This window comes from Periophthalmus magnuspinnatus, chromosome 13 (genome assembly GCF_009829125.3).
Source record: "Periophthalmus magnuspinnatus isolate fPerMag1 chromosome 13, fPerMag1.2.pri, whole genome shotgun sequence".
Lineage (NCBI taxonomy): Eukaryota > Metazoa > Chordata > Actinopteri > Gobiiformes > Gobiidae > Periophthalmus > Periophthalmus magnuspinnatus.
Window position 1 is genome coordinate 10,047,246 of NC_047138.1, and position 70,280 is coordinate 10,117,525.

General features: G+C 40.2%; 7 protein-coding genes across 12 annotated transcripts in view; 5 read left to right on the forward strand and 2 right to left on the reverse strand.

Moving 5' to 3' along the window:
- Window positions 1–8,322: 8,322 nt before the first annotated feature.
- On the reverse strand, window positions 8,323–16,241 carry scn3b (sodium channel, voltage-gated, type III, beta). Of its 3 annotated transcripts, XM_033976415.2 has the most exons (6): window positions 15,522–16,241; window positions 14,774–14,940; window positions 14,469–14,697; window positions 11,881–12,019; window positions 9,812–9,880; window positions 8,323–9,095 (listed from the first exon to the last, which is right to left on the reverse strand). In XM_033976415.2, exons 1-5 carry the CDS (start codon window positions 15,562–15,564, stop codon window positions 9,817–9,819), a joined length of 642 nt encoding a protein of 213 aa, XP_033832306.1. In that variant the 5' UTR covers window positions 15,565–16,241; the 3' UTR covers window positions 8,323–9,095; window positions 9,812–9,816. The 3 variants fall into 3 exon arrangements, with proteins under 3 accessions (XP_033832306.1, XP_033832307.1, XP_055082120.1); XM_033976416.2 differs by lacking the exon at window positions 9,812–9,880; XM_055226145.1 differs by having other exon boundaries at window positions 8,323–9,880.
- Window positions 16,242–18,086: 1,845 nt separating this feature from the next.
- Window positions 18,087–27,873, reverse strand: LOC117380784 (uncharacterized). The gene is made up of 31 exons (XM_055226191.1): window positions 27,862–27,873; window positions 27,385–27,553; window positions 27,174–27,282; window positions 26,669–26,799; window positions 26,442–26,567; window positions 26,139–26,318; window positions 25,776–26,000; window positions 25,556–25,682; window positions 25,232–25,431; window positions 24,934–25,146; window positions 24,711–24,856; window positions 24,233–24,360; window positions 23,950–24,094; window positions 23,578–23,710; window positions 23,360–23,515; window positions 23,159–23,285; window positions 22,880–23,091; window positions 22,648–22,810; window positions 22,483–22,568; window positions 21,876–22,036; window positions 21,679–21,793; window positions 21,446–21,606; window positions 21,328–21,373; window positions 21,121–21,264; window positions 20,734–21,054; window positions 20,514–20,608; window positions 20,323–20,429; window positions 20,154–20,233; window positions 19,881–19,915; window positions 19,294–19,419; window positions 18,087–18,590 (listed from the first exon to the last, which is right to left on the reverse strand). Exons 1-31 carry the CDS (start codon window positions 27,871–27,873, stop codon window positions 18,153–18,155), a joined length of 4,617 nt encoding a protein of 1,538 aa, XP_055082166.1. The 3' UTR covers window positions 18,087–18,152.
- A 22,825-nt stretch (window positions 27,874–50,698) lies between these two features.
- On the forward strand, window positions 50,699–52,863 carry LOC117380447 (uncharacterized). Of its 2 annotated transcripts, none has more exons than XM_055225984.1 (10): window positions 50,699–50,766; window positions 50,869–51,168; window positions 51,248–51,292; window positions 51,364–51,402; window positions 51,495–51,620; window positions 51,709–51,742; window positions 52,259–52,299; window positions 52,383–52,433; window positions 52,513–52,625; window positions 52,695–52,863. In XM_055225984.1, exons 1-10 carry the CDS (start codon window positions 50,718–50,720, stop codon window positions 52,824–52,826), a joined length of 930 nt encoding a protein of 309 aa, XP_055081959.1. In that variant the 5' UTR covers window positions 50,699–50,717; the 3' UTR covers window positions 52,827–52,863. The 2 variants fall into 2 exon arrangements, with proteins under 2 accessions (XP_055081959.1, XP_055081960.1); XM_055225985.1 differs by having other exon boundaries at window positions 51,495–51,614.
- A 374-nt stretch (window positions 52,864–53,237) lies between these two features.
- On the forward strand, window positions 53,238–55,437 carry spa17 (sperm autoantigenic protein 17). The gene is made up of 5 exons (XM_055226192.1): window positions 53,238–53,391; window positions 53,479–53,549; window positions 53,617–53,651; window positions 53,874–55,113; window positions 55,429–55,437. The coding sequence occupies exons 1-5, from the start codon at window positions 53,238–53,240 to the stop codon at window positions 55,435–55,437; spliced, it is 1,509 nt and encodes a 502-aa protein (XP_055082167.1).
- A 924-nt stretch (window positions 55,438–56,361) lies between these two features.
- nrgna (neurogranin (protein kinase C substrate, RC3) a) lies at window positions 56,362–60,307 on the forward strand. 2 transcript variants are annotated; one of them, XM_055225928.1, is made up of 3 exons: window positions 56,362–57,158; window positions 57,950–58,153; window positions 59,267–60,307. In XM_055225928.1, the coding sequence occupies exons 1-3, from the start codon at window positions 57,144–57,146 to the stop codon at window positions 59,288–59,290; spliced, it is 243 nt and encodes an 80-aa protein (XP_055081903.1). In that variant the 5' UTR covers window positions 56,362–57,143; the 3' UTR covers window positions 59,291–60,307. The 2 variants fall into 2 exon arrangements, with proteins under 2 accessions (XP_055081903.1, XP_033833578.1); XM_033977687.2 differs by having other exon boundaries at window positions 56,372–57,158; window positions 57,950–58,108.
- A 2,175-nt stretch (window positions 60,308–62,482) lies between these two features.
- On the forward strand, window positions 62,483–67,070 carry hepacama (hepatic and glial cell adhesion molecule a). The gene is made up of 8 exons (XM_033976429.2): window positions 62,483–62,748; window positions 64,306–64,653; window positions 65,064–65,345; window positions 65,857–65,947; window positions 66,130–66,197; window positions 66,267–66,337; window positions 66,406–66,474; window positions 66,589–67,070. Exons 1-8 carry the CDS (start codon window positions 62,649–62,651, stop codon window positions 66,916–66,918), a joined length of 1,359 nt encoding a protein of 452 aa, XP_033832320.1. The 5' UTR covers window positions 62,483–62,648; the 3' UTR covers window positions 66,919–67,070.
- Window positions 67,071–69,643: 2,573 nt separating this feature from the next.
- The window catches only part of pde9ac (phosphodiesterase 9ac), a 7,553-nt gene continuing 6,916 nt past the window's right edge, over window positions 69,644–70,280 (forward strand). For both annotated transcript variants that reach the window (XM_055225924.1, XM_033977151.2), the window contains exon 1: window positions 69,644–69,766. In XM_055225924.1, coding sequence (XP_055081899.1) covers window positions 69,698–69,766 — 69 coding nt within the window. In that variant the 5' untranslated portion in view covers window positions 69,644–69,697. The remainder of the gene's footprint in view (window positions 69,767–70,280) is intronic.

Below are 70,280 nucleotides of genomic sequence, written 5' to 3' on the forward strand. Positions count from 1 at the left end.
ATATGCAAGAATAGTTTTTTTATGGCCAGTTGTGCTTGAAAGTTGTCCATATCCTCATAATACTTACGTTAATGACAGTCTGACAGTCCAACAGCTGGAGGGAGATGCTGCTTTATTCATAATCATTGTATCATGACCCATTGTATCTCTTTTCTTATATATGTAACTAATTATAACTATAGCTACTACACTAAATCTAGATCTGCTGCTCTTTCATGCATTAACCAAAGGCACTGTTTAAATAAATCCAGACTATACAACAATGAGGAGAAGGGGCGGCAGTGGCTCAGTGGTTAGAAAGGTGCTAGAAAGGAGTATGTTGTGTACACAGGGGTGGTTGGGCGTGAGCGAGAGTCTATCTATTAGAGAGCAGCTGTAGCAACATTAGCTTAACTACCACAAGTGTAGGTAGTGAATAAATGACGCGATATAAAGCAATTATAGTATCGAATGGTGCTTTATAATCCTGAGGCGTTATTTTTGTATAGATTTCACATAACTTAAGTTGAATATGCTAATTTGACGCTTTGCCATATATATTTAACGAATAAACTATTTATGTAGAAACCAGTCCAAAGGAAATCAATCACAAACCCAGAGTACATCATCCAACCAACATCCATCCTCATGTCGCCATTTTGCCATCTCGAGCAGTCACTTTCTGTAAATGTAAAGAAATGTATAGCCAGATTTAACAAGCCTTCTACTGTATCTGCAAGCTGCTAAGTGGAGGTTCAGCGCGTGATCCTGTCAGAAACTCTATTAGGTGTGACATGAGGCCATAGTGACATACGACCAAAATGTGACAGCTGGCCCAGAGTGTTAACAGTGAGAAGAAAAGGGCACTCCATCCACACTGACTGCTCGCGTTGGTGCAACCCAGCAATTTAAACCGGCATCTAATAGTCCCATTTACACCTCAGGCTGTATGTTTGGATCTTGAAGTAATTTGTGTGTCATATGTGTTGCTTGGTGACCGCAGAAATCGTCGTCCCCTCCCCCAACATAAGTCCGAGTGAAATTGACCAGCACTGAAAAAACCCCAGATGTATTTGGTGCTTCCTTTTACATTCCCACATTCATTTTTCAAGTTGACAGTACTATTTATTTGTACATAAGGTTAAATGATAAGACAAGTATTCTAGGAGGAATTCACTTTGCATACAGATAGTATAGAAACCACACATAAAAGTAGCTTTTGAATGTGTCAGTAAGCAAGAATCCTATACAAAGTAGCAGGGAAAGCAGACTTTAAATTAAATGGATTTGAAGGTCTATAGCAAAAGATTGGCAATTTACTACTCAACTGGAAATATAATGCACAAGAATGAAACTTGTGCAGAGAAAAATAGAAAAATGACTTTGCACCACCCCTGTCTGTACCTGTTCTACACTTCTTACCTTGACTGGCAAGCCCAGAATGATATCTCTGGATTATATCTATATTCTTCCTACAAAAAGATACCCATCTAGTCAACACTGCCCCCATCGAGCTTTCAGTGTTTGGACTTCAAGATTGTGCCTAGGAGATTTTTGTTAGTGGAGATAAAGATATTCAGCATCCTGTCAAACACGCTTATTTTAAAATAGTCTGTTTTTACAAGACTGATCTTCATTATTAGACCGGGCCTACTAGTATATTCAGTCTGCCTGTTCCAGCAAGATTGAAACAAGGAAATCTCCCTCACGCAACGTCTTTCCTCAGGAAATTAATTTAGTGCGGGGCAAGAATGTGTCATGCACCATGTGAGCGTCTCCATATTTACATCAGGTTCAATTAAAAGAGGCACTAGAATGGAAAAAGCCTGCTTTGAGGAAAAATAAAGTGAAAATACCCAGAGCCGACCTGAAAGCTCAGTATGGAGTCCCTTATTGTTTGTGGCTAATGTCCTTGTGTATAGATCAGTCACACAGAAAGCAGACAGACTTATCAATGCCATTAGGGGACCTTCAGGAAACAAAGCTCAAAACAAACAGTGAGTTTCTGCTTTGATTGAGGCATGAATAGAGAGGACTGGAAATGCATTCTTATTAATCACCTGCTCACATGCAAACAGCACCAGCAGACTCACTATTTTTATCTGTCCAGCTGTGTAATAAGATATGTCTCCTGGTCACATTGTGCCTGCTATTTTGTATCCTGTGCTAAGTCATTACACCGTCTTTATGTCCACCTCAGTTTTGAGCTAAAGTGCTATATTGTAGTTTGAAAGCATCCAAAGGTTAATTGGTTCAGGACACCTGCCAAGAAGCAATTTGTCCAGCCTATTATGGCCAAAGCCTTGCATCCATCAAGCTCTACTCTGCCTTTTCAGTCTCTGCCTTATTCCTTTGTGCTGTTGTGCTGAGCCCTCACTGCTGCGTGTGTGAGCTCGTCCAAACTGACCGAGATCAAATTCACGTGGTTAAGTGATTTGTGTGTGCTGTATCTCAAATTCACCAGGGGAAGTAAATCTGAGCTGCACTGCTGAGAGAGGCAGTCCAAAGGCCAGTTCAGGGAAATGGGTTTTGTCTGGTAACGAAGAGTGAAGTACTAAGTTACTTAAATGTCCATTAACATTTCCATTGCTAATCACATCCTTGACACGGGTTCAGTTTCATAGGTAAACACATAGATCTTGTAGTGCAAGGTTATGCACTTATATTTCACAAGAGTAAAGAATTCCATAAAACTATCAATTTCTACTATTACTGTTAATTCATTGTGTTAATTAAGTCTTAATTAAGTCTTTCTTGATTCTAGTGACTTTTATTTATCAAAAATAATTAAATGTTAGTATCTCTTTTGTAATATTTTCATTTAAGTAACACTTTTTTACATTTCACTTTGGATGTTTCACATTGAATACCTGAATATACATGTTGCATTCTGTGGTGAATTGTTGCATATTTGCTTGTCTGTTCATCTCCCCAGTGGTTTCTTATTTTGTTTATTCCATCACATTTGAGGATTGAAAAGGTCCAAATCATTTGTAAACAAATACAATGTTCATGTCCTTACATACACACTCGACACAGTGCTACATGTTAGATATCCATTTCCTACTAAATGATTCATACGTTTCAAACCGTCCTCAAATCGAATAAAAGGTTTCCTACCTTGGTTCCCTGTACTAACTTTCTGAATCTCTACAGCTCCTCCTGCTGCTCCTCCAGCTTCCAGGCCTTTGACCTGAACACTGGCAGATAAGGTCATCTGTTCCCACTGGTAGCTCCACTGCTGCACAGATGTGGGAGCACTACAGTAAGTGGCTACACTATGTGCATTTACCATTGATTTTGTGGATTCATTAGTCACTCCTGCAAATTATTAGTAAAGCCACAGAAAATGGTCATCTCACCTCTGCCGGGGGAAGCTGCAAGGCTTAATCAAAGAGCAGGACCACGTATGTTAATAGCGCACTAACAATGGGGAACATTATGTTGGTGCTTGAGAAAACATTTAAGATGCGTTTGAAGCCTCGCATTTTCACAGCACTGCTCAAGTTAATTGATCCCAGAGGATTTGTGGAAGGCAGTACAGACTTGGAGTTGGTGTGTCGGCTTAGGATTTATTGTGGAAATAAGGGTCCTAGCACCTTGTATGAGATAGAGAGTAGCTGCTCATTGTCACTACTGACCACTCTTAAATTTATCCTCCACAGATTGAAGTTGAAGCTGCCAGGAGCCTCATTAATTGGGGTTTGATTCTCAGAAGCACAGCCTATTATGGTGAGGTATGGGGGTTGATTGAGGCTTATGGTATGAGAGCACCCATTGGATAACCGTTCAGAGTTGGTGGAGCATTTTTGGAGTGTTAAGAGCCAGCACTGGCTGCATTTAAAGTAATAAGGCACTTGTCACAGGTCTTCCAATGTTATAAATCCTTTGCCTTTGGACTGCAAAGCATAATTAGGGGAACTTTGACCATCTAAGTGCAAATGATCCTCCTTTGCCATTATGCCTAGCAATATTTAATCATAGTACAGAGCAATAAAAGCAGATCATTCTTATGTTGAGTGCCAGTCTTGGCTGTGGTTGCAGATAGATGGGACAGAGTTGCAGTAGAATTGATGCTCTGGGTGCGTTGTAATGCTTTGACAAGCCTCAGGTGTATCTAAGCACACACTGGTGATTTAGCACTTCTCTGGCAGCCAGGTGTTCATTTCACTAACAATGGAGCTACGACGTCATGGCTCCACAGCCTGCTCTGCGCTCTATACACAAATTACACCAAAAAACAAGAGCCCAGCCAGTGCATGGACTTGTAAATACTCTTTTTATTTAAGGGATCCTATTTGTCAGGCTAATCACAGGTGTCTTTTGTTGGGGAAATGGAGGATGGGATGATGGATGGCTGTTAGGAAAGGTGAAAGTAGTCCACTAGAGGGTTGTTGTTTATTCATGGGTTCAGATTTGATTAGGAGTTCCTAAAAGATAGTGGTTTGTAGATACGGGCCATAGTATTGTGTGACGTTACAAAGACAGATGCAATGCAGAGGCTGTGTATAAGTGGTACAGATAAAATACTCCATATCAGTATAACACATGTGACTTTAGTGGGTAAATAGTGACAAAACAAAGGCCAAACCTGAGAATAGACAGTGTTTAAAATTTGCATGTTGTGGAAAAGGTAACTTAAATCAATATTCAACGATCAATCACAATTTTTAATTACATTTTATTTTGTCTTATTAAAGAAGAATGGCTCTTCTTCATTTGAACTCTGCTCCAAACCACGTTTCAGTAAATACAAAATAAGTGCATTACTTTGTTTGATGAGTCCAGTGTAGATGCTGTCTAGTAGAGGTTTATGTCATGCTTCAGCCAAGCTTTCAGTAAATGCACAAAGTATACTAATTAGAACCACTAGATGTCAGAATTAAGTAAACATGAAAAAGAACTGAGGAGGCCAAATGAGGATACAAAGTTCCCCGACAGACACCTCTAGTTAAAACGGAGCAGTGATGGATGACATGACACCAAGTGAATACAGCCCAGAAAAGAGTGTCCTTATGGAACAACCAGCTACTACTTAGTATTTGTAAAACAACTCCAATCCCTTTTGCTCATCTTTATGCCAATGACACCACAGGGGGGAGAGATAACAGCTCTGTAATGCCAAGGTTGATATAATTATACAGGCGGCTCAGAATAATTCACAACGACTGTGTGCACATTGTCACAATTCGCACAATGGGAAACTTAAGTAGAAATGTGTTGTGTTGCCAGACAATACAACCACACTTATGAAAGATGTTTGCGCCAGCAGCTTTCTGTAATAACTCTTGACTTTGCTGGAGTGCCTAAGAGGAGTCAAAGGGCCAAAGCAAATCCCTAATCAAATATTGACCAAAGAAAAGTCTGACAATAAAAACGAACTGCACGCTTAAATACTATATGTGTGCGGAGCCTGCTGAAATAGTGCCTTGTGAGAGAAGGAGAAAATGGGATTGTGTGCCAGTTAAATGATAAACCTGTGTGCAAATTGATAAACACAGGTAGATGACTGCTATGGCAACACTGGAAAGGAACGCATCAATGATTATGTTGCGTTCACAGTCGCAACATCGTCGTCAAAACTGGGCTAAGGCCAGGACTAAACCAGGACAAAACCAGGACTAAACCAGGACAAAACAAATCTATACATAATAGATATACTAAACTAGGCTCCAAGTAAGCCTGCTGACTCGCAACCTCTTTGTATAGTTTGCATATCCTCTCTGTTTTCCTATTAAGGCTCAGAGACATGCATGTAGAAGCCATCAGCCATCTCATGTATCTACAGTATTTGTATGACATTGTGATTTTTGTTTTTATTCTAAACAATACAAAAAAAATCGCCCAAATCTGTCACCATCCACCATTTATTTTTATGTATATTTTGTCTCTGCGTTTGGTCTGTCCAGCAGTAATTGACAAGGATCCATCTCCTGATCTTGACCAAGGATCTTGTTCAGGATTCAGATTTAGACTACTTGGAGTTGATGGAGAAAATCCATTCGGTGGACATACACACAGGGGATGATAGGCCTCCTTCTTGCTCTGAGGCAGGATTGCTAATTACACTGTGCCACTGTAATCTGCAGAAACAATTCCAGTCACCTTAACACCTAATCGGAGGATGACTCAGTGAATGGCTATTTAAACAGCCACTTAGTTAATTGGAACAGTATGACATGTACTGGAGGACAGAAATTTTCACTTGAATTGTCACAATGACCTCACCTCCATTATTTAAATGTTGTTTTTGTCACCTTTTCTATTCTCACACTGGTGACAGCACATTACTAACTGTTCCCCATAGCTACATCAACAGTCTTGTTTACTGTAGGAGAGTATGTATCTATATGTACTATGAGTAGCTCTAGAAAGGCTTGGAAATGAAAAGGTATTGAATCCTTGTTCCTTGGTTTCAAATAGGTTCATTCATCTTGGACCACTAAAAGAAAATGGAAATTAGAAGAATAACCGGCAAAACTTCCATCTCAGCTCTGCTTTGGCTTGATATAACGCTGGTGAAAACGTCTCGAACACCATGTGCGGCGTAGAGAGAAGAGGTCGAGATAAGAGGGGACAAATAAGACAGAGGAAGGCAGGCAGCCAATGAGGAAAACATCATAATTATTCACTTTGTGTTCCATCAATATGTTCCTGTCTATCACACGTCTTTAATGCTTAAACGGATACAACTCAGCACAGGGAAAGTGAGTATTGATGTTCAGTCAATAGTTTTTGTTGGTGAATGCTTTGGTCGGCAGCATTTGGCACGCTTTAAGTTCATAATCAGCCTTTAGTCAGAAACACAATAAGAAGCTTTATGTAAACACAATATAGCAAATATTTAATCAGAATTCAAGTCAGTCAAGTCAGTTTTAAAGTTTATTGAAGTTGTGTGAAATAAAACTTTAAATTGCTTGTCAGTAATGATGGCATAACTTGCAACAATGGTTTACACTAGAGGGAGACAGAGACCCTTCATGAGTAAGCAGGACATTGTGAAGGCTGTGGGGGAGTGCATGATTAATGATTTAAGGTGATATAAAAAGATGTCAGGATGAAAAATAGGTGTACTGACTCTGCCTGTATGTGCTCTAGAAAATAGATTATACAAACTTTTGTGCGTTTAATATGGTCCTGAACGTCAAGATCCACTTATGTCAAATATCTTAAGGCCTGCCCTGAAAGCCAAATGATGCCTGCATTTGTTGAAATTCCCAGACGGGATGATAGTAGACTGTAATGTGAATGGTTAGCACCTTTTGTGAGGCCTGCTGCTTTCTCTGCTGGTGGTACAATTGAAATGTATATTAGCAGAATGTGGGACATATTACTAGGTTGTATCCTCAGGGAAGCACATTGTTATACTGGAAAGAGGAAGATGGAGGGAGCCAGGGGGTGTAGTCAGTGCGGATAGGGGCTCTGGCCATGAATCACAAAAAGTATAATGCCATATTGTCGCAGAGTTTATAGGATGTGTCATGGAATCAATAACCAATTTATAAAAGGTGATGGATGGATAAAGGGTTTCTAGTTACATAACCTCTGTGCCCTTAAATATAACACATGACCTTGGTATGGTTAACACAGGTCCACATTTTGTTAAGTCTGATAAAACCCATTTGACCATAAATGTGTTGGTAATATCTTAGCCGAGCAATCTGCCGTGCTACAGGCATGCCTCGGTTGCTATAACAACAGCTGCTGCTATATCTGTCACTGCTGTGGGTCAGGGCTAGCTAAAAGAGCAGCGTGCATCTCACTAACCGCCACTCTCTCTCTCTTCCTGCCTTTCACCCACTCCCCATCACGAGAGCCAGCCCCTGTATCTTTCAGCCTCATCACCCTCCATCTCCTCCCACTATCCTATCTCTAATAGCTCCATCCATGCTCTATGCTCGGAGCTGAACATATTAAAAACACATTCAAAATGCAATAACTCTGGTAAATGGGCTCATGCTAATATGACTGAATACAACTGAATACTCTTAAGGATTATAAACTGTAAACATATCCTAAATGTAAACAAAATATTTTTAATCTCATATGAGAACTGAACCAACTATTGTCCCTCATGTTCATTTCTTTATTTTATACTAAATAAATGTTATTCAAAGTTGGGTTTTAAGTATAAGCTTTTAGAAACAAGACTTTCCTGTACCGGCTATTTGTTAAACTGGCCAGGCACTTCACTGTTTCCTTGTTTTGTCGATAACGCACCACAGCACACCATTGATATCAATCCATCTTGAGCTCGATAGTGTATTTTTATTCTGGCAACATCCGAAAGTGGTCTTGGCTTCTCGGAGGATTGCGTTTCTAGTGAAGACAGGAAACATTACGTGGAATGCACTTTGTTTAATAGGTTTATACAAGCTCACTCACACAGGATACAGCGATAAACAATAACAGGATCCGTTTCTACAGTGGAAACCATAAACAGTGGTAGGCACATATTTAGAAGTAGCAAAAGCTTCAGGAAAGTCATAAGACAAATACACTGATTGTCATCATGGTATTTAGTTTTAAGGTAACACTGTGTACAAGTTTAATTGATGGAGAAATGCACATCCATACAGTAAAAAGCTATCTAATTCATTATTCTTACAAAGACGTATAAAAAGAAAAAAAATTACCAAAAATAACACATATAAAATGTAAGATTATATAAAGGAGCAACAGTCAAGTACGAGAGCCTTGACTGCACTACACAGCTGACCTCGGATCATTTCCATTATGATATTCATCACGTTGTACTTATTGAGGCACGCTAAGGAAATGTACTAAGCACTAGCGGATCAGAAAAGTTAACTTGGCTCGAGCTATTCTGATATGAAATGCATTACAATGACAGTTCTCCCCCTTAAGCTGGAGGTATTGGACAAAGCACTTGATTTCAAATTCTTGGCATGAAGGTAAAATATAAAGGATGAGAAGGAGACGAAATGGAGTACTTGGACATGTCTGACTGGCTCTTCACAAGACGGGCGCACACAGGGGAGGATGGCTTGCAGGGCTCAACCACTCAGAGTGGAAATGAAAGCCTTGCTGGGGTGATGATAAGGACACGTGAACTCTGACTTTCAAGTCACATCAGCGCTCCCATTGGTCAGTACCTATGCAAGAAGAGATCAGGTAAATAATATTTGAAAGTGCATGTATGCTGTTACCATGATAGTAAAAACTATGTTGGCATTCATATATCACTAATTGTTAATTCATGTATTTAGCAAGGTGTAAAACAATAATCAAATCTTACAAGCATAGACTGAAATATATCAGTTGTAAAATAGAACAATGGATCTCTGTTTTTGCTGTTTAAATCAACAGGTGCACATCAAATATTGTTGTAAAATATTGTGGAAAGTGACAGCATGACATGATTTTCCTGGAAATGTGTATGAAGGTCCTGAGACAACATGCAGAGGTGTATGGGGTGGCCATGGCATATATCTATGAGGAATTCTCACTGACATACTGATATCACTTCCTGGTTACAATGGGGCAAACAAAGCATTTTCTGATGATGAAAGCTGTATCTGTAACTAATAGCTCATAATAGGCCAGCAGCAAGACAGAGAAGCCTTATTGGCCATAATCACCAATCCAATATACATACTCTTTTCCCTTACATGTCTGAAATATGCTGCACAGTTAATGAATATGTATTTTATGGAGGCTTGGCAGACGGCTTCATGAAGGTCTTTGCAGGACATGAAAGGGGACATAAGGATGTAAAATAACAATGGTACAAGTATCTACAAAGCGGCTGAAGGGAAAGTGGGTGAACTTTACTCATGGGATAGTAATGGGAGAGACTGAAATCAAATACCAGGTTTACTCTGTAACAGGAGCGGCTGTAGTGTCTTTCTGCTCAGACGGAATGGCTAGGTAGTTTGTCCTGAGAAGAAACAGAGGAATGGCTAAGAGCCATTTGGAGGTGCCCTCTACCACTCACCACAAGCGGTTTACTTCTAATGAATGACTGCATGTGACCTTTGTGAAAATTGTTTATCTGTGATTTATGGGGTCTCTATGTACAGCTCCAAAGAGGATGAATATAAAACCCTCAGACTAATGTGACTGGAGGGGAGTGACAGGCTACCCATCAAACTGACAGCTTTATACTGTGTTTAATAGCAAATGTCATATTTTAAAAAGCCACCATACCTGAATTATAACCTACAAGTTTCAAAAGATGTATATTTGCATAAATGTAAGGCTCTGTCAGCAGCATTTAAGCTCAATTCTGCTACGTGTCTGTCTCCATGGAGTTGTTTTTGCTTTGCTTGGAATGCTTCACAGTTTGACATTAAATTGATCTGTAGATATGGAGACAAGCAGGTGACTCCACCCGGCCAACTAACAGGTCAGATCTTTTTCCAGGTATTATTTTTGATCAGTAAAACACATACAATTGAATAAATGCACGACAGGCACACGTAATGCCATGCTGTGGAGCATTTTAGGCAAATCAATAACAAGCAAGTAGGGGACTCACAGAAAAGTGTTTTTTTCTTGCTTTTGAACAACATACAATTCTTGATATCCATTCCACAAATGCCTCTCATCTTGATATCTAATTGGATTCCACTCACTGTGCTGATCACGTGAATGAAAGCATTGTTAATAATGGATTAAGTTAATAATAGGCCTGGTGGTTGCAACAAGCCATTACCTCTTTCAGAGTCAGTGACAAAATACAAAGGGAGTCTTTTGGTCCACATGGGATCACCTGATGTTTAAGTTAATGTGCAGTCTTAAATAGATCAATAATCATTACGTTAGCACTGTTCACAGAATGGGCTGAATAGAGCCACGAATATGGTACTTAATAGTCTAGCGTCACGTTGATTTACAGTTTTAATTATCCACCAATTGTAGCTGTTTATTTTCTACAATCACAGGTAATCTGCACCTGAATGCATGTCAACTAATGATTTATTTAATCTCTTAGTGTTTCAAAACATAATAAATGATTATAACTTTGTAACTTTTATTTTGGATTTTAGTTTACAAGAGCAATGAACATGGGTAGTGAGCTATTTGTTTTTAAGGTTTACTTAACATTTGCCTCATTTTCAAGTCTAAATGTCACACGTATCTACTAAAATACAAAACATTACAAAACAAAGTTACGAATGCAGACGGTTACTACACACACGGTACATTTGCCTGGCCTCATTGCATTGAGTAATTACTGGAAATTGCACTTTCTTTTCAGCTACAGCTTGTTTTCTATAATTACCTGGGATAAGCTGCCCATTTACAATGTGTCAAATTGGATTGACTAGAATAGTAAATTATGTTATAATCACTCGCGTGGAAGCTGACAGTTCTGGTCTATTTGGGTCTTTCATTAACAGCTAAAGCCCTAAAAACTGGGTCGGTCTAGGTCTATGGAGCATGGGTGTAGAACGCAGTCAGCAGTGTTCAGAATTATTCAGGGCTGTCTCCCATTTTAAGTGAAAAGACAGATTACTGTTGCAGAGGGTTACCAAACCACACAGTGTAAACTCAATTACCTCTGTGTCGGTTTGTCTACTTTCCTGTTTGACTTCTTTCATTTCTGTCACTCTCTCTCTCTGCCTGCTGAGTCTATTTCTAACTTACTTTTAAATAATACAGTACAGTGCTAAAGTGTGAGCGGTGTGAGAAAAATGCTGCTAATTTGGAATGCTTTAAATACACGCACTGTTCATCCTGAAATGGAAAAAAAAGCATTTACACTTTTTGGTATTACATTTGGTCCTGCTGTTATTTCCCCCTAGCTGTAAATCATGTTAAAGTTACCAAAGAAAGATGCGTATCAAAACAAGTTGGGAAGCAATAACTTTCTCTGTGGCTTATCTGCAGTGTGGCTGTCAGTGAGTTAGTGCATTTATCTGGTGCAATACTCACGCTGTGTCCTGTGCCTGCTCATCGGACTTGGAAATCTTCCGGTAACAATACACCATCTCCACTAGCAGCCAGAAGGTCAGAAACACCAGCAGCACATACATCATGATCTCTGAATAGAGGGCAGTGGGGTCTTCACTGGCTGTCGGGCACATACAACACAACAGCAGGAAAACATTTATTATTTAGTGCACATCTTTGCCATCGTCACTCCGTAGAGTAGAACCGTGAAGAAATTATTTATTCAAAAGTTTAGGACTTAGCCTGAGCATGTGCTGACTCACGGCTATTAATTTTGTAATAACTCTGCGGTTGAACATTTCGATACACCTTGGCAAATGTATTCTTTCACATTTTTATTTATAGTGAAACATATGTTCTTTTGCGCATGGCCTTCCTATGTCACTAGCACTGTTTCTCTGTCCATAAATTCATGTTCAGTCAGTGTTCCATTTTCATTGCCTCCAAATCATGGTGATTAGTGATGAACAAGGAATAAACTACTTCTAGCCATTTGGTGTTTACTGGCTCTGAGTCATTTAGAGGCTTAACGAGCATCTGTGTGCAAGCTATAGGTCCAATTGGATTCAAATCCACAGAGTTATTTCATCAGCCACTATGTTGTAGAATGAACTGAAGTAACCCAAGTGTCGGGCATGGGGCTGGGGTTCTAATGCAGTATGAGGCGCGGAGACATGATCCTCAAGACATTGTGATAGTACTATGTTTTTATATGTTGTATTGTGATTTTAATGTCTTTTTTTATTCTGTAAAGCACTTTGAATTACCTTGTGTACAAATTGTGCCTTGCCTACTGTCCATTCGAGTTGGCTATTCTTCTGTTTTCATGCCTCTGATGACATAGACCATGATAAGAAACACTGAGCTGGCAGTAAGTGACCTTTGTACAGCACAGTTTTGCTATTTCTCTATCAGCTTAAATCCGTACAACTAAAAACCTACCATATTGTAAGGACACTTCCAGAGCACAACCCCATTCGGTTTTTATATCCCCACATAATCATATTCTATAGTGACTTGCTTAGAGGAAAGCTTTGACAATGTAGCACTTTATAGAGTCTATAAACTTAAGAGCATCAAACCAAGCACACTCTGTTCTTGAAGAAATGGAGGACAGATCGGGATTCATATCATTGCAATACGGCCATTTGGTTAAGTTCCCATCCCTCTCAAGGACAAACTGTAGTTACATCGACCAAGAATTTAAACAGTGAGGTTTTGCCAAGGTGTATGCATCATTACATTTTTAGAACTTTTACAAACTCTCAAATCACACTCAAATAATAAGAAATGTATTTTACATATGTCATGTTTGCAAGTGAATATGCAAAAGTGATTCATTCTAAGCAATTACGACTAATATGATGATAGTTTAAAAGGGTTGCAGATATAAATGAATATGTGAAGTGGTTGCCAGGGCTTTGAGTGGTAAAAACAGTCATGTGAACATCCTCAACATGTAATAGAACAATGCAAAATAATATAATGAATTTGACATCATGAGCCACTGTGAACCACTGTTTGAGTATGTATGTACCAAATCCCAGAAAGCCTTCCATGCACGTGATTCTTTACAATCTGCATCTGACTATTTGTGTAATCCAATCTCGTAGAAGCATATACAAATGTATAATGAACTTCCTATAAAGGTCATTATTGCAACATGATACTCAACTATACGCTACAATGCATCGAAGGCTTTCTGAAATGTGATGCCACTGTTATGTTGGAGTTAATTTTCAGAAAACAAAATGATTAAGTCTTGATCACACCTTGCATTATAATTGGTTTCCGCATTACACCACAAGAGGTCTGTACCATCTCGATCCCTATAATGAGTTCTAGCACATGCATACAGGCTATCTTCAAATATACATGATACTGTATATTCGATCCAAGTGGAACTAAAGACATTCAGCAAGACAAGCGTACAGGAAGCAGAATACATTACCCCATTATAATAGATAGCAAAGTGGATGCTTTTGAATTAAGCCCTCACTGACAACAGAAGAAAGCATAGCTGGACAATAGAAGCAAACAAACAAAAACAACATTATTCTTGTTCAGTACAGACAATAAAGGGGAGGAAAGAAGTGTTGTTATTAGAGCTACACTGCCTGCCCACTCGTTTGGTGAAGCCAGCAGCCAGTTAGAAACACATTAAATAGCAAAATAACAGTTTAAAAACAGTAGGGGGAAAGAACATTGGGTACACACAAGTCGCAGGGATTTACATTGTAAATGATTATGCCTGAGCAGAGCCTCTCCTCCATTCCACAACGTGAGTAGCTGAACCTAATCATATTTAGCATAACATCTGGGCCATTCCGTCAAACACATGATGCATTATTACACTCCCTACTAAAGCCGCATGATAAGTTATACTGTGCTAAATCTGTGCTGCTGCTACGGTCTATGATGGATTTGGAGAGTGCCTCTTCTAAAATTAGTCAGTTCAGATGAGGATATAGAAGAAAACAAACTGCTCCTGTATGTGCTATAAGGTAAACTGCTACAACTGCAACTACATTCTTTTATGGCTGAATTCAAAAAAAGAAAAAGAAATGTACCTTTCTCTATCACCGTTAGGGAGATGTTTATAATGTTTAAGGCAGTGGGAGTGAAGTAGTCGAACTGAAACTCCCGGCGGACTCTGCACTGGTAAAATCCACTGTCAGTAAATGACACATTTTGGATCCGAATGGACAAATCTTGCAAGTCCTGACTCCCATTCCACACCAGGCGCCCTTTAAAGGGACTCTCCAGGTCTTTGGAGGCCTTAACAGGATATGTGAAAATCTGTTAAAGACAGATAAATAAATAGTTTAATGTGCATAATCAAAGTAATAGTGTGTTGCTGTTAAGAGTCACTTACAAGAATTCTGCTCCAGGTCTCATTGGGCATGTAGTACCAGTCCACAGTGGTTATGGCTTTGACCTCTTCTCTCTTCATACAGTCAATGCAGGTCAATCTCATGGACTGGCCCAAGACTGCCTCTGTATCTGATGGGACATCCACACACACTTGATGGCTCAGATGCACTGCAATTGGAAAGAGGTGAAGGTTACGGAGGTTTATGCAACTGTAAAAATTCAATTTAATAAAAACTGCTACAGATAATCATTATTACCTGAGTGTACACTGCGTTGTTAGATATTATTTTGTTAAGAATATATGAGATGCAAACAGCTTACAGATGAGCAATGGATTCACTAAAAGCCTCATCCAGATATCAATACATGCCCACTAGTCCATTAGACAGCAAGAGTATTAAGTGCATGTGGGATAGAAGTACTATAATGTGGGAGGCAGACGGCAAAACATTGCGTGAAGCCGGGAAGAATAAATACAAATATTTATGTGCATTTCAGAAGATACAAGGGAGGGGAATTGTTGATGTCTTTGTATGGGACCGCTGCACTCTTATGTAACCCGCAGGCCCCTGGGCAGTTACAGTGGCACTGACTTCAGCTTATGCTTTTTTCATTGACCCGTGGAAAGAGTGCAAAGGAAGATGGGAAACTAATGTTATGTAATGATTTTTAAGAGGTGATCTGTACCTACAACGCAGACACTCTACTAAAACAGGCTTTTATTGTACATATTTAAACATTGTACTTACCAAAATAAAGCATAAATGTGATAGTGTGCAGATGGGTGAGCATATTCAGCCCTTTGTGGAGCTGTTGGTATTTGCTCTTAGCTGTTTCAAGGCTAATTAGTCCAGTTGTCTCTTTTTAACTCAAATCCAGATGGGGGGGGATTTGGAAACGATTTCAGCACCACGGACAGCGCCGCTCTTCGGTGGACACGTGCGCAACTAACTTTACCAAAAAAATAGTAGGAAAAAAAAAATCTGGGGTGGTTATCAGAAACTCTCCACAAGCATCAACAACTTTATGAGGTAATCTGCGCATACCAGACTTCCGGAAAGCCCCCTGTCGCCATTCAGGAACAATCTACTTAAACAACATTACCTCATTCGCGGGGAAAATGGCTCACAATTCGTGGATCAGTCTAGCGCACGTTCTATTGTAGCTCTCCTTTGACTCAAACGTAGTTAAACCGACACATCCACAAGCAAAAAAGGCGAAAGACCTGTGGATTCACGAAAGCAAATTGAAACTGCAGCCAAATCTCAAGTGTTGTCCACTCACGAAGAGCGCGCAGCTTCCTCTCGCTCCTCAGAAAATACGACTATCGATTGTCAGGCGTCTGTTTCTCTCCATTAACAAAGACTGATGACATTTCCCGGCCGCGCTTCACTGCCTTTGTTTTTCAGCTTACACTTGGCCCTGGCAAAAATAAACGAGGCTTTGGTACGCATGCGTGAGTCACTCCCTTCCACACGAGTGCATGGCGAGTCAGACATGGATGAGTGGGTCTAACAAACTTATTCCGAAAACCAGTGATGTAGGGTATTTAGGCTACAGTCTTCTATGGTCTATATAAATGCACACTGGCTATCCCAATGTGAAAGATATAAAGATCCCACTCCTACATAATTATAATATTATTCATTTCTATTTACTGCTTCATGCTTAACAAGGACTACAGTTCAATTCAATCATATTTAAATTCACATATTAAGTTTTTGTCTATTTTAAGAAGTGGAATGGCATAGAAATCTGTCAATATATAGGGCATATGCTGTTCAGAAAATCTTAAGGGTGACAGTGGGGAAAGGAGAGTGAGAGATTGAAGCACCTTTGGACCTTCCGGAGCATCAAATGTAGGGATTTAGAGCGAGACCTCTTCAAGTTGGCCTTAAGAGAAAAAGACCCAGCTAACTCTTTCCTTTGCTCTCAGCATCAACAGAAGTCTTCCGTCAGAAACAGACTAAATATGGCAGGTCTGGTCGAACCACTTCCTGCAGATAAGGAAACCATAGCAACAGTAATGCACTGCCATGGCGACTGAGAGGCCTGCTCAGTGACAACCTGCTCTGTGCAAGACAACGAGATGCTGCAGCCCTGCTCACTCTGTGTAAAGTGCACAGTGTGGACCTGAGAGGAACAATCGATGCTTTTACATGAAATGAAAATCTGAATAATCAGCTGTAAAATTTAATAAGGCTTTTCATAAAAATAACACATTAGCTGTAAACAAGAAAAAGATAAACCCAATAAATCATAAATCATGGAAAAGTTGTATTTTCATGTGTGTTCTAGGCCCTCGAGGTTATACTGTATGGAGCAGATTTCAAAGGATTTGGAAGGATTTCAAGATTATGCCATGATTACTGCCGACTGGTTGCAATGGATAAAACTGAGATGCCAATCTCATGTGCAACTTGCTTTGCAACCCTCTTTACAGTAGAACTATATAAGCTGCTGTATATATCTCACTAAGCACAGAAAAATAATGCTGCACTACACACTGTTAACATGTGGTAGTGAATGAGAAGGAAATCAAATAAATGGCAAGTCCCTAATGTATGTAAAATACAGTTTTGTATCTACTCAGATGGTGTGTGTGTGTTTTTGTACAGTTGCTAAACTAAAAGCACAGGCTTCTGAACATGGTGGCATGAGGCCCACACTGAGAGAGACACTTGCCAGATCAGTGTTGGAGAGCAGCTAATCTAATTGATAAGGAACATAATCTCCAGAGCCACTGAACCACACCTCACTCTTTACAAATATACCACACAAACACACAGGCCATGGCAGATGCAACTCTGGGACCTGGCACAGAACTGGGAGCTAACACTGATAGCAAGTGAAGACTTGTTCCATCTGACCTTCTGGATTGGCCCTCAGCCACCTGTAGGAATACTCACTTTCTATTCTGAGACACAGAAGCCAATGTACCACATAAGCCATCACAGCAAAGGAAAACAAGAAGAAGTTTTATTTATTTCTAAACAGGTCTTTTTAAATCCAATACAACACTGCACAGGTCAACAATAATTATAACAGCTGGAACAGAGGCAACTGAATTATTCATGAAGAGAAGCAGGTCATCACCTTATTAAACAACATTGTGTTCATTCAGACTGAGCACTGACTCTGACCAGCAGGAACAGAGGAACACAGAACACTGAGAAAGGATTAATATGAGCAAGTTAAAATAACTTCTAGACTGAAAGCCAAAAGTTTAGGGAAGATGGAGTCACGCATTATTAAGGATTGAATAAGGGGTTTTAATTGAAAAGTTTGCTGCTATTTTGGGTCACCTGCAAGCACTTAGAGCTCCCATTCCCTCAATAATAATTCACAATCACAAAAGCGAAGATAGTGGGCCAGGCTGTTTATGTAGCTTGGAGCTGACTCTGAGAATGTTGAGCCTCCAGTAATGTATGTGGGTATGAGGTCTGGTTATCCAGTTGCTGTTTGGTAATGTGACTCTCATATTTGAAGATACCATGATCTGTTCTTTCTGCTGCTTGTGCTGCTGGCTGCCAGTGGCTGTGGTTGGCTTCAGTGCTGTTCTGCCTCTGGGCATGAGAAGCATTGTGAGGGCCCATGCCAGGAGAGACCTGGCTCTGCTCTGGATGAGTGCTGCTGCTGTCTGTTTGAATAAGGCTCCTCGTCCCAGCTTGTGAATTGCTGTCATGCTGCTGGCTGCGTCTGATGTGCTCTAATGTGATTTGGAGCTCATTTAGGCGCTGGGATAGATAGCGTCTCTTCAGTTCCACCAGGATTGTTCCATTACGACTTAGGCTTGGGACGGATGATGGTGACGCACTCTGAAAGAGGTGATTGTGGATGGCATATGATCTCAGAGAAACATTATTTATGAGTCGGGATGCAATGATACAATACTGGTATCGTATCATTGCATGGCATATCAGTGCTGAAAAATTAGATTGGGTATCAGTTCTGTGATATCAATTAATCTGACATCTTAAGCCTTTAACTGGATTTATTTACAGACTTTGGCCTAGAACATGTCATAATGTTTAAACTTGTATTCATACAAAGCTGTTCAACAGTAATTTGAAGGATAATGATCCCTTGTGTAATGAGTTAAGGAAATAAGTGCACTACACTGGTATCAGTTAAAATCGGGTATTGACAGAGCATCAATATCGGTATTGAAAACACTGGATTAAGCATCCCTATTAAAGGGTGCATGGAAATACATTCTATACAGAGATGTAGATGCAGGTATGTGCTCCATCCATGTATACTGATATCATTCACTTTTCTGTTATATTAAGACTAAGGCTGTCAAAATAATCAGCTTAAAAGACATAATTACAAACACTTCAAAATAATTTAGAACCAATTATCCAAATAAATGTATTTAGTGTCATTTATGTGCATATAATATGATGGTTTGTGAATATGATCTTTCTGCAGCATGCCGAAACAGTTTCACAATTACAGTCGTTTAACTAGGCCTGTGGTCTTATGAAAAATACAATTATGTTTTAGTGACATGATTACCCTGGAGCAGCTTCCAGTACTGCTCTCTCCAGCATCTCTCCTCACTTGTGCTCTGTTTTGTAACTGCATGCTCAGTTGTATGAAGGACTCATTCAGTCGGTCAATTTCTTCTTCTATACAGGATAACTAACAGAGAAAGAAAATCAAGGAAAGACTATGTAAGCTATAAGCACATTACTACTAGTTACTATAATAATTTTAACCCAGCTGGCTTCTCAATAGTAATCTCTGTAATTACAGGGCTTACCCACATGAAACAAAAACTGGCACAGAAATCAATACCATTTTAATAAACAAAATATTTTTTTCCACAATCCCCTCAGAAAGTGGTGCTATTATTCAATAATTAAAGATTTGATTTTTGTCCACTATAGGCCATAGGGCAAGTTGGTGGAGCCAATAATGATAACAGTCATGTGTGGATCATGAGCTAATTCTTCCAAAAACCTGTGAATCTCACCTAGAGTTATATAGGCTTATGTTCTCTATCTCAAATTATACCAAAATCCAATTCAAGAATGTGAATGCAATGTAATAACATATTTTAGATATAAAATACACAACGCCGTTCACTTGAACAGACATACCTGAACAGGACTCCCTTGTGCTGTTACGCATTTGACTGAAAGAAAATGGGCACAAATGAGATGTGACAAAGTAGTACATGAAAAGAAAATCCTACTTCTAAGGTTGGCAAGAAATGAATAGACTTAAAAGGTTTCTTCTAATGCCTTAATTCAAAGTTAGTGCAATTCCAAGTGAATTGTACTCATGTGTTTAAATAATTCACTTCATTATGATTCAACAGATACAGTTTGTAACTTTAAGGTAAAGACTTGTCTCTGAAATTACAGCCATACCTGTGTCCATGTCTTCAGTTGAACTCTGCTTGAGCTTTGAAATGAGCTGCTCAACTTTTAAATATCTGTATTTTTCAAGTCTTAAATTGGAAGACAGAGAGGATGTTACTGCATTGCATAATTCAAGTTGGAGTGGATACTTTGATGTAGCCTATTTATTTTCTCCTACCTGCTAGCTAATAGATGCTCGGTGAAGTGTGCTTCAGCAGGAACCCTGACGTTGAGAAACTCAGAAAGTAATGAGCCCTGTTGCTCCTCGGACATATCCAGTTTTGACTGAGAAAAACAGACATAGGAAACCTTGTCTAGCAATGCATACTAAACGAGGGCTAGGTGTTAAGCTTGAACACAAGTACACACCCTGGCGTTCCATTGGAAAGAAAGCTTGAACAGTTGAAGGCTTAGAACTGAAATTGCTTCATGGAGCACTTTCATAAACATCTGTGGTTTGGACCCTGTTCAAAGATATGTACTTATGAAATAGTTGAAATCAAAAGAGGCAAGATTACTGTAATATGCACTTTACCATGAACTTTCACTTGAGATATACTCTAGCCTCTATTACTAGCTTGCTTATTACCTGCAGCAATGTGGGCCATGGACTGGAGGAGAGTAGAGATGAAATATCCCACATGATGTAGCCTGTTCTCTGACAGGTATAAGATTTGATTTGTTGCATCAAAATAAAAATACTTTGTGCAGTGTGACATGGGTTTGGCTGAATTTAAAGATGTGGGGACAGACTTGGCCAGCAGAAGGAGCACAGGGGGGAACAAGGGGCAGGCTGATAGCAGTTGCATCACCTGGCAACCAAACAGGTAGATGGCTGAGTGCTGAGGTGAGAGGCTCTCCAGTGCAGTGGCAATGAGCTCACCATTTTCTGAACCAGTTTCTATTTCAGCTGTAAAAAATGACTTTAGTGTTAGTGTTCAAAAGTCACTGGTATTGTTTAAAACACACTTCTTACTTTCATCAGTCTCTGTGCTGAGGTCTGGTAGACAGCTTCCTTCAACAGTGAGATTCTGTAAAGACTGCTGAATGTCTTGAAGAGTTTGGAATAAAGGAGTAATGCTGACCAACTTGGACAAGTCATGGTCACTCAAACTAGGGACTGTTGAGAGATGGATTTCTTTAATGGTCATTGTGTAAAGGAAATAATAATAAAGGTTGTTACCTGGTTCACTTAAAGATCTGTCTTTGGCCAGTTGTTCTGATGAAAACTAGGCATAATTCATAAATGTTATTTATTTTATAGTATGACATTGGATATGGTGGAAGAAAACACTCTCTACCTGTGTATAGCAGACGTTGGCTTCACTATGCTGAGGCTCACACACTCCGTCATCTTGAGGGACTACATACTGATGGTGCCATGCCTCTCCAATGGTCATTCTGCATAAGAGAGCTTCAACAGACCTGAGGACAGCTCCAAGTAATACTGCAAATGCCTCATCTGGTAGTATAGTGATAAGATTAACATATGAATAACATTATAATGGACTTTCTGCTAATAAATAAACACTACCTTGAGTGTCTCTTTCTTCTGCTCTGCTATTCTTTGCTTTATCTTTTGCAGCATTGCAAATCAATAATTCTTTTAGAAGCAGGAGCTTTTTATTATCCATGCTCTCTAAAATGTTCTGGAACAGATCCACAATAACAGCTTTAGCCATGTCCATGACAAGAAACATTACAATGACCTGTTCTATGGTAAACTCTCACAATGAGTGTGTCTGCTTGTTGGCACATGTTTCTGTAGAACTCCTGTGCGTCTTTACGGTGTCGGGCCAGCTGTGACGCGATGTGGAGGTTCTGATCTTCGAGTTTGTCATACAATGTCTTTACATTGAACTCCTCAAGATCACAGCGACCTGAAACACTTCCTGCATCCAGTAGATATGAATGTCAGGACATGAGAAGCATAGATATTGAATTAAGTTCGCATGCAACAGCGTATTCCGGATAATTGTTTTTAACTACATGGTTTGGAATGTTTTATAAGCCAAATAGAAGAATGGAGAGAGTTACTGGCTTCACATAGCATCAACAGCTACAAGAGTGTGGTATGAGCTGTTATTTTCTTTATCATCAGTCAAATGGGAAATCTGCTATTAAATGATACATGTTCATGCATGATCCTCATAATCACCAGATTAACAGATATTTAGAGCAAGCTGCATGAATAATGCAACAGAGGTGTTCATATAACTCCTAATGTTGACATAAAACAAAATATATAAGATGCACAATATCTAAGCATGTCTCATGAAACTGTTTTAAAGAATAAAATAAATAATAATATATTTTCATCTATTGGTTTTCTCACTACCTTTTGAAATAGCAGGCTCCTCAGCCTCAGCCCCTTCTCCCACTCCTCGACTACCTAAAACTAAAGCCAGGCTTGGAGTAACTGGGCTGAAAGAGAAATTTTAGAAATATAGAGGGTCACACTAATTATATTATTTTATTATGTGAGTTCATATTCAGTGCTCACCTGTCTTTAGTACAATTGCACTCAATAGGACAAAAAGGTTCTCCAACATTCCTCCACTTTGGCCTGTTCTTCCAATGTGCAATGAGCTTTGACTTCCCAGGGCGCAAAACTAGCACTGTAGAGGTAAGAACCACAACCAGCGCAAGAAATACACTCAGGAACCCTGCATACAGGTAGAAGCAGTACAACTGATGTCAACTAAAACACGAGTCAATAGAAATAGAATACCCACCAGTGATAAGTTCCCAGTCGGGTAACAGGTTGAGCTGGTGCCGTTTGACAATCCCAAACTTGACCAACTGAGCTGGAGTCATTGGCTGAAAAACTGCAGCTCGTAGATTACACTCTGTTCCTTGGTCAGTGACCACCACGACCAGTGTCCACTCTGGGACAGCATTGTCCACAAAAACATACTTTCCAGGTTCAGAAAAGACATGTGCAAATCTGCAAAAGCAAGAAGAGATCAGTCACAACAAAGCTCATGCACTACAGTGTAGTGACAGTATCCCACCTTTTGGAATTAACGTTTGTCTGTCTCATGAGTATCTGCAGTTGTCTGAAGGCACCAAAGTCCCAGCTGGGGTTGCTGTTAAACAGGTGGTCTTTCTGATATACTGGGAAATGGCTTTGATGGCGATCTATAGAATGTTATTTTCTAATGTAATACAATATTGCTTCAGTGAATTTAAATAGTAACAAAAAAAGTGAGCACCACTGTGGTTGATGGTGAGCTGGAAAAGCAACATGTCACCAGACGAAATACAAGCAATGGGGTTATGAATACGAGGAAGTACTGCCCAATCACTTTTGTTTTCTCCTCTAGTATCTCTTCTGTTTCTGTGGTGAATGTTTAAAACGTCCATAGGTCCTGAGGGAAAAAAAAGATCAGGACCATTCCCTGTCAACACTAACTGTCATATAAATGATTACCTGTGAGGAAATGTTGAATAAGTTCAATTTCTTTAGGAATCCATCCAAACAGTCCCTCAGAGCTAAACTCTACTAAATGAATTTTTCCAATATTGTTTGCATGGATATCAGGTCCTAAAATATCTGTAACAGACTAGAGATAAACAAGACTCCTGTAAAAAGTGCTTGGCACAGCAGAGTTTATTACAGTTGGTGAGCAAATGTAATTTCTGAGTATATGCTTGTGGCTAAACACAGTATTAACTCCTGGTAGCTAATGGTTCAATGCATTAAGGCAGCATTATTCAGTAAACCTTAGAATCCAGTATTAATGTTGTTCTTTTCAGCCCTTCATATAGCTGATGTTAATTGTACTTGCTGACTTCACCTCACCCTGGCCCAGATCGAGCCTTTTCTCTCTTTGAGGCTGAGCAGGAGTTGTCCATCTGATGAGAGCTGAGCGGAGAGATGAGGCAGACGTGAGAGACAGGATGTGTTGCACAGCTCTTCAGCAGACACGTATCGCTCACACTGACAGCTGACCAGGCACCATCAACCAAGAAGAAAGTGAAGCACAAAGACTGCATTTCGTTTAAGCATCTCCATTCATGGTTTCCTTACTTCTTTACAGCACAGAAAAAATGATCATGGTAAAAATGTGAGGAGGAATATTTACATGCCCATCTCAACATCCAGAGTTCCTCCATGTGGCCCACAGGTTTTATTACAGGAGTGAAGAGCAGGAGATACACATGCTCTCGATGCTGCTATGCGTACTTCACCTTTTGCACATCGTCTGTTTACCTTAATACCAGGCAAATGTTATTTGTGATATGTTATATTATATATGTTATATATATTATTTGTTATATAAATATACTATATATAAAGCTTTTTTCACACAAGTTTGTGACAAACACAACCTATAAAACAGACAATGTTTTATTATTTCATTTAATGAAAATAATAAAACAGTATTTTTATTTTCATTTCATGGGAAATTGCTAACATCTGTGACATTGTGCCAAAGTTAGGAAATTTGTTGTAAGTAAAAAAGATTATGTTATGTTATAGTTTTGAAATAGTTTAGAGAGAGCACAGGTTAAAACACAATAGTAAAATGTATGTGAGAAAATGTGCTTAATGGCACTAACCTCAGGCTGACAATCAAAAACACTGTCAGACGATGAACTCTTGAGATCCTGCTCATCGTAATAAACAAATCCTGTTCTGCACAAACAGGAACCATCAGAAGGCTGGAAGGCCCGGTTCTTCCCAATACATGTACACAGGAAAGACCCTGAGACAGAGGAGATCGACAAAATCTATAGAAACAAATAAAAGTATTGGCTTGTGTTTTCAGTGACATTGTTTAACCTGGTGATGAGGTGGATGAACTGCCACAGGGAAAGCAGGCCTTCTGTCCTTCCAGGTGGTTGAAGGTGCCAGCTGGACAGGGATGACAGTCACTATTTTTCATAGCATGTGCGAGTTTACCAAAGGAGCCGGGAGGGCAGGCTTTTGGCTGAGATGACCCCACAGGACACACATATCCACTGGGGCAAGGGTGGGTCTTGTAGCTCTCAGTTCCTGGTAAGAATCAATCAATATTTAGGAGGAGACCACACGTTTTGAACTGCAGTGTGTAATTGTCCTTCTGTAGAATGCCAAGTACCTTGTGGACAGAAGTAACCTGGCGGGCATAGCAGGCAGACCAGACTGCTGGAGAGATACGGACGGTAGGTTCCCCCTGTACACAGAGTGCAGCAGTTGCTTTGAGAACCTCTCAGCCCACTGGTGTTGACAGGTTTGGAACCCCCCTCACATGATGTAAGAGCCGTGCTGTTGGCGGGGCAGTAGTAAGGAAATAAACAGCTGTGGGGCATATGTCAACAAGGTTATTTTTAAAACATTAACCAAGTCCCAAAGGAGGTCCTAAGCAATGGTTTACAGAATACATGCCAAATTTAGATCAAGCGGAGTAGCCCAATAGACTCACAGTTGTTTGGGGGTGTTATATGAATGAGATCCCACCGGGCAGAAATAACCAGGAGGGCAGAGTTGTGGCTCAGCAGTCTGAGCTTCACAGTATGATCCGGCTCGACAGAGCTTTTCCGCTACCGCACCTGGATTAACATTGGAAATTTATAGACACTATTCAGCTCATTTTCCAAAGCCACACAAAGGTAAAATCCTCTGTTATTTGGAACTAATCCTACCCGAGGGGCACTGGTAACCAGCTCTGCAGGGAATGCCTTCCACATTGGGGTGTCCTGTTGTGCGAGGATCTGGGCAAAAAGTGCCCCCTGCACAAAGTTCACATTGGCCAGGCGCAGCAGCTCCAGGAGTGGATCTTTTGGTTCCTGCTGGGCACAAGATAGGGGCTCCATACCCACTGCACCAGTAACCAGGTGGGCAGAGTTTTGTGGCGAAATCAGTAAGCCCTAGAAAAATGTAAAAGCACAAGCTACAACAAAATTAAGATGCATACAGTTTTTACACTTGTAGGAATCATTTGCATATGAACAGAAATGGACGGTACATATTTTGGATTGTTTTCAGAATGAGCTATGTTTGGAAACCTGTGCTGTTGCAGTGTGAACCAGCAGGGCAGGGAAGGCAGTCACCCTTGCTGCCTGCTCCAGGAGAGGTTCGATAGGTGTAGCGAGGACAAGGCCTGGGCCCTGTTCCTCCTTTAAAGTCGCTCCCAGGTAAGCCATCGCAGTAATGACCGGCAGGACAGGGGTGAAGAACAGGGTCTCCTAAAAAGAAATGACTTTGTTTCTACTATGATGTCTTCCACAATAAACAAGCTTACAGTGATAGTAGCATTTATGATAAGCTTAAAAATAATTTACAAAAAAGTGTAAAAACAAATGTCCTACCAGATTTACACCAATACTGAGGTGGGCATGGTAAGCAGTCGTGTTTGCTAGCACCCCCTGCAGTGCTCCGGATGGTGTTATCAGGACAAGATTTAGCTTCATCTGTGCCTTCTGGACAGTAATAACCTGAAAAAGTGAGAGTGTTTTAAAGCTAATTTTCTGAACATGACTTTAAAGTAGTAGTCACAGGTGGTAAAATGTGAGTAAGATGATAGTAGTGGTTATACCAGGTGGACATGCAGCTGCACACTGAATACCCCACTGACACTGGGTTAAGTTGGAATCTTGAGGTGTAAATTCTGCACTTCCAGAAAGACAAAGATAACCAGCCGCACACACACCTTGAATTCTACCAGCTCTGCCAAAAAAAAAAAAAAAAAAAAAATTTTATAATTTAACAATTATCAAAAAATACAGTAGGCAGAAATACAGATGTGCTACATTAAAGAATTGCTTGGGCAATTACATAATCATAATGTTTTCCACCTTCACCATCTGTTCATGCATTATACAAATGTTAATATGGTGCGAATTAGGCTGTTAAACCCTATTCTCGGAACGTGATATACCACTGCACTCTTATATGAAGTGAGAGTTCACACAGAAATACTACTGTTTGCCTCTGAGCATTTATCAGAACAATATGCTGAGCTTTAGAGGTTTTATGTGCCTTCTTCTTATAGGTCTGTTTATATCTGTGCTTTTCACCACTCACCTTGATCTGTTTCTTACCTGCAGAACTTCCCTGGGGGGCAGGGTAAACACTCCTGTTCCTCTTGGAGACCAGTTTGGTTTGAATATGTATAGGTCCCATTAGGGCAGGGCTGGGGAACCATAGTTCCTATAAGAAGACACAGGTGGGAAATAGTGAGTGAGTTAGATGTTTTAATTCTTCTCTGATCTCTTGTACTGTACAATCTTATAGACACAGATATTGGAGTACCTGCTGGACAGAATGAGTGTGGTGGACAGGGCCATGGGTCGCCCACAATAGCCTCTTCACAGTAGAAGCCAGGGCGACAGGGTATGCAGTTACCTGAACCAGGATTTGGCTGGTACTCTCCTGTGGGACAGGGCAGAGCCAAAGGAGAACCCTCCGGACAATAATGTCCCTATTATTAACATATGAATGTCAATTTTGAGTTTGACATACACTAATCATCAATAATAGGCAGTATGATTCTATGATAGAGAAGGTTGTTATATTAGAATGTTATTTGATTATATACACCTTTGGACAGAGAAAGGCAAATGGAGTAGTTGAAGAAAAATCAAAAGGGCAGTAAAAGCCAGTGGCGCAGGGGCCACTTGGGCTTGACAGCCCCTCACTGGAGCAGTAGTAACCGGCAGGACAAGCAGAGCAGCTCTCCATGGACATTCCTCCTGCAATAACACCAACAATACCCTATATCATGTCTACCCAGAACGCCATTCTTAAAATATATATTGTTTGTGTAGTAGTCTAATATACCTGTGGAGTTGCGTATGCTACCAAGAGGGCATGGGACTGGAGAAGAGCACCCAGCAGGACAATAGTGGCCAACAGGGCACAGCCCATTTAAAGTGTCTGAGATCTGCGGCGCTGACTCTGTGGCCCCACTTGCACAAAAGTAACCATCTAAACAAAGACCTGTATGAAGACAAAGATGAATTCACCATTAACTCAAATTTTGTACTCGAGTAAAAAAAAAAAAAAAAAAAAAAAAAAAAAAAAAAATATATATATATATATATATATATATATATATATATATATATATATATATATATATATATATATATATATATATATATATATATATATATATATATATATATATAAAATATATATATAAAAACCTGACCCACCTGTTGGCATGGAAGCTCCATATGAGTTGCAGTAGAACCCAGAGGGACATACAGTGCAGGCAGAGATGGAGTGTGCCCCTGTCTGGTTACTAAAAGTCCCCAAAGGGCAGGGCTCAGGATGGGATGTTCCAGGAGGACAGAAATGCCCTAAGATTAAATTGATAAAAGATATAAAGGTATAAAATGCTAATTCTTTAATGAGTGATACATAATGTCAGAAACATGACCCAGACAATTTTGTTGGATAATGTGTTGTGTAAAAAAAAGCCTAATAATGTAATGTAAAACTAACCTGCTGGACAGACAGTGGGCTCCTTGGTAGCAAAGGAGGAGCATACGGTCCCTTTAGGGCATACTAAACACTGTGCTGCTCCGAGGGCTGCACTGTAAGTACCAGGCTCACAGGGAAATTCCGTGACTGAGCCAAGAGGGCATCTATTACCCATGGGACATATGTAACCATGGTTCCCATCAGATGGAGTTGGGCTATAACTACCTCCAAGGCAAACATACCTATAGACACGAAAAAATAAACACAAAACACAAACACAAAACCTGCTACATTGAATATAATAAACTGAGATTTTGAAATACTAAACAGAACATTCTTTATTTTTAAAGTCTGGTGTACTTGATTTGAAATGGCAGGAGCATACAAACAAACATGTTTACCCAGCATGACATGGCAGTGCATCTAGGATATCTGCTAATGCAGGCCTGTCACAGAACAGCCCAGGGGGGCAGGGGAGACATCCGTCAACCCCTGTGACTCCATGAGACAGAGAAAGAGAGCCTGCAGGGCACACACGAGGATGGCCAGAGCCAGGGGGGCAGAAATGACCAGCAGGGCAAATGTGGTTTTCAGTGGCATTGGGCTGTCAAGATAAACACTCATTAAAGATAATTAACTACTCTAAATATTATTGCTTTACAGATCCACACATCATTTAAGTTAAGATAAACCAACCTGGAGATCACTAGAGTTGGAGCTGATTGATCCAGATGGACAGAAGTATCCAGGGTCACAGAGACCAGAAGGCTCAGAAAGCCCATAGTCAGAGCAGAACATTCCTATAGCATAATATTAATATCAGATGAACTGATCATATTATCTAACTAGTGAATAGGTTTTTATTTCATACCGGGAGGGCATGCCGTGCAATTATCAGGACTAGAAGCTCCAAGCATTCTCTGCACAGTACCAGGTGGGCATGGGAACTCTGTCCCCAGTTTAAGTCCTGGAGAACAGTAGTGTCCAGCAGGGCATAGTTTAGGCTGTACTGTCCCTTCACCTGATGGACCACATTTGTAACATGTACGTTTGTGACAACCTGTTACAGTCAAATAATGCTATACATTGTTCAACAAATGCACAAATAAAACAAGTAAAACTGTTAAATACAGCCACACAAATACAATTAAAACAGAAGGTGTGTGTTACTGTCTGGTAGATATTTTCATTCTTACCTTGACAGTAGTATCCAGGTAAACAGGTGGTGCAGTTGTCTTGGTGTGCGTTGCCAGTGGTAGAGCTGAAGGTTCCAGGAGGACATGGTAGGGGGGCTGGTGTACCTCTGGGACAAAAAAACCCTGCTGGACAAAGAGCTTCATCGGCTTTGCCTGATCCCCAGTCACAAAAATATCCTGCCAAGCAATCACCTGAAAACACAAAGGTATGGGTTAATTAATGAATTAATAATCTACCAGGCAAAAATGATCTACATCAACAATCTACCTACCTGCTCTAAGCCCTTGTTTGCAGTAATATCCTGGAGGACAAAGGGATCCAGTCCTGTTGTCCACAGGATTAGGAACTATGGCTCCAATTACACAAAGAAAACCTGAATCACAAGGGCCTGAAGGCCCAGTCAAACCATCAGATCCACAGAATTGCCCAGCAGGACACAGAAGGCATTCACCTAGAAATGTTTATAACAAATTTATAAACCAATTGTACTAGTTCAGGAATTCACATAAATGTGTACAAATGTAAGCCACCTGGGATGGTTAAACCCATATTTTGACTATAGGTGCCTTTAGGACAGGGCAGTGGCTGCCTGTCAGAACTCTCTCTAGGACAGGTATATCCAGCGGGACATGGCTCCGGGTTGGAGACTCCATTAGAGCTCCCTCTTGAAGGACTGAAATCTACTACTTGACAGTGAAATCCAGCAGGACAAGGGTTACACTCTTTTTGTCCAAATAGGTCTTGAAACTGACCTAAAGTCAGTAAAAGAGTAAAAAAGATTGAGCTTGGACTAGGAAATAATTTGTTTGCATATATGAAAATGGGCATTTTACTTACCAAATGGGCAAGGCTTGCAGTCATCTTTACTTACTCCACCAGTAAGATTCTGGTAGGAGCCAGGTGGGCAGGCTATGGGTACACTGCCTCCTTCTAAACAATAGTGGCCTTCAGGACATACATCCCCAGATAGATCTGATTTTGGAGTAGCAGTTGATGATCCCTCTAAACAGTAAAAACCTGGAGCCAACAGCACGAACAAGATAAAGACAAATCACTAAAAACTACTTAAAAAAGCAAAAGAAAAAAAAAAGAAAAAGAAAAAACTTTACCAGGCAAACAAGGTCCTGACACAAAGGCAAGACCAGGCTCTGAACAATAAAAGCCTGGTAAGCAATTTTTACATTGAGATACCTCCACAAGACCACCTTTGTTACTATTTAAAAAAAACAACAACAATACAACAGTAAATGTCTGAGTACATTTTAGGGTGAATAATGATTCCATATTAACCTGTATGTTCCTTTTGGGCAGGGTTGTGGGACAGATGTCCCCACAGAGCAGTAGAATCCAGGAGGACAGGGTTGTCCAGTCAGGCCGTCTGCTGGTGAAGGCTCAGAGGCTCCTTTTTTACAGACAAACCCCTCAGCACAAGGGCCACTGGGATCAGTCCTTCCTAGTTTTGTTCAGTAAAGACTAGCTTAAGGATTTTAATTGTTATATACACATGATAGGCACAGATAAGTTAAATGTTTATACACAGACATGGGCAGCATATTCTGAACATTGCACATTAATTTGTTTACCAGTCCCTTTGCAGTACATTCCTGGATCACAAAGTAAGCACTGTAGTTCTTCTGTGAGGCCCGATGCGTTTCCATAGGTCCCAGAAGGACAGGGACTTGGATTCGTTGACCCATGGGGACAATAAAAACCTCTTCCACACAAGGGTGGGAAAGTCACTCCTGAAATGCAGATAGGAATACAGGAAGACATTATTGATTCTGGAAGAGTAAAGAAACAGCCATGTTCCAAAGGTTGACATTTCAGGCACTAAATGGTTTCTTGTTCAGCCATTTATCTATCTATCAGCTTTACCTTGATCTTGACAATAGAAACCAGCAGGGCATGGTTCACAGCTGGCTTGACCTTGTCGGGACTGATAGCTTCCTAGAGGGCAGGGAGACTCTATGGCACTCCCCTGCAGAGTAGGTTAAAGTCCATATATCAGATTACAAATCTGTCTGTTTTTCACGTACCATTAGAAAAGTCAGGAGTACTGGAATGCAGTGACAAAAAAAATTGACACAGACCTTTTTACAATAATGTCCCACTGAACAGACATACTGATGAGGCATTGGTGATGTTTGACCCCCAGGACAATAGTAGCCCTCTGCACACAGGCCACTGGGCTCTGATTGGCCTCTTTTTTGGCAGTAACGTCCAGGCGGACACGGTTGACATGCTTCAATTGTGGCACCACCATTAAAGTCTGAAAAACACATGGAAGTAATAGGTTGTTTTTCTTTGAAGATTTTCCAGAAAGTGTCCTAAAATCATATAATGTATTATTGTCTTTCAAAACATATGATTATTTGTCTTCAATACAATATTTTCTGCACCAAGACCCTTTTGTCGCTTCCCTTCTTAATGACATCAAAATTCTTTAATATGATTCAGATTTTGCCCTAAGAGAAACCAATAACATTTAAACACCTTGTGAATGAAATAATTCATAGATGCCCAACAGAAAAGGGGGGTTTTGGTCAAATCCTGAAAATTTCTCTACCTTTCAGCACCATACGGCTATGAACTGATTCAGGTAAGGTCAAAAGATCATAGCTTAAGATTTGCAGACATATAAAAGAAGAATGATGATGAAGAATTCATCATGATCAATTATAAATGACAGGTCTATAATAAGTTCATTGCCATAATCAATATTTTAGATGTATGTGGTGTTCATGTGTGAAGAATCATGGCATGGTGAGTACTCCAGCAATTTAAGTATACTAAAGGCAGAGTACTATCATATACCGCAGTATATATATAAACATTAGACAATCTAAAGAGAATTACCTTTAATTGTTCCAGTTGGACATGGTAGAGGTATGGGGGTTGCCAGTGGGCAGTAGTGTCCTTGAGGGCAAGGGTTAGTGTAAGTGTCAATAGAACCTTTAGGACAGAAGAAGCCATGACCACAGGGTCCAGCTGGGGCATTCAGACCAGTTTGATTACAGTAAAATCCAGTCTGACACAAGAGAGGATAGGGCGCCCCCAGAGGACAAAAGAAACCTGTCAAATAGATACAAAACATTTTGAGAAGAGTAGAGAAGAGTTATGACTATAACACTATCATAAACAAGTATCGTATTTTATCGTCAAATGAACTCAAATAAATTAAATTCTTGACTCCTCTTCTTGTACGTTGTAACATATACGTGGCACTGTACATTTTTATGACTCTCATTAATACAGCATTAATGATGGCCAGTATGAGTAGATCAAATGAAGGTTGTAATATGTCACAGCAATTACAGTAAGTAGGACTACCATGTCATGAACAAGGAGGCAGCACTTGAGCCTGAAGGATGAACCAAGTATCACATCGAGTGCACAAGTTCAGCATGAGGATTTACCTACCCTCCGGACATATGTCTCCTTTGTAGCTGGTACATGCATAATGTGGTCTCCTGAGACATGGAGCTGTGTGAGCCACAATATTATCTAAAACTGCCTCAGGCCCAGACATTACTTCGATCCAGCTGTCATCTCTGGCTGTAATTGAACAGGGCACATAGAACACACCTGTGTTAATATTTTACATTGAAAAAAGAGGGGGAACTCTCTAAATATTTTAAATGATTTAACAAATGTGATTGCCAAGGACCTTTTAGCTCACAACATTACTAAACAGTAACCAATTGCTCTGTATGAAAACTAAACTAAAAGATGGAGAATATTCTTCATATGGAGCTTTGTATGATAAATACATGCATTATACATAAACAACCATATCTTATTCAATAAAAAAATATAAAACACAATACCTGAATTACCAGAGTTACTGATGAAAGTCTGATTGTACATCTGAAATATGTCATCTAAAGTAAGATTTGGTATTTTATGAAGACAGTTAGACAAGGAGGTGTTTGCTGTTGGTGTGGGGGTATCAGAGCCGCCTACACAGAAGAAACCAGGGGAGCAGAGACCTAAACACGCATAAAAAGTAGAAGTCACTCCTCCCCAAAAAAAATCATTATTAGGCACAAGACACTACGCTTATTCATAAATCAATGACACATAAGCCTGATTAATTGTATCTTTTCTAACCTGAAGGCTGTGAGCCTCCAGGACCGAGACAGTATTTCCCTGGGGGACAGAGTTGGCACTCAGAGGAAGATGACGCTCCAGGCTCTGAAAGAAAACTTCCACTCGGACAGGGCTTTGGTGCCCCACTGCCTTCTGGACAAAAATGTCCAATGGGACACACGTCTCCATAAGTTCGGAGTACAGGAGCTGATTCAGTAGATCCTCCAGTACAAAAATGTCCTGTGACAGACATCTGACATAAGACTACTGCAGTACTTATGAGGTGTGAAACTTATTACAAGGAGAGGACATTTGTGTAAAGTAGCTATTTCTGTCTTGGTAGAGGTGTGTCAGACCTGGCCTGCAGGGCCCAGATGGCTCTGACAGGCCACTGGTGTTACAGAAGAAGCCTGGGGGACATGCTAGGCACTCATTTAGGAACTGCCTTCCCACTGATGAGCTGACAGTTCCTGCTGGACAAGAGGATGGCACCACTGACCCTTCCAAACAGTAAGAACCTAGGCAAAGTGTGCAGTCTCATTTAATATCATGCTTCACTTAATTTAGGATAAATACATACACTGAAGAAAGGCGGTTTCTGCTTCATTTAAGATTACCTGGTGGGCAAGTGTCACATATGGGCTGTCCTGATAAAGACTGAAAATTACCAGGACTACAGATGGTGGGGGCGGAACTACCAAGCGGGCAAGCATGACCAGCCGGACACAGGAAGTCTAAGACACAGTCATGTTAAAATTATATCTGTTTCAAGAAGTGCTTAGTACAACAATATATGATTGTCTTGTGTCTGAAATTGAAATATCGTTTTTTTTTTTTTACAATAACCAGCACAGTAATATGATTAAAAGCTCTAGAGAACAGAACAAACAGACAATTTGTCATGTAAATCTCCCATTAAGCAACACAAGAGGGAGCTGGCTCAGCACAGGTCAAGTGTAAAATTTTATGCTCAAATGAGCAAAATCTCATTCATGTGAAACGGGGACATTATTCTTTAAAGCTGAGGTACCAGATTTTTTAGTAATGAGTAAATTTCATGTTTTCCCTATTTATTTTTAGCGATATGCCAAAAGGATGTGTGAGGCTAGGAACCAGATAGATACAGTAGATTTAAATACACTTTCAGTTTACATAATATAAAAAGGCTCTTGTGTTGTAGAAAATTTTGGAAAGAAATTGTACCTGGCAGATGTCCAAACACTGATCCTGGTGGACAGAACCACCCTGGAGGACAGAGGAGGTTAGCGTGAATCTGAGCCCAGGAGGGGCAGTAATAACCCGGGTAACAACTCTCACAGTCTGCCTCAGACTCAGCTCCAGATTTCATCAAGAAACTTCCTGTGTGAGAAAACAAACTACATAATTTTTTAAAAACTCAACTGAGAATGCCATGACATTTTGCAGATGGTCACTAGCTAGTTGACCATAATGGCTTATATGGCTTCTTGTTCACCTTGACCAGTCTTTACTGTGCCTAGGGCCTTTATTGTATGAGGGTCTTATAGTATGGATATAAGAACAATGTCATAAGCGTAGTAAAATGCTGTCTGTTCTGCTAAGTACCTGGTGGACATGGGGTGGGCTTTTGACTGCCTTTAGGACAATAATGGCCCGCAGGACACATATCCCCATGGATCTGCTCAGAGCCTGAAGCAGGAAGTAGTGAAGGAGAAGTGTTCTTTCCTGTAACACAATTGATACAAATTCAACTTTTAGTAAAGTTTACTTACTTTTTGTAAGTAAACTGTAATGCAGATATAGGGTGATGTGCTGTTACTTGTCGGTGTTGCAGTTCTGGATCCCTCTGTACAGTAAAAACCCTGGTGACAAAGTCCAGATGGAGCAGACAAGCCAACCTCAGCACAATAATAACCAGGTAAACACGGCTGACATGCTTGGAAGGAAGTTCCTCCTAAAAATACAGCAATTATACCTTTTAATTATACCTTTTTTTGTCACTTTAAAAAATTCTTCATTAATTATAAGACTGAAAAGCATTTGTTTACTATACATGGAACATGTTTTTTAAGAGCTTTGTCTAATAGAGATACATCTCACCTTCTTGGGAGCTGAAAGTTCCAGACGGGCAAGGGACCATATAGCTGGTACCCTCTGGGCAGTAGGACCCTGCAGAGCATAAACGTCCTGTTGGGCCTTCTTCAGGCTGGGCAGAAACAGAGCCTTGGATACAGAGGTAACTATGGGGAGAGATGATGAATATATGGGATGAGGAGAGGGATCTTGGGCATGATGGATGAGAAAGACAGAAGGAAGACAAAAAGGGGAGAAGTTAAATTAACCCAATGAACAATGGATGCAAGATACCCAGGAGAGCAGAGTCCAGTAGGAGCTGTCAGTCCAGAAGAGCTACAGTATTGCCCTGGAGGGCAAAGTTCACACGACGACTGATTGGACAAACCCATCTGGCTGCTGAAGGTCCCAGCTGGACATGGCATTGCTATACCCGACTTTGTTCCTGTAGAAAAATGCATATCGAACTACAGGTGGTGCAAGATTACAAATGTTAAGACTATATTGGTTCTAACGCTCCACTTATACCTGGTGGACAGTAATATCCTTGGGAACATAACATAGGAGTTTGGGTCCCAGACACATGTCCAGTGACATTGTCTAGCGAACCAGCACAGTAAAATCCAGCTGGACATTCAACACACTCAACCTATAAAAGACAAATTTATGATTATTTTTATTATTTTTATTTTTTAGAACCAAAAGATTTGAAATGGGATAGATCTACCTGTCCATATAAACTCTGGTAGCTGCCTGGCAAACAGGGAAGCTGTGCTTTAGATCCAGGGGGGCACATATTTCCAGGGGAGCAGGGAGTTGAAGAATGAAATATGCCGTTAACTTCACCGGGACAGTAGGAGCCAGCAGGACAAACATGAGTAGGGAAAGAGAGTCCTCTAGTGGCACAAAGAAATCCTACAAAAACAACAGAAACTTTATGTAACAAACATAACATAAGATGAATGGTGTGCATAGATATGAAGTGTTCAAATAAAATGTTTTACTTGCAACAGTTGCTTTGTTCATGTATTAACAACTGAAGTACAGTGTTATTTATATTACATACTGAGCTACTTGACTTGGTTTCCATATAACTAAAACCACCTTCATAATACCTTAATAATAATAACGATAATACATTTCATGTATAATGAACTTTAGATTTCAAGGAAATCTCAAAGTGCCTTGTGTTTTTTATGGGAGTAGATAGGATCCCAGTTTAAGTTCTGATGTAATTATATAATTCAGTAGAAACACAAGCTACATATTCTACCGTAAGACTGAACATATACTTTTAATAAATAAAAAGGCAACTGGAAACAGAGCTTAACTTCAAATAACTTCAGGGGAAAGTTGTCTCTGACAATGATGCAAAATGGCTTATTGCACATTGAAAGAGTCGCGCACACTTATACTTGTACACTTACACAACATACCTGGCAGGCAGGGCAGGCAGCTGGATATATCTGCATTTCCTGTGCTGTTGCTGTAATATCCAGAAGGGCAAGGGGTTGGTGCAGAGGAGCCCTGGGGACAGTAATGACCTTCAGGACACCAGTTTCCAGTCTTTCCTCCATCGGTTGGAGTGGATGACCATGCCCCTGTAAGGCAGTAGTATCCAGCACTACAAAGCCCTGATGCATTGCTCTTTCCAGGCAAGGCACAAAATGACCCTGATGAAATAGGTAAGACAGTGTTGTTGCTTTTTTGTTTGTTTGGGGTTTTTTTAATACGCACACTTATATTGAACACATTTTTCTCTGTAGATAATGTTTAAATAATGATATATGACCTGGAGGGCAGGGGAGACAGTCTTGGGGTTTTGCCATTTGTAAGTGTGGATTAATAGATCCAGCTGGACATGGATACTGATGTTTGGACCATGTCCCAGATGGGCAATAATGGCCCATGGGACACTCATAACTTCCATATGCAGTCCCGTTACTACTGATAGGACAATAAAACCTGAAGACAAAGATCACTATAAATGTACACTAAATCAAGTAGGAGGGTGATTAAATATATGTTTGTCATTACATACTGTGTGTGTTGAGTAAAAATCTAAGATTATACAATAAGTTAATGGAAGGTTCACAGTATAAGTCTTGTAAACAGGCTTACCCCTGGGGACAGATGCTGCAGCTGGACAAACCATCCATTGCACTGATAGTTCCCAAGGGGCACGGCTGTGGAGCTGCTGAGCCCTCTGAACAGTAAAAACCTGCTTATGTGCAGACAAGGTTCAAAACGTTGATGTGAATACAAATACACACTTGTAGTGCACAAGGCAGGCATAAAGGACTGGCTTGGTATTCACAGTCAACACAGCAGCTGATTATAGCCAAAACAATTAACTTGAAGCGTGAACCAAACATGTAAGGCAATCTTTCTATTATGTACACAATATCACAATCTCAAATTACATTGATCAACACATTAAATTCTATATTTTATTGATGACCTTTTGGGCAAGGTCCTCCATGGTTGTCTCTCAGAATAGGATCAGGGCGATATGCTCCTCCCAGGCAAAAGAATCCTTCCCAGCATTCACCTGTGGGTGCGGAGAGACCCACAGCATCACAGTAGTGACCAGGTAGACAGAGCTGACAATCCTCCTGGGAGGGCAATAAAAGAAAGTGGGGAGGGAAATGAACTGACAGTCTGAGTCTTGGTGTAAATTGGGTGTGAAATAAAGGACAGAAATAAATCAATAATTTTAATACAGTATCAGTGAAGAATATATCTAAAGAAAGGTTTAGCCATGGACTTCAACAATAAACTATTACCAACCTGAGAGACTAACTTAGTGATGTTTGAAAATGTTCCAGGTGGACAGGGTAAAGGATAGGCAGTAGCCATAGGACAATAATGTCCAACAGGACAAGGACCTCCCTCTCCTGGTGAAAGACATAAAACAAACATGTCCAACTGTTGAGTGGTACGATACTGTACTGTATAACTGTATATATACTGTTTTGCAATATTTTTACATGATAATTTTAATATCACCTGAAAAGAGTGATAGGGGTTTTGGAGAAGTATTTCCATGTGAACAGTAATAGCCTTCTTGGCACGGTCCGGTAACAGCAGTCCCATTTCTGGATGAGCAGTAATGGCCGCCATCACACTGCTTGCACTGGGACACAGACCAGTAGCCTGGGTCAGGACCGTAAGTTCCCTCTGGACAACCGCTCATGTCAAACCCGGTACCCTCTGGACAGTAAAAACCTGCAAGTTGCAATGAATTGGAAAATTGTGCTATATATTCTTGTTATCCTTAAACATAGTATCAACTTAAACTTAAACAATATTGATGCAACAGCTACACACCTGCCGGGCAAAGATAAAGAGAGCCAGAGACACAGTACCAGCCAGGCAGACAGGGCTCGCAGTGTGTGGACTGTGTGACAGATACATATGTTCCAGGAGAACAGAGCAATGGCTGGACACTTCCTTCTGGGCAGTAGTATCTCTCTGGACACACTCCTCCTGTAGCCTTGTCAGTGGGGGTGGATGTGACTGCTCCCTCTAAACAATAATAACTGTACAAGACAAGGTTTTCCTAATGCATGGTTGTTATAAGAATATATCTGATCAGAGTTTAAGAGAACACTGTACCCTCCAAGACATGGTCCTGTTGGTTTAGTAAGGCCTGTACCATCACAGTAATTCCCTCCTAAGCATTTTTTACAGTCTGCTTGGCTGCCCAAACCTGAGCTGTTAGACCAGGTCCCATCAGGGCAAGCAATTGGAGATGTTGTGCCTGCAAAGTGATATGAGTGGTTTATTTTTTATTGTTTTGTTTATTTTTATTTTATTTTTTTAGAGAATACTGCAGATACAATACCCAAGGGACAGTATTGACCAGGAGGACACAAAAGGCCAGTGAGATTATCCAGAGGGGTTGGAGAGGAGGCACCTTCTTTGCACCAGTAACCAGCTTCACAGGGACCTGTTGATAATTCAATCAACTTGATTCATATACATTTCCATAAAAACACACACACCTGCACAATAAACAGATACAACTATATAAAAAATATGTCATACATCATTGCAACAATAAAATCTGAAAACCTATGTTGTAAAATAGCAAAATGTTATGTCTCTCAAACCTGCTGGCTCAGTAAGTCCCAAAGAAGGACAATAAAGGCCAGGGGGACATGGCACACAGCCCTGCAGACTGTCTGCCTGATTTCTTGGGTTAAAAGTGCCCACAGGACATGGGTGCTGGTTGGGAAAAGATGTGCCTTCAGGGCAGTAATGTCCTTTAGGACAGGGGTGCAACCAAGAAATATTTGAAAAACCAACACTCTCAACACAATAGTACCCTGAAAAAAGAAACCTGTATTCAACTGTACTGTTAAATTTGCTCTTTGCACAGTTGTATTGTTTACGTATGTTAGTTAAAATTACCTGGTTTACAGACCATACAGGATTCTTGTGTTTCTTGATCCTGGTAGGTACCTGCAGAGCAGGGGACAGGCAATGAACTGCCCAGGGGACAAAAGTGACCCAGAGGACATGGCTGAGCAGTACTCAAAATCTGACCAGGTGGGCACCAATAGCCTGTGGTGCAAAACAATGCAATGACTGAAATCACATGCTACATAGTAAATGGAAACTGATATGAATTTATTAGTAATATTAGTAATGTGTAGCTGCAGAAAAGCTTACCTGGATTACAGGGTCCTGTTGGAACACTAAGCCCCATCCTAGAGCAGTAGGAGCCCCCAGGACAGGGCAGACAATCATTTCTGTTACTTACACCTGGGACTGGGGAGAAGGTCCCACTTGGGCACAACTCAGGCTGCCCAGACCCTTCAGCTGAGAATGCACAGTAAAAAATTACTGAGCAATAAATGTGTGATATAAACAAGTCTACAGTTTGTGGATTGTGCCTTTGTGCTGCATCATCATTTATAAAAAACCTTTGAAACTATTTGTAATGATAACCTAGTGTATGCCGTCCAACTACCTAAAAGAAGCAAAACCTACCGCAGTATGTCCCAGGTGGACAAATATTGCCAGTTTCTCCATCTAATGGATTTTGTTCCACCGCTCCTCCTACACAGTAATACCCAGGGGAACATGGACCCATCGGTAAAGGCAGACCTATTATAAGCATAACACACAATATCCGTAAACATTTTCATGCAAACACACACATGGATTAGTTTATTTTAAGGCTAACTATGATGAATACCTGAGATATTACAGAATGCTCCAGGAGGACAAGGCAGGGGCTCAGAGCTTCCTAATGGGCAAAAGAAGCCTGGCTGGCAGCGGCCTCCTGTGGCAGTTGCTGGGCATAGACAGTTGGCATTTGTGTAGTTGTCCAGATCAAAGGGCTGTGAGGTCCATGCTGCAGACACACAGAACCAGCCTGTGTGGAAGGACAGGGGAAAATGAATAAAGATGTATTTGTGCTTTAGACAGTGTGTGAAGCAATACCTGTCCCTTCAACAGGATAAAAAGTGTCAAAACAAAGAACTCAATTCACAATGAAATAAATATGAGCAAAGTCTGTCTTCCTCATGAATAAGTCAACACCATTTCTTCTGTTGTACATACTCTTTAAAACAAGGTTTTTTTCTCTGTAAATTACAAAAGTTCTAAAATAATTGCTTCTGTCATGTGTCAGCGCCATTTCATCCTGAGTGTGTATACTTTGTTCCTGTCAGCATGTGAGTTGTTAGTCCTTACAGAAGAAATAAGCCAGCAGAAGAGATTAATGAACAAAGCTGCATGGGAGTATGTAAAACAAACAAAGGAGATGTCACGAACCAGCCTCGCATCTTCCAGACACTTTGGTCAGTCTCTCCTTCTCACAGTAGTGTCCCGGGGGGCATGGCAAGCAACTGTCCAAACTCTGAGTCATCGGCTCTGGATTGTAGTATCCGCGAGGACAGGGGAACTGGGTAGCATGCCTGGTGCCTTTGGAGACACAGAGGTCTGACTTAGAATAAGGTGTTTTTTATATATGTAAATGCAGTGCCATTGTACAATAACAACTGACTGACTCCTGATTGCTTTATCTGGGTTTGCAACAAAATCACTAATGGTTTCTAAATATGTGGGAAACAGATTTACCATTTGGGCAGTAAAACCCTGGCGGACAAGGAAACTGGGTGAAGTTGGCAGTTTTCTCTGGACAGTAATAGCCAGCTGGGCAGCTGGAACACATGCTGCGGCCTGTGAGGTTGGTGTAGCTTCCAGCTGGGCACGGTTCAGGGCTAGCACTTCCCTCAGAACAAAAATGAGCTGCTGGACAGGGACCTCCTTCTGAGCCTACAAAACAATTATATGGTCGTGTCAAATGCAGATTACTGTGATAATGTTCACTTCAGTAATATTTTCTCAAATCTCCTTATTTTCTCTTACAGAATTCTCATGTAAAACTATAATTGCTCTGATTCACTGAAACCAGAGAAAAATATTTTACTCCTACAAATGTTGGCAATTACACAAAAAAAATACTTGACTGATCCTTCTCTAATTCCAATTTAATATTAATTATATGTGTAAGCAACCATGTTAGTAAAACACAGTGTGGGCATAAATAACCTGTGGGTGCTGTGTCACCTCCCGGACAGTAGAATCCTGTCTTACAAAAGCCTGATGGATGAGTTAAGCCTCCACTTCCACAAAAATGACCTGGAGGACATGGACTGCAACCAGAGGGGTCTACCAGATGAAGACTGCATGTGACCACACATAGAAACATTGCATTTAGCATGAGTTAAATAACTCTGTATTAACAGACACCACTTCTACCTCTTAGAGTAGGTTCCTAAAGGACAGGGCAGGGGAAAACTGGTCCCTTCAGGACAGTACATTCCTTGTGGACAAGCTCCTCCTACACCTGTGCTGAAGTTGCCATCTGGATTTGGAAAATTAACACCTGGAGAAAATATACCTGACATTGATTTTTGCTCATAAACATCATACATTTCCCAAATTATAAAGTACCGGTAATAACTGCAAAACAGACAGACTACTTACCTGCCATGCAATAGTAACCAGCTTGACAGGGTCCAGTGGGCTCAAACAGTCCCCAGTCTTCACAAAAAAATCCTGAAAGAAAAATTTCTTACATTAAAAACATACATAAGTAGTGCATTTGTATCTAAATAGAAACATCTTGTATTTTTAATTGTGCTGTTATCATAATTTTTTAATATAAAAATCCAACTAGTTCATCAAAACCATGTAACAATACCCTCACCTGCTGGACAAATGAGGCACTGCTCCACTTGGCTGAGGCCAAATTGAGGGTTGTATGTACCCGGAGGGCACGGCAGGATGAATTCAACACCACCACCAAGACAGTAGTGTCCAGCTGGACAGGGCTGGACCCCATCCCCTGAGAGGCAATAAGTCCCCATGGGACAGTCCTCACACTCTCCTGCTCCTTCATAAGTATATGAATGAAATCACAGAAGTCGGTCAGTTTTGCATCAGTATTTTTTTTTATTTCACAATGAGTTTGTTTTACCTGTTGAATTAGAAAAGGTTCCATCAGGGCAGAGTAGGGGTGAGGATGAACCAAGGGGGCAATGGTGTCCAACTGGACAAATGTCTCCTGTTACACTGTCTTTTGGCCTAGGATGTTTTGCTCCACCTAAACAGTAATATCCTAAAACAGTAAAAACAAGCCACATTAGAGTCATAAATACTATAACAAGATCAATTCTATTTTATCTGTTGTATGCTGCTCTTTCTGTACTTTTATTTTTTCAGTACCTGCATGACACAGTCCTGAGGGCTGACTGAGTCCCGTCTTGTTACAGTAAAGGCCTGGGGGACAGGGATGGCAGGAGGACAGGTTCTGTGCACCAACGGCATCACTCCAGGTGCCAACTGGGCACGGGTGCTGCTGAGGGTGCTTAGTCCCTCTGGGACAGAAGAAGCCCATGGGACACACACCACCAGAGGCCATGGCCACCTATATCATAACAATGTCATTATAATAACAGTAAATCTTATATTTTGCTTAGCATTTCTGTTGTAACTGTATTGCTTTAATTATATGTAGGGTGGGTTACTAGTAAATGATTGCTGCTAATAAAGACTAATATTGAATTAACTTACTGGAAATGCAGTGGAGGCTCCAGAGGTGCAGTAGTGTCCAGAAGCACAGAGACCTTGAGGTTTCGAAAGACCAGCTCGGCCACAGAATCGGCCTGCCTCACATGGCCGACAGTGTTGTGATGTTTCCCCTCCAGACTGATCAGAGAAGAACCCCTAAATAACAATATAAGTTAGTACTTCTTATAAAATGTTGATACAGTAAAAATCATCTGCATTTCATGTCATTGATTGGTTTGATAAGAAACAAGAAGACTTGCTGTAGGACAGGGGCGAGCCACAGTGAATCCAGGAGGACAATAGTGACCTGTGGGACAAAGTGGTGACCGTGACATGCCTGTCTGATTACACAACCTGCCTCCAGGACACTCTACACAGGACTGCGCACCTCGACTCTGTAGAGAATTAATGAAACTAATTATTCAGAATGAAGACAGAGAAGATAGTCAGTGTCTTTTCTGTATCACTACGTACAGGTTGAAAAGTGCCAGGAGGACATGGTTCTGCCCTGACAGCCCCTGCTAATGTATAATGCCCCTCGTCTGCTTCATACTGAACAGGTGAAGTAGATCCTTGAGAGCAGTAGTACCCAGGGTAACAAGAGCCAGAGGGTAACGTGTTATTAAAACCCAAACAATAAAAACTGTAGAGAAAACAAATCTGTCAGGAATATATATATAAAACACAAGTCTGCCTTAAAGTACATTACAGTAACAATACCCTGGTGGACAGTGTGCACACTGCTCCTGTTTGCTAAGGCCTGTGCTGTTGCTATAAGTGCCAGGAGGACATGGCAGCGGGGCAAAGGATGCAAAAGGACAGTAACTTCCAGCAGGACACAATCCCCCTGTAACTCCATCCACGGGAGTCTGATTAAAAATGTTCATAAAATTATTGGATTTTATTTTTACTACTTCACATTATAAATTTTTAAAAAGCATTTTGCTTACAGCAGACTTAGCTCCTTCTTGACAATAATAGCTCTCTTTACATTGTCCTGTGGGTTCTTTAAGACCCACACCATTGCAAAACTGTCCTCCACCACAAGGGGAGCACTCAGACCTATCACCGAGAGCTGAGCGGGAGCTGTAGGTCCCCTCAGGACAAGGCTCAGGAAAAGAAGCACCCATTGCACAGTAAAAGCCCTAAAACATAAAAACACAAGGATGAATTATTTAGAAATGCAATCTAAAAGCAATTAAAGCTGAATGTAGAACACAGTTCATAGCAACGTAATATATTTACTTGAGGACAAAGCAAAGGTGTGTGAGTTCCTTGTCTGTCACAGTAATGTCTGGCAGGACAGAGAATACATTTCTGTCCATCATGGCCCAGAGTATTGTTTCTGTATTGACCAGACAAACAGGGGTAAGTGTAAGGATATCCAGTTCCAGAGGGGCAAAAATGGCCATCGGGGCAAGGGCCAATCTGAAATGATATCAGAAATTCCCAAAAATAATAGAAAAACACAATTTTTTTGGTACTTATATTCAATTAATGACTTACAGGGGATGTAATTGGCTCTTCTTGTGGATGTAAAGAGTAGCAGTATTTCCCTTCAGGGCATTGTAGACAATCTCTAACATCACGTAATCCAGGAAAAGGACTGTATGTACCATTTGGACAGGGAATAGGGTTGGGATCCTAAAATGAAATAAAAGATTACATTGACTAATACATTTATTTTCTTCTCAAGTGTACAGTTTGTAGAGTTTGACTAACAATCCCTCCTCCGGGGCAATAGAAACCTCGAGGACATAGAGTGGCTGAACGCTGAGGGTCTCTGGTCAAACCTTGAGAGCAGAGGAAGCCCGGAGGACAAACCATGACTTTCAACATGGCTTCCTCACTAGTGGTCTCGTTACTGCAATAGTGGCCTCGTAGGCAAGCCGAGCACTCCACAGAGCCCTCATCCTGCACAAAGGAAATGCATATATGATTCAGAGAGTGAAAAGTGAAAGATATCGTGAATATGGAGGAGGGACAGAGAGAACAGGTCCAGGTGATATGCTCACTGATTTCATATTTATTTTTGGATGATTCTTTTGGACCTCAAATTAGTTATCAATGCTGAGTCACATACACTTGTAATTACTCATTTGTCTTGCCTTTGCATCACATGGACTTGTGACTTTAGGGTAGTATTAGTTAGAATTAACATAAATGATGGTGAGATGGAGGGTCTGTACACTTACGGAATAACTGCCAACTCCACATACTCTGGGGTTGACAGTAGCAGAATGAGGACAAAAATAGCCAGCAGGACAGACCAAGCAGTCATCCAGTTTTTCAGCTCCTTTATGAGGACGAAATGTAGCTCTAGAAAAAATGTATGCCCAGTTACACGAGATACACGCATTTGAAACTGAGGGCTCCAAAGGTGCTTTCTATTCTTTCCAGTTAATTTCTCCTCACCGTGGGCAGGGAGTTGGTTTGGAGGTGCCTTCTGGACAGAAAAAACCTTCAGGACAGGTGAGGCAGTCATCTCTATGTCTATTGCCCATTTGAATGCTGTACATCCCAGCTGGGCATGGAAACTGAGTACCATATGCAGTTCCTGGGGTTACACAAAGCAAATATTATTACACAACTAAGAGTTCATATATTGCGTGAAAGAGAAAGAATTAAGTTTTCTCATCACACATATGCATACCCTCAGGACAGTAATGTCCAGAGCTGCATCTGCCTGTTGGAGCTCCAGACCCAGCCAGGCAGTACCACCCTTGTGGGCACGGCTGACACTCGCTCTCATACTCTAATCCACTCTGTCCACTCCATGTCCCCACGGGACACTTATATTGTGTGGGGAACATAGTCCCTGGGGGACAGTAATGTCCAGCAAAGCATGAGAGTGGAGGTCTTTGGATACCACCAGTACCTGCCATTACAGCAGAAAAAGGGTATTTATTTACAGGCTAAATATAGTGACTGTTTAAGGAATGAAGCTATAATTTATGAACAATTACAAAATGTCTAAATACAAATATGTACATTCGATCTTTTGTGTAAGCCACAATGTACCTCGGAGACACGCGTATCTGGCTGGGCAGCGCTGACACTGAGAGCGATCAGTCAGATCAGTGCGATTGCTTAGTGTTCCCGGAGGACAGGCATTAGTCTGGGAGTTTGGCTTAGAGGAACCAGGGGGACACACATATCTGCAAGAAAAAGAGGCAAATATCTTTTTAATGACATTTGATAACAAAGTTATTATAATAGTATAGTAAGTATAAATGTGACTAATTTACCCTTGCATGCAATCCACATCAGGGGCTTTCAGAGCTACTTGTGTACAGGCTTTTCCAGCATAGCAGTCCCTACAGTCCACCAGTTCATCCTGGCCCTCCAAGGGGTTAAATGTACCCGAAGGGCATGGAACAGGGTCACTTGTACCCGCAGGACAGTAAAAACCAGCAGAGCATTTGAGACAGTCTTTTACACCTACAGGAAAGTTGTGAGATGCACACCAAATTTTGTAACATGTTCTTTTATATCTCGACATGTATTTTTTGCAAACCTTGCATTTGCCTCCCTAAAGTTTTTCTCTGTAAGCACTACTGTGTAACTATAAGTAAGTTCCTCACTTATTGCTCCTTGATGAGGGGTAAATGTTCCACCAGGACAAATAACCTCCTCCAGAGTGCCAGCTGGGCAGTATCTTCCTCGCGCACAGGGCAATCCAGGACCAGAGGAGCCTTTCATGCACAGGAAACCATTTAAATATGACTCATTTGTATAATAAATATATTTAAAATATGCTACAAAAAATATTTGAATTCGTTGTCACTTACTGTACATGTACTTGGACTTACCAGTAGGACAGAAGCGTCCTTCTCTGCATCTTTTGCAGGCTGCCCTACTTGTTTGTCCCAGTTGTTCACCTGCTGTACCAGCCGGGCAAGGTGACCCGTGTGGGGTGGATGTGCCCTCCTCACAATAATAGCCTTGTGGGCACAAGAATTGGGAGGTGGGTCTCTGTGAGCTGCCCTCTAGACAGTAATACCCTGGAGAAAAGTATTTTTAGACCAGAGAAGAAAAGACAGATATAAGCTGAGTTGTAGTTGATAATGGGTTGATGTATTATATACTATGCTATGCACATAAGGATTAAATAATGAGGAGCACACATGACACATTGTTTTAACACATGACACATTGTTTTAACACATGACAGTGTTTTAACACGACACAGAGTTTTAACATATGATGCTGAGTCTTTGAACATCAGGGAGCAGCTCACAGTGCAGTTAAAACCGTATATAGCGCACTGACCTGAGTTGTACTATAGTCACGCAGGATGGACTTGAGTGTAGGGGTATTACTTATTTCTGTTTTACAGGAAGCTAGTACCTCAATTCTTAAACCCACAGCATTTATTTACAGTTGTGGTATAAAATGAGCTGCAGCAGTTACTTTGATGTTTGAGCAATGGCATCATGCAAAGCTGAAACCATGAAAGGCTCAGACATACACGAACAGTGAACAGTTAGATTAAACCACTCATCTTTAGCAGTTAGAACACAGTGTTCATAGTGTTCTACAACCCCACGTCTCCATCTTGTTTAATCCTTACATATACTTTAATATACAGTCTTAAAGCTTAATAACAATGAGTACTGAACCTGCTGGACAGACTGTACAGTCCTTGAGTCTTTGAAGCCCTTCTTTAGCACCATATGTGCCTGCAGGACAGGGTAGAGCCACACCATCCACACAATACAAACCTGAAAGTAGAGCGATGCATTAGACATGTGAATGCCCCTTCTAGTACACTCCACAGTACATGAAGAGGGGCTGGATGATCAGCATAAATACCCTTTGGACACAAAACACAGTCTGACTCCTCTTGTGAATCCTTGTATGTCCCTGGTCTACAGGTGGTAGGAAGGCTGGATCTGAGGACAGAGTGGTTCCAACGGGAAGCTATTGCTCCCCTACACATTGGGGAGGAGTCATTACACATATGACATTTTATTTGACCTGTGGTCGAAGACCAACCTGGAGCACAGGCAAGAGGCTGAGACATTCCTCTAACTGGGCAATAATTTCCTACAGAACACAAATGTGTTTTTGCATGACAGACAAAATGATAGATGTTATTTCACATTTCACATAAGAATTATATTATACCTGCTGGACACTGGATACACTTGACAGTGCACAGTGAGGAGTAGAAGCCTGGTGGACACTCATTACATTGTGTGTGATTTAAGTTAGGCTCTGATCCAGGGTTACACTGCAGTATAGGAAAACAAACATTAACCTATAATAATGACGAAAAAAACTGCGACATTTTATCAAAGGCTTCTTAACTTAGTATTTTTATAAGGTAATGTTACAACGTTCTGTTTCCTTTTCTCTGTTTTTTTTTGGGTTTTTTTTTTTTTGGTTAGCACATAAAAACAGTTGTATCGGAATTTGGTAGGTTTTTACATGGAGCACAAATCCTGTCACACCAAACCAATCGACGAGTGAGAGTGAAGTGTCTTACCAAGGACACAACAATGCTCCTGTTCTAACATAATATTGTACAGAAAAAATATAACACTGCTAAGTTCAGAAATTACCTTGAAAGGAAAACCTGACATACAGACAGAATCGACAGGACAAGACAGACACTCTAGTACTCCCTCCGGGGAGTGTAGACCGGGGGGACAGAGGGACAATGTCCCACTGGCAGGATCACAAGAGAACCCAGAGGGGCACAGTGTACAATCCACTCGGTCTTCTGAGCTAATTAGACCTGGAAAGCAAGGCTGCAGCAGACAACACATTTTTAAGATTAAGCTTAGGAAGTAAATACTCATTTTTTCAGAAAAAGTTTAAATGTTTACTTCACAGGCTTTGCTCTGGCTTTTCCCAGTGTAGAGGTTGAATGTGCCCAATGGACACCTTTGTGGGGCATAAACATCACCCAGACAACTAAAAACATAAATTCATGACTTACTGTTAAGAGCTACTTCCAATTGCAAAACAAGGTTGACTTACAAATGACCAGATGGACATTCTAAACAAATCTGGTGAGAGAAATATGTTCCTTCTGGGCACCGGTACAGAACTTCATCGACAGCATGGTCTCCACTTGCTTCCATTAATTCTAAGTAAAGTACATCATGGTTAGCTAAAGTTCCAGTTGATTTAAGAGATATGTTTAGAAAGAATTTAAAATCAGCTTTCTTACCCGAGGTGCTGCCATAATATGTAAGAAGAACAAAACACAAAATTGTATAAATGTTTCGAGACAACATTATTCTAGTCTAAAAGGATTCATTATCTGGAGGTGAATGGGCCCTGTCGGTGCAAGTGAAACAAGAGCATGTAACAAGATTCCCAAGTGCTCTCTGCAACTGATAATGGTGGGGAATGATCTTCAGTAATTCTATCTAGCATGTTTATAATGCATGAATATGTGCTACAGCTAACGCACATTATGCATTAAAATGTGCTTTCACTCAATGCTGTGTATGTTCTGTACCAAACAAACACATGTATATTTTATGACCAGCGTTACATTATCGTTAATTTAAATAGTTACTGAAGATTATTTTTGGCTCAATAAAGGCTGTGTGTAGAGCTTTGAGTTTTTTGGGGTGTTTTTTGTTTGTTTTTTTACAATAAATGTAAAGTGTAAGACATGTCATTACCACATCCTGTATGACCTTAGATCTTGCACCTGTGCGTCTGTGTGTATATTTGTGTTACGGAAAGTTAGCTGCAAGGAAAGAAGAATGAGTTTCTTAGCATTTACACTATTTGTGTACCTGTGTGCATTTCATGGTAAGTCTATGTTATTTAATTATTTAAGTATCAATAGTAATTAAAGACATGCATACATATTTTTTCTAATATAAACAAAAAATAAGTACTTTCTTTTTGCAGATTTTGTAAGCAGTGAAAACCAAACGTTGATGGACACAGTTTTGGTCGAGTTAGGCCATTCGGTAACATTGAATTGCACTTACAATTGTTCATCTGGGTTTGTTCGTGGTTGTTGGATTACTGAAAAAGACGGAGGATGCACGTCAGCAGAACCAAACAAAGAAACAGTTTGCACTGTGTCTTTTTCACTGCCAAATATCACCAGCAAAGATCTGAAAGAGTACTTTTGTAAAACTGAAGTTAGTGATGCCATACCATTTCAGCCAAAGACAGAGCGGATTGTGCAGCTAAAACTCAAAGGTGTTTGTTGATTCTATTTACAACACATATAAAAGATACCTACTGTAAGTTGAGAGATCATTTATCCACATGTTTACAGATCAAACAAGTAATGCCATAACACACAAAACTGAAACTACAAAAGGTAAGTGGAGAACAAATACACATTTTTATTTTTAATGGCATAATTTTGATTTATGCAATGTGCTCAAATAGTCTCTCTCCAATCTGAATCCAACACATCAGGAGCGGCTGGTAAGCCAGAATGTGCAATCAATTAAACAAAAACTACAAAACAAAATGTACAAATTTGCCTTGTAATAACTGTTGTTGTTTTGTTACTATAGAAAAGCCTGTGATGAAAGACGGAATGAAGGTTGTAGCAGCAGTCACAGTCACAGTAGCCTTAGTCCTTGCAGCTTTGGCAGTCTACCTGTGTCTCACTCGAAGAAGACATGGCTCTAATGGTAAAGGTGACTAAATTATATTGTATGTCACATTATTTCTCTGTATTCATTATCTGCAGCAAACAGTATTTATTTGCTTCACAAATATATATAGAGCACCAGTCTTCAGTCAACATGTCCAAGTCCAAGTGAGTATATGTAATCCAATCAATACGCCTATACTATGAATATAATTAATATAGGGTGACCAGATGTCCCTATTTACCCGGGACAGTCCCAGTTTTGAACCCTGGGTCCCCTGTCACAGTAGATTTATCCAAAAGCAGTGATTTGTCCCATTTTTACACAAGAAGTGTTCCTATTTTTGACCAATTTGATATCCATCAAAAATAAAACTAAGTATAAATTGTCATTTGTTTAGCCAAAATACAGAAAAAAAAATAGCTTGAAAATGACCAGATCACAAAGATATGTACTCAATTGCACTGAAGGAAGTCTCTCAGATTATGCTAAGTCATGAATGACTTGAGTGCATAATAATGTTCTTAATTATGCACACTTTTCACACTTTTATTATCACTAAACACTCCAACCTGGCTGTGTCCCACTTTTTGAGATTGAATGTCTGGTCACCTTAGACTTATATATATACTATATATTTAAGAAACGAAACACTATTAATGACAAGACAACTGTTTCAATAGTTCACCTAAGGCTTCCAGTAGAACCATGCCATTAAATAAGGGTAAGTGTTTAGTTTGACCAAGATCCAACATTCAGAATCACCATCACCAGTCCTTTTTATTTTCTTACTTAAATTGTTTCCAGGCCCAACTTCCAAGCAAAGTGAAAGAGTGATGCTGAGAATTCCAACTCCAGGTACGCCTATGTGCTCTCCAGCCACGTGTTGTTGATTTTAGAGCTAGAATTGCAAAGATAATGACATTTGTGTTCCTAGAAATGGAAGGAGACCCTGAAGTGCCATATGCTGATATAGTAATAAACGTACGAGGTGCAAGTACGCCAGACATCTCACAAGCTCTTTACTTAAATTCTGGTGATCGTAATGAGGTAAGAAGAGAAGTACCATACCCTAAATAGTTGCTTTACACATAACATGGACGTGTGTCTCCATTGCAGTTGTGGGGCGTTCATCCTCGCGCTCGCCTGCAGGCCGCGCGCTCTGCTGACATGCTGCACCTGCCTCAGCCGTTGGAAGTTTGTAGAAAGATGAGCACCACCTCAGACTACGCTGTTATTACGTATGCATGAAAACGGGCTTATAATTAGTTTATAGGCTTAAACTGTTTTGTTTTATAATTGATTTGTGCCATAGGACATAAACCGTAAAAATAATAGCGATTTTTTCTGGAAATTATTAGTCGTTGTTGAAGCTATATATGGACAATCTGTGTATGTATTAAATGTGTCAAATAAAACTACATGTTTAATATGAATTTGTAATGTTTTATTTTGGGCCTCGTCACTTGCCGTAGACGCAGAGCTGTTGCCTGGTAACGGTTTACAATAACAAACAATCTTGTAACCAATTGCAAGGGGAATAGAAACAAAACTGCAACAGGAAACATTTGTTTACGATTCTGAAAACTACAAATTACAGCCCCTCTTTCGTTAGTGTATTTGTTTTTTCACTTCAATCCACTCGAGCTGATTCCAATCAACATGGCAATGCCCATCTCCAACACTCATCTGAGAGTTCCTCGAGGTTTTGGTGCTATACTTGAAGGATTAACAAGAGAAATTCTTCGAGACCAGCCCAAAGATATTCCAAAATACGCTGCAGAGTATTTTGAGACTTTGCTTAAACAGAGAGAAGGTAAGGCAAGCTAGCAGTCCTAAGGCAAGCTAACAGTCCAAGTGAGAGACAATAAATTAACTAACTTTAACTTAAATCTGATTTTAGAAACAGGCACAGACCCCTCTGAGTGGGCTGCCAAATTAGAAGATCGATATTACAACAATCATTCATTTAAGGTAGGTTTGTCTTGTTTAAGTTGTTTATTTGATTCAAAAGGAATAATTACCTATTTTCCCTCCACAGACCTCAGACCATGCATCAAGGACAACTGTTTCTAAGTGAGTTGTGCACTGCACTGGTAGCAGGTTCATTTCACAGAACAGGGAAGAGAACATAAAGCATCAAGAAATTAAGTATAGACATAATAAACAATTTATGAACATGAGAAGAAATTTTAATTGTATGCATAACCTAGATAGAGTTATATGTGTAGACACAAAGGATAGGCCAGGTTTTGAGATCTGCAGTACATAATGTTTGTTCAATATGGCACTTTTTAGCATAAACTCAAAGGTCTCTGTGACTGAAGATTATTCTGGGCAGTCAGAGGATGTGTCTATGAAGACAATGAAAACCCACCCCTTCACCAAGAGTGAAGAAGAGGAATCGTCTCTCACTATAACTCCAGCAGAGTCAGCCAAAGCGTCTCTATTTGCAAGTGCAGACCCAACAACCTCCACACAAGCCAATGGATTATTAAATGAAATAAATGACAGCAAAGCTTCAAACAACTCTGAGTCAGAGGGTCATGAGGTGCAATTATTGAGTGAGACTGTGAATATAGATGCGCAAGAGTCAGAAAGTGAAAGGGAAGACGACGATCAGGAGCATACAGACCGAGAGGAAAAACAAGCAAATGTAAATATCTGTGGTAAAGATTTAGAGGAAACAACAAATGCTGCATCAGCAATGGAGGAAGATGCAGAGCAAAAAGTAGCATTTGAGCCCAGTGACATCAGGCTCCAGTCCCCATTTTCACAACTGGAAATTACCAAGCGGAAACAAAAACAGGCAATTCATGATGCAAATACTACTATCTCTGAAGATACTGAAGAAAGTAGCAACAATAAATCTTTAGTAGAGATTAGCTTTGACAATATTCCAGAGAACCAGGAAAATTTTAATAATGAATTGAGAATAAATGTAGAAATCATGGAAAATACTGATACACTAGCAAATGAACAGGAAGTACAATTGGAAGAAGAAAAGCAAGATGATGACAATGAAGAAAATGCTTCAAATCATAATAATTCTATGGGGGAAAGTGTTGAGATTATAGACACAGTACATAAACCCACTACTAGCACAGATCATCTGATAAGCGAAGACACAAATAATATAAACAATGACGAAAACTCAAGCCTGAAGGACAATTTTGAAAAGTTTAACTTAACTCAAGACACAACTACAATTGTAGAACAAGAAAATGAAGGTCAAACAGATCACCAACAAATAGAGCACCAAAAATTGTTTGACAAAGATCCTGTAAGTGATTCAACACAACTCACTAATTCAAATGTGAAAATGTTGGAGGAACAGGGTGAAATTCTAGAGAAAGATGACGAAGATTTGTTAGAGCACAATGAAGATGAACAATGCCAAGAAGGAACTTTAGAAAAATATTTCACTGTATCACAAGACCTGCAATATGAAGAGGAGGAGGAACCCATGGAAGAAGGCACTGGTCTGCAAGAGGAGCAGCAGGACACCCCAGATCCAGAAGGACAGTCTGATGAAAAGGTAAAATTTGAATTGTCAAAAGTTTTTCAAAATTCTTGGCCCCATGCTGAAAGTCAAGTATATATTTATAATTTAACAAGAGCTGGCCCGATGTCAAGTTAGGCCACAGCCATGCTCCCATTTCTGTCAGGTAGCGTTATAAATACATTCTTCAAGGACAACACATATCTGAGGTCTTCCATGCTTTTCAGTGCACTCTGTTGTTCTAAGTGCTTTTTTATTTGCAGTCTATTTCAACTGCATATGCACATCACTGAAGTTAAACATCCAATAAAATGTGCATTTTTTTATGATTTCATGTTGCTTCTCCTCTAGGCCCACTAGTTTGCTTAAGTGTGCCATGTTTGATTTTCATTTCTTTTGTTTCTTATTTCTTATTTTATTTGTTCATAAAAAGGACAGCACATGTAAATGAACATTTAGATCTAGATAAAACAAACACAGTTAACTTTTAATTTAACTTTTCAGTCCTTTTCAGCAGATTTATGTAAAAAATCTACAGGACAGGAAAAAAAAGAGCAGCAACAAACGCACAATGCGACACACCAGCACACTCATTTTACACAGAAATTGAAGAAGAGTTCAGTTGAAGTTAGACAAACAAACTCTCAATATTAAAAGCCTTTTTTTTCTACATGGTGACATATTTGACCCTCCTACAACCATTGTTTTAGAGCTTTAGAAAATACATATGAATTTATTATTATATTTCATAGCAACCAAAAAAAGTGTGCCAAAAAACATTTTTATGTGTAAAAGTTATACCCAATTTGTCTGGACCCAAACATGTGGGGATGGAGTGTGGGAAGAAGTATTAACATTGTTACCATGGAAACTCTTCACCATCCTGCTCCCTCCTCGTGTCGTCATGGAATTAATAGGAGTCGGTGATGCTGATAGTTGCTAGGCACCATCTTTGCCCGTAACGTAGTTGCTTTTAAAGCTGTTTTGAGGGTGGCTGCAAAACCTAACTAAAAATATGTTTTCTCTGTGGTCCCAACTGTCACTCCTGTTGTTCATGTGTGGAAACAACTGCACCATATAGGCCATCATTTATACAGCAACCAACCAGATGTTTACACTGAGCTTGTGTTTACTGTTACTCATTTCCCAAAACTATCACTACAATACAACCATGAATGAAAACACATTTATGCAATAGATATCAGATTAATGAATTAATTTGGATGCAGTGGGCAAGTGCTCTTTAATATATTAAATCTTGGTTAAAAATGTCCAAGACATTAACCATTTTTCAGTGCATTTGGATGGCTGATAAAACCATTAGGAGGGTGTTAATGTCAGAGATATAACTCAGATAAATGGATGTTTGCGTGTATCTCTCTCTCTCTCCCTGTGTGTCTTGTCTGTGAAGCTGGCAGAGGCGTGTGGGCGGCAGTACCAGCTGGGATCTGAGGGATGGAGAGCGCTGATAGCTCACTCTGCTTCTAATACATTTTTAACACCTTCCGTGTAAAACATGCCAAGACTCTAACACAGGTTTATCTTCACGCTATAGTGGAATTTGAAAGTCCGCGATTGTTTCATGACCATATGTCTTGCATAGTATTTCTGTGTACATCATCTGTTTTTTAGCACTGAAACCTGTTAAATTTGTAGTGTTGTACTCAGTGCTCTCTGCTGATTTCCCTCAGATCTGTCTATGGTTTGTCCTATACACTCAGTCATGTTTATAATATGATATGGTAAAGGTCAGTTACACTAATGTGATCACAGCAGGCCAGTAACCTTAATGAGGCTGTAAAGATGGAACACATGCTGTCATGTTTGGAGGAGGTCCCACCTTCTCTCTCCTCTCCTCCTCTATGTCTCTCTCTCTCACTTTCTCTCCAGCTCTCTCCCTCTCACTTTGTGCGTGAGCGGCTGTTACTGAACATACAGTGATTGTTAGTAAGAGACTGTTGGCATCTGCATTATACAGTAAGAACACTGAGGTCTAGAATAGTCTTAAAGATCGGCCATTCGAGGTGAGCTCTTCTACAATCTGTAAGTCATCACTCAAGTAAGCCATGGACTGTCACAATGTAAGTACAGCCTCAGGTAAACTTTGTGGAAACTGTTAGTAGATAGAGATGTGTACATCCTTTGTTTACTACTATGAAGAATGTAAGTTGTAATGTTATCTTATGTTTGTGGTGGGAGTTGGACTAGATTAGCAATAGTTCCTATCTCAACACTTTGACTAAGTGGTATCAGCAATGATTTTAGATCAGTTCAAGCATCTTTCCAGTGCTGTGTGTGGTTGTGCTAACTTATAGAAGGCTGGTGGTTGTGTGAGCAGTCAGACAGGCGATGGCTGCTGAGCAGGTGGGTGGGCACACTCCAGCATTGGAGGGGCTTCAGTGGAGACCTGTTTTGCTGCCTCAGATTGTGAGCTTTTCTGTGAGCTAGCGTGTATATTAATTATTTGTAAAGTAACGTGAATAACAGACAAATAATGCTAACCATTGGCCATAGATTGTTTTTTTTTGTTTTTTTTAAAGCTGTACCACTATTCCATGTTATGGCATGCATGGATTTCTTTTCCAACCACCCTGTGTTTCTTTTGGGAAAATGTCTGCTATACATTGCTTGTCTAAATTAACTCATTTAGTTGAACGGTATTTTCAGTGCTAGAAGGAATGTAAATAAATAATAAAGTAAAGCAAATAAATAAATATAGATTTTTTTTTTCTCTGCAGAGAGAAAAAAAATACGGTATCAAATTAATTGTTTGCATATAAATCTTAAACTCTTGAATCTACCATATTACATTTGATGTATATTGAAATTTGACATATAGCATCTGTTCATGTGTTTGCTGTTGAACTTGCAGCAGGAGGAGTGCAGCCGGCCCCAGGAGGAGGAGGACATTATGGACATCCCGTTAGATGACCCCGAGGCCAACAGGGCAGCTGCTAAGATCCAGGCGGGTTTCCGTGGTCACATGACCCGCAAGAAGATGAAGCCTGAGGACAAAACAGAGGGGGAGGAGGTGAGCAGTTCTGGGGATGTGCTCAACGGCAGCCAGGGGGCACAGGTCAGTGGTATAGAGCCAAGATATAGGGATAAGATCATGGATAGAGATTATAAGGATGGTAAAAGTTTGGTGACTGCCATCAGTTAAGCAAGTGCATAGTCAATGTAATGAGTAGGGAAGACTTTGTACATTCTTCTAAGCATGAAAAAAAAGACCATGCAATATAACCCAAAACAAGGCTGCATCCAATTATTTAATTTGGCTTATTAATTTGGCTGATTAAATACATGTATCAGAGGATCTCATAAAATATTATGAGTGATTAATGTAATGCATAACCGAGTGACTCATTTAATTACCCCAGAGGCCTACTAACAACACATACTTGAATCTTTCAATTAATCCTTCTATTTAAGGGATCCAAGATTACTTTCACTGAAATGGAGGCGCTCAGTTGTTACAGGTGGTTAGAGTAATAGGTAATATTAATAGTGGTAATAGTAATAGTGTTAAGGTTCAAGTGACTTTTGGTACATACTCTACATGTTGTTGATGATTTCATGCATTTATCCATTCAAATGGATCTTTTGACACCAAAAACTGTGAAAGGTTGTCAACTCTAAACAACGATGTTAGACATGACAAAATATCATTATGGAGGTACTGGAAAATCTTTTCCTTAAAATTAACATTGAAGGAGAGCTTCTGTGCTATATTTCACAATTGTGCTAAAAATCAACACAAGTTCCTATGCTATTAGAGAAGGTAACATGTTGCAAGACAAAAGGTAGGTCTCGTTTTGGAGATGTGGGCAGACTTTTTCCCTAACCCAGTTGCAGTTCCTATGTAGGAGAGGTATTTATAACTCCAGGTGCATCAGGAACAGTATATGCCTCAAAGAGGCCAGGCAGAATTAATGGAGCTGTCGGATGGGAACCGAACATCTCAAGCACCTCCCACTGGGGTAGGCCCCCTTTTTCAAATAATAAGACATAACAGAGATAAGGAGATGTTTCTTTAAGTAATTTTACATCATATGCCATATGATACAAGATGACAGACCCATGTACTGTGGGTAATACATGTACCCATATATCACCCACATGTAGTCAGAGTGGTTAGACTGTACAGCTGTGAACACGTCACAGGCTCATTGTGCTTTTCTCTTTTTAGAGACAGGAAGATCGAGGCCAGTAGGAGGCGACGACACATCTGTGCCAGAGCAGTGACCCCCTAGAACTGACCTGGATGAGGAAGAGAGAGAATGCAAGGTAGAGCGAGCTGATGATGACGTAAGCCTGCTGGGCTGGCTTTCAGACACATACCTTTATACCCCCGTCCCAAGGAGTCATTTGTTTTCAACACAATTTAGCTGTAGAAAATGAACAGTTTTCGAGGGTGAATTTTGTGAACTTTAACACTCCTCTGCTTCTCCAACACTCTTATCAGTAGGGATGTCTTTGACCCAGAATTCACAACTCACTGCATGTACTTGTGAAACTTCTGGTAGTGTGCTAGTTTTTAGCTGATCTGTGAATGTGAAAATGAATGTCTTCTAAATGCTAAACAGGGCTTATTTTGGATGGATCAGACCATCTGTGTGTAGACCTTTTGTGCATCAACATTGAACTATTTGTAATTTGTGGCTTTTATTAGTTTGTTCTGTTGCTTTGTTTTCTGCACTGCTGCTTGTATTATATCATATGGCTATTTGACCTGCTTACACAACAATCTATATATAATGATTATGTTCTGTTTAAGTTTTTAGAGTCTATGACTTAATTACCTTTTCATCAATTCTATTCAGGCATTTTTCTATAAATCAGATCTTCCAGAGCAGTAAGCATGCCATAATTTCAGTCCCAGTAACATTTCATACCGCTCAGTTCTACTAAACATAGGCTCTATATACCCTGCTAATGTTGTGTTGATGGGTTTGCCTTGTTTGATTTATGTTAAATCAGGTGTATCAGTTGCATTGCTAGAGTTTGCAGAGCTTGCAAAGTGAAATGAATTATACCTTGCTGAAGTTGGCTGTAGAATCATGGCATTACACTATAATAAATGCACCTCAAATATGAATTGCCTCTTTAACAGTGTGTAGTGTCTGAAATGTTTGTAATTTGTGTTCAAGTTAACCACTCAAACAATGGCAATTATATGTACATAACATACATTGTTTTGATTAATTAAATAAAACGTGACTAAAACGGTTTTAATGAATATTGTGCTTAAGCAAACCTATCACTATTTTGCATTCAACAAACTAGCCAGACTTGATGGTGTTAATATATTTAGTTTTGTAAAGTCATAACTTAGTGTACTACTGAATAGGACTGCCAAAATGGCCTTCTCTTCATTTGCTGAGCCAGTCTTGCTTGCTTCATGGCTCGAACATCTTCAGTCTTCCAGTGCTCCCACTCAGCCCACCCACACACATCTGAGCCATGCACCGCGCACTGTGCACTCACTCAGACAGTGCACATGCCTTCAGATTCACACAGGAAACCGGTCTCAAATGTGTGCGGATCCCTCTCAAGACGCTGGCTGTCACATACACAAACACACACACGCGCACATGCCCACTTTCCTGCAGACGCACACTGCCAGCTGCACTGATACGAGCCACTGTGGTTTTTGCACACTGCACCACAGCGCTGCTTCTTCTCTTGGCTGACATTCCTCCTCCTCAACATCCCCCGTGAGCTTTTTAGATTCTCTTTTCTCCTACTCAGTCCCAGAAGGGCCGCGGCCACATACTTCTGTCTCTTTGATAATAGTGGGTGAACAATCAATAAGTTATTGCACACCTCCAAACATAGCACGCACCAACCTGGAGCTGCAAATATAGTTCTGAACCTTAAGGAGAAAGATAATCTTAAACAAAAAAGTCTTGCCCTTTAGTTAGTGGATCATGGGGCTGTTTGCTTGATCAGTTTGACTGGATTCTCAGACAGTTTGCCAGCATGAAGAAATATGACTGTCCTCCCTTGGGTGATAATTATACTTGAATAAGCTGGACAGAACCGCAGGGGGCACAATTATCTACCTTAAAGCTATTTTTGCACAGCTTGGATGAGAAGTTATCTAACATTACCAAGTGATAATGTCTAAATATCTAATAAGGTTTTATAATTTCTCTGCAAATACATTGATGAATACATTTCCCACAAGGTCGCGTTTCCTGGGTGAGTCATATCCAGACACAAGGCCACCTCTCTGCCCCCACTTTCTTCTTCTATTGACTGAAAAGTGTCCCCTTGATTTAGAGAGCGCTAGGAGATGAGAGGGAGAGGGTGCAAGCGCTTTTACCCAGGTCAGAGGTGAAAGGGCGCGGCTTTGATGGTGAGCTCCACAGATGTCTGACTCAGAGGAGAGTGCAGTGACAGACAGCAGCTGCTCCTAGTCTTTTTTGTTAAGGCTTACTGTTTCCCGCCTCTGCACTGAAATGCTTTCTTTGTAATCGGGAAAAAAATGCTTATAATAAATACCAAAACAAAAGACTGATTTATCAAAGTGGGCGGGATGACACATTAAGACTCACTGGTCAAAACAGAGCTGCTTCAATATTCAAAACAAAGTAAGGCCTACTTGTCAATAACTGCATACTTAGGCAAAATACTTAAGAAATAGTAAAGAAGAAAGAACCAGAGCTATTTCCATCATGTCACAGTGCTATGTTTACATGCACACCACAGATTTGATCATAATCTTATGGAATATCACATTATGGAAAGATGTGACGGTTACAGTCTTCACACCTGTGTAGATTTTGACATGGAAAATCAAAGGGGAAGCTAATGTGGCAAAGACGAAAATGATTGTTACTTGTCTTCAGAATGCAACAGTTACTCTAAGGATCAACAGTCACCAGATATTTTTGATAATCAGAAATATTTTTGTCTATATAAACCACTAATCTGATCTAAATAGTAGGTTTTACTTGATTTTTAAAATCACAACAATTATACAATTACTACTTAATTAATACTTTAATTAATCATACTTGGCTTTTAGAGTTTTCTGAAGCAACAGTATACTAGTAATACCAAGGCTTCTACGCCACCTATGGGACATCATTGTAATAACACCACATCTAGCTCAGTAGTGTGTTTTCTTTACAGTTATTGGAGCATGAATAATGAAGCTGTAAAGGTATGTGGAACACACAATAGACGTGAGTTCATTTTAAGGCACTTAAAATATGTTGGAAATAAAGAAATAAACCAATAAATAAGTACATTATCACATACTTTTTAAAGAGGTAAAGGTCATCAGTTCCAGTTTTGATTTTAAAAAAGACAAATAAAGATAACCGAAGTAGTAGTTTTAGGGGAAAGTTGTGGTAAACATGAGTCTGAGTGGGGTCCACACACAGTGCACACACAGTTGGCTGTTGTGACTGTGGTTGTGACTGGGGTGCTGGTGAGTGAGCAGTAGAGTGGGGCTCAGTGTGGCTAAGCAGAGGCCAGAGCAGGCAGTGGCTGGAGGAACGTGCCCGGGTTGGATAAACCATGTTCACTAAGAGGGGAAGGGACTCTGCCTGGGACACAAGATGAAGGTGGAGAGGAAGAGCACCTCAACAGACACAGAAACATTCACGGACATAGCTGCTTTTCTGACACTGCTGGGCCTGCTCGTGCTTCTCTTGTCAGGTAAGAATGCAATAAACATAATCTGAATTCACTGTGATGTTATCTAGTTTTGTCCTGATTTTAGACACTATGGAATTTAAAAGTTAGTTATTGTTACTAACTTTGGAGACTGGAGTATTTTTCTTTGCATTATGTTCCCTTAAGTGGTAACATAATGGATTATTTAGAGGGCACTGCATCATAATGGGACTATCCAACTAGCTAATTTGAGTTTGAAGTGTTCATTGTAGCTTAAAAAACATGACAAGGGGATTAAGAGTGATCAGATAAAGGAGAAAGAAATGTGATGGGAAGATGTTATAGAAAGCAAAGATTTAATAAAATGTTTTAGTTTCACAAGTGTGAGTTGTATAAAAACAGTTGGAGGCTGTTTTTTTTTTGTGGAATCACTGGGTTCTGTGTCTATCCCCAACTTCACCAGTGACAAAGACTTTTTCACTCACACACACTCTCTCCCTTTTTTCAGCAGAGGAAAGTAGCTCCAACAATCATGCCCTTTGTCTCATTGCCTTGGCAACCCTGGTCAGGCGGACCAAATGGTTGCCATAGTGACGAGGCGATGCCATGCTAAACTGCCTCTCTGCAGAGAATAGTGAGCAGAGTCTCTCCCTCTCCCTCCGTCCTATGTTGTTCTTTCTACCACATTCCTGCTAACAGTAGGATCCCCACTCAGGCCCAGTGTTTTGGCCTCCATGTGTCCAGCCCCACTGATTTATAGGAATGCCTCTGTGAACATAATAGCTTTGCTGAGTTTGGTTTCCAAGACAAGGTCTGTAAAAAGAATGACATGTGGCCAAGTCATCACTTTACCAATAGGCTAACTGTAGGAGGTGAGGGACCACAAATCACACTATCCCAAACAACAGCTCACTCTAATTTGAGAAACATTGCTACAGATGGGAAAGTTTGGCAGAGCTGAATAGGTAGGCTCATGTTAGTGCAACTGAATAAAAGAGTATAAATAAACAACTTAAGTTGCACCCTTCCCACTATTTATGTTTACAGGTTATATATTTGGATGCTGTTAAAGAAACTGTATGTAGCTCTTAGTAAAAAAAGGCATTACAATCAAAACTTCGCCTGGGATGAAAGTGCCTAAACCTGCTGATAGAGGACACATCCAAGTTTTTGGACAGGTCATGCCTCGTGTGAAAGTTCAATTCCTCCATAATTAACTCAGAGGCTGCACTAGAAATGATTCATGATTGGCTGCCAGGGTTTAGGTCATGAGCATTTAGATCAGAGGGATCCATTTTAGCTTTAAACCAACTGGATTTCAGCTTTAGAACAAACGAAACTCGTGTGAGGCTCATTCTGTTTTCTGATAGGATAATCATCATGACCAAAACACCAAGTTATGACATAAATATGTGAATAAGGTACAATTAATGCAATCGATGTTTCAGACTTGAATGTTGAAACATCAATGGGACAGTTATATGAAATTAAACTGAACTAAAGCTGATTCAATTAAATACTTTTTTTTTTTTAAATATCAAATGTCAAGTCCAGCCTTAATCCTTCCTGAACCCGTTTGCTCCTTTGTCGTGTTTGCAGGCAAGGTGTCCAGTGTGAATGTGACCAGCCAGTCTCAGGTAGTGAGAGGCACAGTGGGCAGAGAGGCCCTGCTGTCAGTCAGCTACTCCAGCAGCAGCACGGACAGACCTGTCATTAAGTGGCAGCTGAAAAGAGACAAGGAGAAGCCCATCACACTTGTCCAATCTCTTGGCACTGACATCATTGGAAACCTGAGGCCAGAGTACAGAGACCGCATCCTGGTGTATGAGAATGGCTCTCTGCTACTCCATAACCTGCAGCTGTCTGACGAAGGGACCTACGAAGTGGAGATCTCCATCACAGACGACACCTTCCCTGGGGAGCGCTCCATTGAGCTCACTGTGGATGGTACTGCCACGTTTATGCATTATGAGTAATCCAAAACTGAGGGGGAGTGTGGGGCCATCAGCGCAATGACTGCCCCATAGTTCAAGTAATGCCGTTTGCTTTAGGAAACTATTCAGGAATGAGTCATTCAACAATGTTTTCAGGAATAAACCTATGATTATTATGCTTATACAACATCCAGAGACATCGCCTACAATCTGTGCTTCAATGGTATAGTGCTAACTCTCTATTGAGCCACTGCCACAAAACTTTATATAAACAATAAAACACTGCTCAAACTAAATAGGGTTCACAGAACATAGAACTTCACATCAGTATATTTAGGTTCATTGTTGATAATGTAATATAAGAAAATACTACTGATATTTTTCTTTTAAATGTTTTTCACTCCTGCCTGCCTGTGTCATTAGTTCCAGTGTCCAGACCTTATATCCAGATGATGGCCTCCTCTGTGTTGGAGTACAGTGAGCACTTTAACCTTCATTGTTCTCACGATAATGGCACAAAGCCCATCTACGGCTGGGTCAAAGGAGGCAAAGGACTGGCCAATGATTCACGACTGATGCTATCACATGATCAGAAGGTGCTGACCATCTCCCGTGTCCTCATGTCAGATGATGACATCTACACCTGCACAGTGGAGAACCTCATTAGCAGCCTGAAAAGCGCTCCAGTCAGGCTTACAGTCTATAGTAAGTGAAAGCAACACATTCAGCAAACCACAATCATTTACATTCTCACCTTTAACCTTTAAAGAGGAGATGATTGCATCTATCTGAGAACAATGGAAGATCAAATGGAATGGAGTGCAATCATCCAAGCTCAACTGTTGTTACTGAGCATGAGTTGAGCCACAAATCAGAGACAGAATGTGCATCCATTATTAAAAAGAGTGCAAAAAACTTGCATCAGTAGAACCAAGTCATCCTCAATTCATTCTTGCTATACTGTGTGAGAGAAAAAAAGGAGCCATTCAAGCTTTCATGTCCATTTACAAAGTCGTGTTGGAGCCAGCACACTTCAAAGATGTGTTAAGGAGCTACAATGGTGTTCCATTAAGACTTGTGAAAGTTAACTTATGCAAAGTGATCTGTGAACATAAAAATCATTGTGAGCTGTGAAGGCCTCCTGTTATTAACACACAATTCTTCTTGTTCTCTATTCTCTTCTATCTTCTTTCTCCTCTTTTTCCTTTTGGTGTAGGACGGAGTTCGCTATACATTATTCTGTCTACAGGAGGTATATTCCTCCTAATCACCCTGGTGACAGTGTGTGCCTGCTGGAAGCCATCCAAGTAAAAGCCAGTCTATTCTCTCCATACCCCATTCACCCTCTTTCTAGTTTGCTCTGAGGTAGAGCCTGACTATATGAATAGAATCTCAAGTAGTTCGCTGTTCTACATCATTGGTTCTGTGAACTTTCTACTTTTGACAGTGCAATTGCAAGTATGTAACTGAGTACAATTATGTGTTTCAGAAAGAAGCATCGACCCGTCCCCCAAAGAGCTCCTGTCTATGTGGAGCAGAGTGAAAATGGTCATGATGGTAAGTTATTAATATTTATCAACAGAAAGAACGCATTTCAAATCAAGCAGTATTTGTTTCCATTTTCAGTTGATGTAGTGCCTAAGCCCAGTACCCTCGGTAGAAGGAGTCCCATGCCTTTATATGTTCTCAATGAAGATGTAAGTGACTTGTTTAGTTTGCAATTCAAATAATAAATCTGCGTTATCTAAATACTGTGTAACTATAGGAAGTTATACCTAAACCAAGCACACTTGGGCGAAGGAGTCCAAGGCCTTTGTGCGTTCTAGCAGAAGATGTAAGTTATTGTTAAAACACAGTTAACTTAATTTCTTTTAAATTTATGAAGTAACACTGCCTAGTGAGCTTATGACAACTAACAAAGACTATGTGTGTATGTGAACAATTGTAGGAACCTCTGGAGTGCTTAGAGGAGCGGTCTGGTAACGTTTGCCAATTGGAAGAGCTCCCTGTTACATTTGTCCCAGTTCTACCTCCCTCCAACAGAAGTGGCCCGATATGGACCCCTCCACGCCGCTACCCCCGCAGCCCCTCTCCCTTGGCCCAGCCGCTGCCCCTGCCCCTGCCCCTGTCCAGCCCTAACTCACCTGGCTCACCCCAGCGCGGCTTCAGTCCCATCAGAAAAGGTCGACCTCCTGTGGGCATCCCCACTAGCTCCCTACCAGTGGAGCCCGAGGGTCCAGGGCATAATGAGTCTTCACACAGTGCTCAACAACAATGACCATAGCTGTACACGAAAGATGTATGTATAGTTTATTAGACATTATGCACTATTTAGAAAGATGTTTCTGTCCATAAGTAATATTGTATATTTTCATCTATTATCTATGCACTATATATTTGTAGTGTTTGAATAAATAACATTACACTGTCCACCAGCTGAGTGCTTATTTTTTATTTGTATTTCTGTTTTACCCTTTTTTATACACGCTTTGATCTTTTAGGTTAAGATTATATACAGGATTAATGTTAATGATAATGATAATATAATAACGTAAGATGTACATTATTATTTCTTAACTCTGCCCACTAGGTGTCGACATCTTTCTTACTCGTTGACAAACTACTTCGCTGCCTGCGGCTCATCTTTTAGCAACTAACTAAAATCTGCTGCAACATGGGTTTGTTTGCCTCTACATATGTAAAAGCTATTGATGAAAATCTTATTGTTAGAATATATTTATAATGTGGCTATTTGCATGAACAATTTGCATGGACCCAGGACGGTTGGGCCTAATGTAACCAACAGTATAGGCAATTAAATTGTAACCCTTTACAGTAGGCAGTAGTGATTTGATTGTTTTCACTCACAATATTTAATACTTACTGTGAAATGTTCTGTTGACTAATCAGGTCGAGCTCCTTTGCGTTTCTTTAGCTGATTGCGATTTAAAATCTGCCCACTAGAGGGAACCAAACCGCACGTTTTAGTCAATGATTTTAGTCAGTATTACGTTTATCAAAGCTTTGCACCCAGACATACTATAATCTAACAGTTCATTAAACCGCTCCTTTTTGATCTCAAATAATGATTTGCTTATTTATTTATACCCACAGTTTGTGACTTTTACCACACATTTTAAAAAGATGGATTAAAGAGATGAAAGCCTTTCGTATTCTGTTTGAGAGACATGCAGGCTGCAGTCTGTGATGCATAGAGACAGTAGTCTGTTCCACATCATTACCAGGATAATGGGGTCCTTTCAGGTGTGCAGATGGACGCCTTTGTCATTAAAATATGCACTGTTTCATTTTTGCTTTAATCTACTGATGTACCTTCTGCTGAGATGTGAGACAAGCAGTTACCAATCAAGGCAGCCAGTTTTGATCCTCTGTCTTCATTCTTTTTTTAATTAAGTCTGCAGTTGCATACAAATACATTCGAAGAAATACATTTTACACTCCCAGGACATTTTGCTCTACATAGGTGCAAGCATATTGCAATCCAGAGTCATTTGTAAAGCTTGCACTGATTTGATTGTGCGTAGTGTCCCATGAGTAGACCAGAATAAAGACACCTTTGCAGAGAGAAGCATGTTGAATGCAGTAATTAAGCACAAGGGATTGTGATGTGTACGTCTGCTGTCTATAGGAAATAGGTGCAATGTCCACCGATGATGCTTGCAGTCTCTAATTAATGACCTGATCCTGCTTCCCAAGCCTTCTTACTCATATCATGTTCACACTGCTTTTGAGGTCATAATCCCAATAGGCTCCTTAGTCATTTTTGTTTTAAGGACAAGTAAACTATAGGTTGCCTCTTCTTATTTTGGCTAACTATTTTTCATTCAAATCATTTGTCAAATATGAGACTGTACAGCTGCCATAAAGAGTAAAAAAATGTACCTTGACATAAAGAACCAAACCACAAAGAGGCCAAGCAGCTGCTGTGAGCCCCCATGTACATACGTCATGGCATATGTTTATTTGATGATTGCCTGTGTTTTAAGTACTGCTGACAAAAATACTCTCAAAATGGTCCTGGAGAGTTCTTCTGGTGAACTCATCTGACCAAACCATCTGGTCTGCTTTGGACAACAGTCAACATGAATGAACATGACATGAACACATGCAATGCACACACATGTTCAATAAGTACTAATCATTTTCATTACTAAAAGGACTTCAATCACATTTAGCACAAGGACCCTTCTTTAATTGAAGTGGATTTTGGCCACAGATTATTTTTAGCTATATTTTGAGTGTCCTAATCAGTTTTTGTATTTGCTGCTGCAAGATTACGGAAAATCACAATGTCAATCAGGTACCACTATAACTTATGATAAATGTGTCTCTTAAACTGACTAAAATAGAGTATAAGTAATTGGTCTGTGACTACAAGTAAAAGCAATACCCCTCTTAAAATAGGCCTGTCTTTTACAAGACTCCATAGAAACTGTCCCTTGGCAACCTGTGGAGTGCCAGCCATCCTGATAGTAGTCCAGAGTGCAGTGGCGGTGTCATACAAAGCCTTTATCTCCTCCTCCATCACTCACAGGCTACCTCTCCTTTCTCTCCTCTCTCCTCCTCTGTCTCATTGACTCTCCATAGGTGCACTATTGACTGCATCCTCAGCACCAGGGACACTGCACTGTCAACAGAAGAAGCTTCACTGACAGTAAGTTCCACTCAGTTTACATACGTTATGATGTTGTATGTTTGTGGTGTTTAATTAAAAAGGAACATTGCTGTAGTGGTGTTATTGATAATCACTTTTAATTGTTTGATTGTCTTTGCTACCATGAAATTTGACCAGGTATAAATCAAAACTTTTCTAAAATAGGATAGGACAAAAAGAAAACTCTTGGTTTTGTTGAACATTCAACACTGCACACCATCTTGTTTGATTGTCTTTGCTACCGTGAAATTTGACCAGGTATAAATCAAAACTTTTCTATAATAGGATAGGACAAAAAGAAAACTCTTGGTTTTGTTGAACATTCAGCACTGCACACCATCGCCGAGCCTGTCCCAGAGTAAGAGAGGGGAGGGAGGTCAACATGGGCTCCAGCTCCTCCTCCTATGCCCCTAAGACCATCTACCTGGATGTGGATGGAAAAGTGCAAAAGGTGAGTGATGTTTGAACTCCTTATTTTGATATTAGTTTGAGCCGGCATAGATATACATACACAAAATATGAAATATTGTTGTTTTTACCAACACAGAGGATTTTGTAGAGAAATCTATACTAGTAGGTACATGGAACCTAACTGTTTACCATTCAGACCATTCAAAGATGAGAGGAATATATATCCATTCAAAGGTTTTTCACACGGAGCGACTTTAGCTAATAGCTAATCCTGTTGTGTCTTCGGGCAAGACACTTTCACTTTCTCTGTTGGGTGACTGTTCAGTCTGTGTTTCTAGAGAAGTATTTTATAATCTCAAAGCGTGACCTTTGAAGATTTAGAAAGGCAGTACTGACTATTTCAGATGAATGCTTTTTACTGTAAAAGCAGAAATGAAATCTGTCAACTGGACAAAACACTGTAGGAGTGAAGACGTTTTGCTGCTCATCCAAGATGCTTTTTCAGTTCTGGAACTGCAAAGTTCCAGTTTTGCTTTTGCGATGGATCAGACCTG

What these genes read in the sequence shown, in the direction of transcription:
- scn3b (XM_033976415.2), bottom strand. Translation starts at nt 15,564, where the DNA reads ATGCTCACCCATCTGCACACTATCACATTTATGCTTTATTTTG. An exon ending in AGACCTGGAGCAGAATTCTT is followed by an intron (nt 14,698 to 14,773) that starts GTAAGTGACTCT and finishes TGTCTTTAACAG; the next exon opens with ATTTTCACATATCCTGTTAA. An exon ending in GAGCAGGCACAGGACACAGC is followed by an intron (nt 9,881 to 11,880) that starts GTGAGTATTGCA and finishes GTTTCTTCTCAG; the next exon opens with GACAAACTACCTAGCCATTC.
- LOC117380784 (XM_055226191.1), bottom strand. An exon ending in TGCAGCTGCATGTCCACCTG is followed by an intron (nt 26,568 to 26,668) that starts GTATAACCACTA and finishes TCACTTTTTCAG; the next exon opens with GTTATTACTGTCCAGAAGGC. An exon ending in TCAGTATTGGTGTAAATCTG is followed by an intron (nt 26,319 to 26,441) that starts GTAGGACATTTG and finishes ATTTCTTTTTAG; the next exon opens with GAGACCCTGTTCTTCACCCC.
- LOC117380447 (XM_055225984.1), top strand. Translation starts at nt 50,718, where the DNA reads ATGAGTTTCTTAGCATTTACACTATTTGTGTACCTGTGTGCATTTCAT. An exon ending in GTACCTGTGTGCATTTCATG is followed by an intron (nt 50,767 to 50,868) that starts GTAAGTCTATGT and finishes TTCTTTTTGCAG; the next exon opens with ATTTTGTAAGCAGTGAAAAC. An exon ending in AACCATGCCATTAAATAAGG is followed by an intron (nt 52,300 to 52,382) that starts GTAAGTGTTTAG and finishes AATTGTTTCCAG; the next exon opens with GCCCAACTTCCAAGCAAAGT.
- spa17 (XM_055226192.1), top strand. Translation starts at nt 53,238, where the DNA reads ATGGCAATGCCCATCTCCAACACTCATCTGAGAGTTCCTCGAGGTTTT. An exon ending in ACAACAATCATTCATTTAAG is followed by an intron (nt 53,550 to 53,616) that starts GTAGGTTTGTCT and finishes TTCCCTCCACAG; the next exon opens with ACCTCAGACCATGCATCAAG. An exon ending in TCAAGGACAACTGTTTCTAA is followed by an intron (nt 53,652 to 53,873) that starts GTGAGTTGTGCA and finishes GGCACTTTTTAG; the next exon opens with CATAAACTCAAAGGTCTCTG.
- nrgna (XM_055225928.1), top strand. An exon ending in ACGGCAGCCAGGGGGCACAG is followed by an intron (nt 58,154 to 59,266) that starts GTCAGTGGTATA and finishes TTCTCTTTTTAG; the next exon opens with AGACAGGAAGATCGAGGCCA.
- hepacama (XM_033976429.2), top strand. Translation starts at nt 62,649, where the DNA reads ATGAAGGTGGAGAGGAAGAGCACCTCAACAGACACAGAAACATTCACG. An exon ending in GCTCGTGCTTCTCTTGTCAG is followed by an intron (nt 62,749 to 64,305) that starts GTAAGAATGCAA and finishes TCGTGTTTGCAG; the next exon opens with GCAAGGTGTCCAGTGTGAAT. An exon ending in TATATGTTCTCAATGAAGAT is followed by an intron (nt 66,338 to 66,405) that starts GTAAGTGACTTG and finishes GTGTAACTATAG; the next exon opens with GAAGTTATACCTAAACCAAG.